This window comes from Thamnophis elegans, chromosome 2, assembly GCF_009769535.1.
Source record: "Thamnophis elegans isolate rThaEle1 chromosome 2, rThaEle1.pri, whole genome shotgun sequence".
Classification (NCBI taxonomy): domain Eukaryota; kingdom Metazoa; phylum Chordata; class Lepidosauria; order Squamata; family Colubridae; genus Thamnophis; species Thamnophis elegans.
In genome coordinates this window covers 69,080,969-69,153,057 of record NC_045542.1, presented here as the reverse complement: position 1 = coordinate 69,153,057, position 72,089 = coordinate 69,080,969, and the positions used below count along the sequence as shown (strand labels likewise).

General features: G+C 36.2%; 4 protein-coding genes across 4 annotated transcripts; 1 reads left to right on the top strand and 3 right to left on the bottom strand.

Moving 5' to 3' along the window:
* Positions 1-15,247: 15,247 nt before the first annotated feature.
* On the bottom strand, positions 15,248-24,186 carry MAT2B (methionine adenosyltransferase 2B). The gene is made up of 7 exons (XM_032211409.1): positions 24,053-24,186; positions 22,084-22,278; positions 20,507-20,621; positions 20,133-20,285; positions 18,289-18,482; positions 17,203-17,316; positions 15,248-15,872 (listed from the first exon to the last, which is right to left on the bottom strand). The coding sequence occupies exons 1-7, from the start codon at positions 24,113-24,115 to the stop codon at positions 15,702-15,704; spliced, it is 1,005 nt and encodes a 334-aa protein (XP_032067300.1). The 5' UTR covers positions 24,116-24,186; the 3' UTR covers positions 15,248-15,701.
* Positions 24,187-28,428: 4,242 nt separating this feature from the next.
* Positions 28,429-47,694, bottom strand: HMMR (hyaluronan mediated motility receptor). The gene is made up of 17 exons (XM_032208771.1): positions 47,610-47,694; positions 46,072-46,170; positions 44,224-44,312; positions 43,659-43,739; positions 42,175-42,363; positions 39,126-39,214; positions 38,740-38,811; positions 37,326-37,504; positions 35,808-35,926; positions 34,412-34,626; positions 33,660-33,776; positions 33,161-33,307; positions 32,094-32,240; positions 31,490-31,589; positions 30,556-30,732; positions 29,198-29,360; positions 28,429-28,959 (listed from the first exon to the last, which is right to left on the bottom strand). The coding sequence occupies exons 1-17, from the start codon at positions 47,653-47,655 to the stop codon at positions 28,925-28,927; spliced, it is 2,064 nt and encodes a 687-aa protein (XP_032064662.1). The 5' UTR covers positions 47,656-47,694; the 3' UTR covers positions 28,429-28,924.
* A 947-nt stretch (positions 47,695-48,641) lies between these two features.
* NUDCD2 (NudC domain containing 2) lies at positions 48,642-54,456 on the top strand. Its single transcript, XM_032212211.1, has 4 exons — positions 48,642-48,988; positions 51,082-51,130; positions 52,747-52,898; positions 53,631-54,456. Exons 1-4 carry the CDS (start codon positions 48,800-48,802, stop codon positions 53,712-53,714), a joined length of 474 nt encoding a protein of 157 aa, XP_032068102.1. The 5' UTR covers positions 48,642-48,799; the 3' UTR covers positions 53,715-54,456.
* A 3,509-nt stretch (positions 54,457-57,965) lies between these two features.
* CCNG1 (cyclin G1) lies at positions 57,966-67,887 on the bottom strand. Its single transcript, XM_032211820.1, has 7 exons — positions 67,639-67,887; positions 66,150-66,413; positions 64,852-65,105; positions 63,739-63,817; positions 63,550-63,648; positions 61,844-62,038; positions 57,966-59,632 (listed from the first exon to the last, which is right to left on the bottom strand). Exons 2-6 carry the CDS (start codon positions 66,411-66,413, stop codon positions 61,847-61,849), a joined length of 888 nt encoding a protein of 295 aa, XP_032067711.1. The 5' UTR covers positions 67,639-67,887; the 3' UTR covers positions 57,966-59,632; positions 61,844-61,846.
* Between the last annotated feature and the right edge of the window lie 4,202 nt (positions 67,888-72,089).

The following is a 72,089-nucleotide window of genomic DNA, read 5'->3' as shown; positions in this document are numbered from 1 at the left end:
TCCTAGTAAAGGTCACAGACAAAACACCAACATATGCATGCAGACAAGAGGGAGCTGGAATTACAAAAGAGTGTTTAGTGTGGTGTTTTTTCATATTTTTTTTTCATTTTAAAAATCATAGGACATAGAATAATAGAGTTAGATGGGACTTTGCAGGTCTTCTAGTCCAACCCCCTGCTTGAACAGGAGACCCTATATCATTTCAGACAAATGGTAGTCAGTCTCTTTTTGAAAGCCTTTGGTGATGGAACACTCACAATTTCTGAAGGCAAGCTATTCCATTGGTTAATTGTGTTCACTTTTAGAAATGCTTTGGAATCCCATGGGGTTCCATGGGGCCTTTCAAATTGGAGCTTGAAATTTTTTCGCCTCTCCTTAGCAATTAAACTAGTAGCATTCCAGTTGCAACTGTCAGCCTTGTTGAAGCCTCATCCTGTATTCCACTGGTCTTTGCTAGTGAAAGAGGCATATCCCTGCACCGTGTGTTTGCAAATAGCAGCCCTTCCATCTTACTGGTAAATGGATGGAAGAGTACATGGTTGAATCGGTTCTAGACTCTAAATGCAGAAGGAAATAGGTTGAATATCTGATAAACGGCTACTCAAAGTTGGAAAAGTCATGGGAAGCAGCAACTGACTTGCACACATTGTTAAAGGTGTTCCACAACAATGCCCATCAAGACCCACAATGCCACAACAAGACCCATCTTCATAACCACTGACCTTGCAGAGCTTGGCAGTTAATAAAATGGGCAAGAGTCTTTGGGATAACAAGTAGGGGCAGAGAAAATGATCCAGTACCTTCAACATCAAGCATATAGAACATGGGACAGGGTACATACATAGACTTGTATTTGCAAATAAATAATAGGAAATGGATACAAAATGAGTCAAATGTAATAAAGGTTGGTATAGAATGTTGCATATGGAATGAAGAAAAAACATGTATGAAATAATATAAATGCACCTATAAAGTTATAGTTATACAAGACTTATATATACAGATAAAAGAATCACAAGAGATATGTAAAAGAAGTGTAATGTGCAAAGATGTGAAGTTTGCATAAACAAAATTAAAAGTTTTTTTTAAAAATTCACATGGGGCATGGGGTGGAATGTGACCAGAGGGGTGACAATCATCTGCCCGAGTGCAGATGGGCTGCAGGACACTTCATGTGATCTTGGAGAGTATCAGCCAAAGAGCAAAGCAATCCAGATGCAGATAATTCACACAGCCCACAATCAATTTCCCCTGTGAACTTGGGAAAGGAATAAGTCTGAAGGGGGAGGGTGATATAATGGGGGGATGGCCTTGAAAGACAGGGCAAATTAAAAGGCAGCTTAGCCCATAGCAGAAATGTGGGTAGGTCAAGAGGCTCAGAAGTGACACCTGCCCCCATTTTGGGAGGCTGTTAAGGATATGGCAGACCAATGTACTTCCAGACTTGCAAGATTCTGTTAATGTAATGCAGGGGCAAGTTGCTGCCGGTTTTACTACCGGTTTGCAAGGTACATGGTGCGCACGCTGTTCAATGTAAACTGTTCTTTATGCATGCGCAGAACAATTTACAGTGAGCTGTGCATGCACAGTCACAGCTGGGCTGTGGTGAGGGAACTAGTTCATGGGCATGGCACTGCCAGTTCTACAACCCAGGCCTGAATTACACTACCGGTTCTGCTGAACTGGCGCTGAACTGGCAGCAACCCACCTCTGATGTAATGTGACTATAAAAGTAGAATTAGTTTTACTTGTCCATGTTTCCCATCTGGTCTACCTTGCAAGACTGACACATTTGAGTTGCAGAAATCTCAATGGTTGCTAGATGGCAACAAAAAGAGTCAGAAAATGCTCCCTTTAACTCACTGACTAGTCGTCAGTCATGATAAAGCCATCTACCAAAAAAATCCAGCCTGATTCAAAGTAAACAATATATAAAATCTTTTCAGAATTTTTTTTACACACACACATACACACACACACACAAACACACACACACACACACACACACACACACACACACACACACAAACACTCCTACAATTTTTCCCATTGGGCAATTTTTAAGCCCAATGCTCAGTCAAAAGCAAAATATGGTAATAATTGCAGGAATTCTACACTGCCAATATTACATAGCAATGTGTTAGCAAAACGTGTCGGAAGCACAATGCAAAACTTTAGTATATAAGACCATATATATTGCAGTCATAATGGGAATGTAATATTCCTGTTATCTAACTGTAAAACTCGAAAGAGAAGTACCCATCACCTGTTTAAATTATTGTTTATGCAATATTCCCTGGTCCTTTTACAGTTCTGTGTGCTGAGTTTCAAAAGCACGTGATTTCAGTTTTCAAATGATTCTACACATCTAAAAATGCAGTAGTGCATGGTGTTTGCTCTTGGCAGTTTTGCTCTTTTCCAATACGCTGCTGTGCAGGAAATCTCTTACAAATCAGGCAAGCTGCCAGAGATAGAATACTGAAAAAGATTCAGGGAAAGTGAGTGGCAACAGTTAGATAATTGGAATCCATTTAGAGAGCAGTTCTGTGCCACTTTCTTCTTCAGGTTACATGAAAATCTAAGGAATGTGTAATGCAAGATTTAAGTCAAAGCAAGAAACACTCAAAGCAGCTCACTCACATCTTGGACTTTCAAATTCTTAAATTTGCCCTTTACTGAAAAAAGTCAATGGTTTCCCCAAGAAAGTTTGATTAGTTTCTTTTACTTTCTGTAATGAAGTGCCATCCTTTTTACACTTGAAAGGATCTTTGTAATAATGCAACATTGATCTTTTGAATACAGATGAGCTAACCCTGATAATAGGATTTGGTGCCCAAAAGAAGAGTCTTAAAAATATATGCAAGGCTCCAGTGCCATCCAGAGGATTTGTAAGGTGAAACAGCTATTCACTGAATTACAGGTCTGCACAACAAACCTATCCCACTCCTTCCCCTCATTCTCAAGCTGATCTTTTCAATTCAAGGAATCTGAAAGCAATTGAAAAAGTAACAGAAAAGGTGATCAACTTTGAGATAGGTGGCAACAAGGTGTACCTAATTCATGAGACTGCCAGAAGAACGGAACAGACTAATACAGAGATTCAAACTTTCCTTCCTTCCTCCTTTCCTTCTCCTTGCCTCTCTGTCTTCATTTCTTCTTCTCTTATTGTTGTTTTCATGCTGTCTCAAATTGTCAGTAATATTTGAAAACAATATTTTTTTAAAAACAAACAAGGTACAGACAAGGTACAGAAGACAGATTACCCCCCTTCCCCCATATCTGCTGGCCAACATAAGAAGAAAATATTGGGAGAACACCAGCAGGTTGTTCTTATGAATGATATTTTCTATCACTGACACTGTAGGTCAGGCATGTTCTGGACCTGCTACTGTGGGAAATCTTACTTTCTCCACATTGTTGCTACTTTGAGTGAATTGTTATGGTTTTTAATTATCCTCCGGTTGGTGTAAGCATTTTGTTCTTCCTTTTATTGTTTTTTTAGATAAGAAACACAAGAATTAAAACTCCCAAGTTTTTTTTGAGGCATTATAAATTAGCATTAGAACATGAGAAGTAACTTTAGTCAATCAGGCCTAAAAATAGAGAACTAAGAAGGGGCTTAGTAATATTCCAGCCTGTTTTACCTCAATATTTTAGCCTAGCATATTTAAATTAAGAATCAAAATGATTGGAAATAGCTGAAATAAAGAAACAAAGTACAAGCAGAATTACAGTGATTACTGGGCTGGAGAAACAAAGCAAAGTATCAGGTTGTATATCATTGGTATATATAGTTTTCTACATTTGGTAGAAATATATAACACTCTATAAGTCGTACTCGGATCTCTCTCTTTGATAATAGTTAGAAGACAATCTTATTGTGGTGCCACAAATTTGGGATTCTATTCCTACCTTAGATAGCAACACTAAGTACCATAAACCATTGCATGTATTTTGTCCTTATACTGCCTCCTTTCACACCATGAAAAGGCAACTGTCTGGGTTTTGTTATTTGTTTAATCATCACTTCAATAGTATTCATGTCATTAAATCATCAGATTTTTTACATATGCACTTAATTGAAAAATAGTTCCCATTTATACTGAAATTTTATACATGCATGGAACGTTTTTAATGTGTACTCCCCATATTTATATAGTTCTAATATTAATCAATTGAAAACTTTCCTAAATGGATATTTTCTTGATTTCCTTTTTTGCATCAAGCAGAGATTTGATATAATGCGGTATTCAACAGGTTCTGACCAGTTCTGCAGTACTGATAGCAGAAATTTTGAGTAGTTTGGAGAACCAGTAAATACCACCTCTGTCTGGCCCCGCCCATCTATTCTCTGCCTCCAGAGTCCCAGCTGATCAGGAGGAAATTGGGATTTTTCGGTAACCTTTCCCTGGAGTGAGGAGGGAATGAAGATTTTACAGTATCCCTCCCCTGCCACGCCCACTAAGCCATGCCATGCCCACCAAGCCATGCTCACAGAACTGGTTGTAAAAAAATTTGAATCCTACCACTGGTTACTGCCTATTTTGCTTCAAAACAAATCATACTTTTTTTAAAGTTTATTTTTTATTCTCTTACATACAATTACATGTATACATTCAGTTATTCTTCTTTACATTTGTAATTCTTATACATTTGTTATTCCATTTAAAAGGTTATAATATACAATTTGAGTTGCTTTATTTACCATCCCTTCCACCTGTTATAACACCACCTTATTTTCCCTTTCTTTTCTCCCTCCCTTCTCTACTTCCTTCCTTCTTCCTCCCCTTCCCCTTCCTTTTTCTTACCTTTCCCCTACCCCTCCTCTTCCTCCCTTCTTTCTTTCTCTCCCTTCCACCCTCTCCTTACCTCTTTCTTCCTTCCCTCCTCTTCCTCATTCTCTCCTCCTCTCCCTTTCCTTTTCTATGCTAATCTATGCTAACTATATTTTTCCCCCTTTATATCTTGCTCTTGAATATATACTTGTATATTTAGTACTTTCCTTTCTGTTTTCCCCCTCTTCCCCCACCCTTTCTCATTTAACAAATCATTCTGATTGGAACTTGTGACTGAATACTTTAGCTCCTTCATTGATATTTATATTAATTTGGTAATATTTAATTAATATAATTAAAAATAGATAAGTTTTCTATTGACTGGATGCTTGCAGATGTGTGTTGACTTTCAGCTATATACTATATTTCCCATACAAAGCCATGCTTACTGAGCATTATAGCAATAGCTATAACACTTAAACTTATATACCACCTAATAGTGCTTTAGAGCACTCTCTTGGTGGTTTACAATGTCAGAATATTGCCACCAACAATCTGGGTCCTCATTTTACTGACCTCCGAAGGACGGAAGGCTGAGTAAATCAAACTCCAGGTTATAGGCAGAGTTAGCCTGCAATACTAAATTTTAACTACTGCATCACCAGGGCTCCTTTATCATAGATAAAGTCGAAAACATTTAACAGGGCACTATGGTAGGGGCCCAATTTTGGCTTTCATAGTGGGCTCAGTATCATCTAGCTGACATCGAAATGAGAATGCTAATGATGATAATCTTTTTACAGCATTTTTCTTTGCAGACATTATTTCTGTTCCAGTGATTGATAGCATCTTCATAGCATCTTCACAGTCATCGTTGAAGGGTTATAAAACTTGTCTGCATTATTTTCACACGATACTGGCTGGATGAACGTAGAAGATTTTACAAATCACAAATCATTAATGCATAAATGACCTTATTCCATTCTACCACCAGATGGTTACAATTCAGTTAGTAATCTTGATTTACAACAACTGATGAATCCTTTTTAAATGCTAGAATTATTTAATAGGCATGGAGGCAACTAATAATTCCAAATATTAACAGTCTAAACCCAAAGAAATAGCTTCTTTTGTTTTCCCCATATCTACCGCCAATCATATTCACTTGTGATCCTAAGTTATTAATTGTTGTTTCACTGTATTGAATTAGGCTTTAAAATGCCAATAGAAGGATATACATGTAACTTAGGGTTGAACTGTGGAGGCCTTGATGTTCCCTGAGCATGATTGTTTGTTTGTAGATATTTTATTATCCACCTAGGTAATTTTATCAGTGCTCAAAAAACATGTTTTTTTTAATTTACAAAATACAATGATTTTAAATATGATTTAAAAACATAATTATCTACCTCTGTATGCAAGTCTAAAATCTGATTTCATGAAAGATAACATTTTAAATAATTCCCGACATGTTGCTTGCCAAGCTGCAAACAGCATGTTTTCATTAAATAGAAGAGTATGCAAATGGCAGTTTTTATTGAGGAATTTAAGTGGAAGAAAAGTGATGTCACCATGTGATTGGGATGCCTTATACATGCCATTATTTTTTTTAAAAAAAGATGAAGTGATTCCATATGTAGTATGCAAAGATATGTTTAATGACATATCTATCTTGACCCCAATTTCAGAGCGGGCAGCAATGGACAAGTGGGTTGCAAAAATAGAATACAATGTTGCATTGTGGGTCTGCCCTTTAATAAACTGCTTTGGAGGCTGGTGTGATAAAGGCTGCCTATTTCTGCTTTTTGAAACTCACCTGCTGAACTCCACACACAGCAGAATAATGTTTTAAAATTAGAAATAAATAGATCATTTCCAATCCTCCCATGTTTCTTGCTGTCAGTTGAATTACATAGATGAATGACAGGGATTGTTAAATAGTGTCCAGCTTTTCTTCCATTCACTTTGGTATGCATAATATCATAGTGACATTTCTTGCCTTGTATCTCCTGTTCTGTAATTGCTCTATCAGAGCAGAACTGAACTACCTGTTCAAATTATTAATGTCTGTCAATTGGACTGACATATGAAGACGAATCACCACTTTTGCCTCTTCTGTTGATCTAAATCCCACACATAAAAATACACATATACACTTATAATTAGGTTCTGTCTGTTCGCAAAAATAATGCACACATGCACAGTGAAATCTAACAAATCACTACAAGTCATCCTTTAAAAGAGGAGTCCTTTTCTTAAGGCAAGGCTGACCCCTGGTGCTTGAGACAAGGAATTTCGTCCTGGAATGATAATGCCTTTGCGATTTAATCTGTACAATCTTTACTTATTTTTAAACTTGAATTAGCATTCCACTTTCAACATACATTACAGAGCCAAAGGATAAAATAATGAAAGCAGACGCACCCTCCAGGGGATTTTTTTAAATATCAATAACATTTTCCTTTTTGCTATTTTCACAAGTTTACTTTTTTGTTTTGTTTTCAAAGACGTTTTACTCTTAATTTACTTAAAAGGGACTTTTAAAAGAAAGAAAGCAAACAAAACTTCAATGCAGGGACGGGATGTATATACGAGAACTGTAATTTTAATAATCTTGTAAACTGTTGCTGAAGAAACTAATAAAATAAAAAATTCTCAATAATAAATACAAACATTATAGTTTGTTTTAAAAACAAATTTACAATTAAAAACCAAATGTGGCTTTCTTAATGACCTGGTTCTAATTGGTTGGCCTCTTCATTTTTAGAATAGTTGTTCATACATAGTTCCATTTCAAAAGGTGAACATATCTAAATTATTTCCTCCAGCAGTTCATAGCTTATATTGCTAATTAACTATTTAGTTACTATAACAAAGGAAACAGTAGAAAACAAAACTTCAATTAGATTATTATACTATTAGAACAATATCTTAGTATTACTATTGGAATAATAATAGTACAGGTAGTCTAGATTTACAACTTTTTGTTTAGTGACTGATCAAAGTTATAAAGGTGCTGGAAAAAAATGACTTATGATTGTTTTCACACAAATGACAGTCGTAGCACATCCACATCAGGTGATCAACATTCAGATGCTTGGCAACTGGCATGTATTTATGACAGCTGCAGTGTCCCAGGGTCGTGTGATCAGAGTTTGTGCCCTTCTAAGAAAAGTCAATGGGGAAGCCAGATTTACTTAACAACTGTCACTGACAGCTGCAGTGATTTATTTAACAACTGTGGCAAGAAAGTTTGTAAAATGGACAAAAGTCACTTAACAACTATCTTGCTCAGCAACAGAAATGTTGGGCTCAGTTGTGATTGTAAGTCAAGGACTACCTGTAATATTATTAAAAATATTACATTATTAGAAATAGTATAATCGTATGATACTTCGGGGGAAGAAAGTAATTGATAATGCCCAGCACACTAAACTAGTACAATGCACCTAGAGCAATCATATCATTTGAAATGGGACCTTGGATTCAATTCCGATTAAAATCAATGTTTTAGAAAGTGTATAGACCTGTGTTTTACCTCCTGTCAGATTCAGGTTAGATAATTTATCTGAAGGTAGTCATTCTTTTCATCTTTAAATAGAAATCAAAGTCAAGAAAACTTTTAAAGTTAAGAGGGATTATTTAGGTCACCAAGTCCTATTTGATTTATTTGTATCCCACCTTTATTATTTTTTATAAATTATTTAAGTTGGTGAACTATCCAATATACTATCTTCCTTCTATTGTCCCCACAATACTGTGAGAAGGATCAGGCGGAGAGAAAATGATTGGCCCATAGTCACCCAGCTGGATTTCATGGCTAAGGTGAGGCTTGATCTCACAGTCTTAAGAAAAGCATCACCAGTCACAACTATATAGCTTTTTACTCAGAAAAGGCAACCCATTATCAGTAAAACAAAATAATGCAAACTCTTTTGTGATCTGATTCATAGCCAGAAGAGTGAACTCATCCAATAAAGAAGAGCCTTCCAATATTCTGAATAACTGGTTCCCATATTAAATAGCTATTGTTCTTAGGACTTCCCCCTAAAATTCAGCTTGAATTTACATTCCTGTCACTTAAATCAACTAAACTTATCTAATTGATTGAGAAAAATAACAGAATTTGACTTTCTTCCCATGAAATACTCTTCTAGGTTCTTCGCACTTTTCCAGGATAAATCTCTCCACACTTTTCCAGGATAAATCGCTTTAATTTCTTTTTGTTGGACATATTTCCTAGTCCTGATTATCTTTACTGATCTTCTCTTAACCTAATCCAAGTTGTCTCAATTTTCCTTAAATGTGATGCCCCGAATGGTACACAATACTAAAGGTGGCTTGATCAGTGCAGGGGAGAAAACATAAGTATTAATTCTTGTTTAGAAAATTTAATTCCATTTATGCAACCTAAAATTGTCTCTGTGGTGTGTGTGCGTACTTGGAAGCTACTTCATACTGCCAAGTAATGTTTAATTTGTACTGCTACACTTTTTCACAAATACTATTTCCATGTGCATTTCACAAATACTATTTCCTATGTGCATTTGTTTCCTAAATAAATCACTCTGCATGCACTTTGCATTATTAATTTCATTGTTATTTTCAGAACATTTCGGTAACATTTCAACAGTTTTTTTCTTTAAAGAAATTATTTATGTCTTCTGGTGTTTTAGTTATACTTTTTCAGATTTTGTCATCTCCATCTCCAATTCTTCATCCAAATTGCTAATAAAATCCATGCTTTTTGAAAGATATGCAATATACTTTTGAAAAATAACTTTTTTGCATCTCCTTTCCAGCCTTGCAAAAGGAGATTCCTATTGAATATTTATTTCATTTATGTACCATATTTATAAGGCCATTGCCAAAATGTGACTCTGGGCAGTGTACTGTCAAAATATAAAAATACTTTTTTAAAAGAAAAAAAATCAATACAAAAATTAAAATTACTATTAAAAGGCTAGGAGAGTGTCAGATATCACAAACAATGGAGCCATCTCATCTCACTTAATCTTGCTTGCTGAATGTCACCTCCTTCAGTCAAATGAATAAATTCCAGCCAAACTGTGCAAGACTTTAATAGGCTGTTTGGTGTAATAAAGTTACCAATCTAAAAAGTGGGAGACTATGAGTTCTAGTCCACACCTTAAGCATAAAAACCACCTGGATGACATTGGACTAGTCACTCTCTCTCAGCCTAACTCCCCTCAAAAGGGTATTAGGTATGTTTACCATCTTGAGTTATTAGAAAAGATAATAAAGGAGGATTTAAAACAGTTGTTGCCTAGAAATCCACTGAGCTATATATGTAAAAATCTCTTTCACATTACAATGAACGATGTGGTTTGCTCCGGACTCTAACCCTTTGGATAATTATTACCTTTAACAAACCACATTCAGTTCAAGTATTTTAAAGAAGCTGCAGTCTGATCAGTTAACATTAGATGAACATGGCATTTCACATCAGCCTATAATAGTTATAATTGTCTGTTGATTCCACCATAATATCAAGTCTTTTGACATCTCGCTTATTCTTGCTTGCAACATGTGACCTCCTTCAGTCAGTCTAATGAATAATAGGCTACCATTTGGGATTTTAGCAAATTCAGCACCATCCATCTTCATTTTTCCTCGATGACTTCCCACTGTCTTTTTGCAGCTTTAGATATTTATATGAATTACTGCATTTATCACTTAGGCACCATGCCTTTTCTTTGTTCACATATCTTCTCAAATTATTAATAGAGATGCTTTAACATCATTTATTTTAATCTTATAAAAGTTTCCCAACTGCTATTAAAAAGGGATGCATCCTAGAATGGGGGAAAGACCCCTTCCATATGAGTGTGGAGCAAAATAATAATAATAATAATAATAATAATAGGACCAGAACTTCAAAATTCAGCTTCCTAAGGACACCTGTTTTGTTACTTAAAGCAACTTTTAATAGATCACAATTTAAGGTATCAGTGAAACAAACAAACTGTACATAAAAAGCAGGGAAGAAAGGTAGTTATGATAATTGGACAAAACCTTTCCACTTTTTCTTTGATGATTACGTTAAAAAATTATAAGGCTTAATTTTCAATAATGTGCTCAAATTGCATAAAATACACTTATGCAAGTGAGCAATGTTTTGTTAGGTGAATATTTATATACATACACTTATCGTATGTACATTTTGTTTTTGTAAGACAAAACACTGCCACATCAAAATAGAGCAGTTAGGCTTCTATCCCTGCTAATGATATTTCTGGGTTATGAAAAGGGACCGTTTTTCCACAAACTTTGCTCCCTCCCTCCACTTCCTACTCACATGTAAATGGGCTATGCAAGGATTGTCACTCAGATTACTGAGATCATGCTATAATTGGAATAAACAAACTATTCCATTCTGTCTATTTACTAGGACTGCATCCTATATTTTATAGGACAACTGTTTATTCCAAAGAAAAAACTGGTTAGCCATATTTTTCTACACACACTTGAGTAACTGTTTCCTGGTTCATTTTCACAGAATATTGTCTTCAGCTTCCTCAATTAACAACTCTTCTGTTTTTTAAAATAAACAACTCTGTGATTTTAGCCAACAACCAAAAACCATTTAGCTATTTTCCAGTAATTTAGGCAACTCTTAGGGAAATTCTTCCCTAGAAAATCAATCACATTATAAGCATCCTAAATTCCAGTTTCTAAAACAAAATTATAAAAAAACTCTTTAAGAGGATGCTTACTGCTGTTTACTCCAAGTTTAAGAAAAAAATTATACAACAGGATTGCTCATAACAACAGTGTTGATATACTGTATATAGTCAATTGAAACCAAAGTACAACTGGACAATCATAAAAGTTAATGAACCTTCAAATTTCTTATACTACTAATGTCAATGTCCATCTCTATTTAATATAAACAGGGATTTAAATAGGTACCTTGGAGGTTGCTAGCTAGCACATTTGAGGCCTACTGTTTGATTATGTTTCTACATATATGTAGGGAGTATTAAAGATAAATCATATTCAATACTCAACCTCTACGTTTTCAAAGCAATCATTATGAATTGATTTATCTGAAGTGTAGTTAACTTGGTTAATTCAAGTTTTCTGCTAAAACAATTTCCCCACTACTTTCAGCTGTGGCTTATTCCCCAGCATAATTTTTTTTCATTTTATTCTGTATGAAAAATATATTTACTAACCTATGAACAGCCAAATGTCCATAGCAGCTTCCAACTTCAAAATGAACATCCCTGTTTAATATACCTGGGACCTGCATCTGCTAATGTTTCAGGACTGTTACATACCGTACATATCAATAGCACTTAAGACTTATATACTACTTCACAGTTCTTAACTTCCCTCTGTAAGCAACTACAGAGTTAGCATATTGCCCCAATCTGGGTCCTAATTTTACTGACTTCGAAAGGAAGGAAAGCTGAGTGAGCCACTCAGAATTGAACTCCTGGAGTAAGCAGTACTACACTCTAATCATTGTACCATCATGCTCTCCAAAAAAAGGGGATTCAAATCTCATTCTTCCCTCCAAAAATGTTAAAACAAAACCAGATCATATAGTGGAAAATATGATACGTTAAAGCATCATTATCATAAGTAAATGCAGTTTGATCAAGGATATTTGAGGGGCTTTGCCCGCCATAATTTTTTTCTCATTATCAGTTTATACTACGAGTTATCATTTACATCTCTTTAATATATATATAAATCTCAGTGTAATCTTTATTTTGATAACATTAACTTTGCCCCAAGATTTAATGGGACTTTTAACTATCAAATTATATTTACTTAAATTACATTTATACAAATATTGAATTTAACATATTGTGACATAATTTTTTTAAAAAAATCATAAACCCAAATATTTTATGCAATCTGTACAAATGGTAAATCCTAATCTAATACATACTTTCATAGACAAGCTGTCAAAGGCAAATTAGCCTTGTTCCAGGTATAACCAGAGTATTAACCATATTGCTATAAGACTTCAATAAGATTTTAGTAATGACACTGCATAGTTACCAAGAATATCATCAGCATGTAAGAACAATTTAGATTCATTGTCAAATATCCTCAGTATTTTGAAAATAGTTATCCCAAGAAGCCAATAGTTCACAAAAGAAATTGAAAATTAAAAAAACAAAGTGCATCCTGACAGATGCCACAATTTGAAAGTCTGAAAAACAATTCTATTCTTAATAACTCTAGCTATTGGATAAACAGTAATCCAATGAACAAAAAATAGATACGAAGCATTGTAGCATTTAATTTCGTTTGTACCATTTCAAAGGCTTTCCTTTCATATGAAAAAAAATTAGAACAACTAATTTCATCAGCTACAATATCCATATTAATCACCAGATTAATATTGTCAGGTTCTTGTCTATTTTTTTTAATAAATCCAGATCCACATGGTCAAATTATACATATAACTTTATGAAGTCTCCTGGATAGGAAGGTTATTTTAACATTCACATCAAGCAAAAGTATTGAACTAGTGTGTATATCTTGTGGGAGCATAAAATGATAAACAGAAAATAAAGAGATTAAATGATTATAGATCTCTAACTCTGTAGGTGCCAATAAGTCTGTATTCATTTGGAAGTCTGATTCAAAGTCTTTCCCCAGCTTCAGATTTCTTGCAATGTGAACAGCTGTATTTATTTAATTTTATCATCCCAAGAAATCTCTTCAGCACTTCTCAGGAAATTGATAACTTGTTGTGCAGTTACCAGAATCCCTAGTTGATATAAGTTAATACAAATACCATAAAATAGATTTTGTTTTGGTAAATAACTGTCCATCATGAGCCTGAACTGCAGAAATAAAACTTTCTGTTTTATTGTTTCAAGTGATAAGCTAGTAATTTCTAGTTTTCTCTTATGATTCCTAATATTTTTTGTTAATACAGTTCAAATATTTAAAGTGTTCTGAGTGTATTAGCTCCAGTAAATGCTTTGTTAATCTAAGTGCTTGACGTAGTCTGTTGCGTTCTTGTAAATGAACAAAGCTTTTAATTTTTTTAAAAAAAGTCCTTCTTAAATATGTTCTATAAAAAGAGAACTCTTACAAGAACATATTCAAATACCATGTAGGATTTATTGGTTTATAAGAGTTAAATTTCATGCTTTCAGTCCCTGGAGCTTGGTTTGAGATTGCAGTGGACTTACTGAAGAGTCTATAATTTGATAAAGTAGAAGAACCTTGGTTTTTTTAAAAAAAAATAATTTGAAACAATTTTGAAGTACACGTAAAAAAGTGTATTTTCTACATTCTGTATTTTAAAACACCCAAATATCTGTTAAATTAAATTCTAATATATATGCTTGTAATTCCTTCCAAGTTAAAGAAATATGCTTCTAATTTCTATAAGAGGTTTTTCAAGAAATATAACACGTTAGTGATGGGGGCGCTATGGGTCAGTGGTTAAGCTGAACATCAGCTGGAAAGCTAACAGCCTAGGTTTGAGACCTGAATGCCGGGCAAAGGTTAAGCTCCCTTTTCTTGCACCAGCTCCTACCATCTAGCAGTTTGAAAGCATGAAAATGAGAGTAGATAAATAGGCAACACTTAGTAACAGCGTTCCATGTTTCGCCGCACACTCTGCGCTGTGATGTCATGCTGATCACAGGACTGTGGAAATGTCTTCAGACGACACTGGTTCCTTTGGCTATGTAATGGAGATAAGCACTACCCGTCCAGAGTCAGACACAACTGGATAGAGGAAACCTTTACCATTACCTATTATATTAATGATAGTTATTTAATTTTATATTTTCAATTAAGCAAAGCATTAGCAAGATTTCAAATAAAAGCAATGTTTTCTGTTGTGAAGCAATGACAGCCAGAAGACCTCAAATTATTTTATTAATTAGATTGCTACTCTATCATATTTTGAACGAAAAGTCATAGGAACAAGCTAATTGTCTTTTTATTGGGTGCATTACCTTGGGAGAGCAGGAAGTAGTAGGAAAAAAGTGCTGCCACAATGTACGTTATGTTGTTTTAGCAGAATCCTTATAAATAATACTCATTACTAAGATAAAAATACATTTGCATTTAAAAAGTAAACTTAAAGTAGATATGGATTCCAAATTCTATTAAGTACTTGTATTCTTTAGGTTTTGCCTTTTATGTTATAATGTACTACTTAATGATGTATGTCACTGCCTGAAAATAGCTGTTCTGCAACAGCTCTCTTTAAATAATTCTGTAATTATTTCAAATTTAATGAATTAATATTTTCTTTGAATAATTTTCAGGATTTTATCGCCTTCAATTATTATTGACTGAAGTGTAAGGAAATGTAGGTACTTTTACGACATAGTAAATAACATCAGTTATGCAGTGCATTTACAATGATATTGTTGAGAAAGGGATGTGAACTGTTTAATGCAATGCTGGAGTTTCAAGATGCAGTACAATGTGGAAACATGTGAAGTGTAAGTACACAATCATTCCAAACAAAAATAAAGTTTTTTTTATTAGATTTTTTCTAATCATATCTAAAGCAGGTCCAGTGCTTTTTCACTCTAGTTTCAAATTGCATTTGGAAACATTGAAGTTCTGCATTACAATGTTTATTTATAGTAATCAAGAAAATAAATGCCAAGAGAGATTCTATCCAACAGTTTGAAACACAAAAATTGCATGTGAGGAAACATTCTCCTTCCATGTTATTGATGACTGCAATAATTGTAGATCACTAGATTTTTATGATAAGCTAAACATATATTAACAGCTTCAAACAAGGTTAAATTTTTTTATCAACACTTCTTACAATTTCACTAGTGCAAGACCATATTTTACCTGATTCAACTTGAAACACAGAATGCTGAATACAAAACTATTCTTTCTCCCCTTTTAAAAAAAGTGCGTCATATACCATACTTACACTAAAATATTTACAAGCTAGTGGAATACTGTCTGTCTCCATCTCTTGTCAGTGAGGAAAGGCCAAAGTGATTCTTTGATCCCAACTTGAAACGGAGTATGATGACCAATGCCCAACATCAGAAGACGGGAACAGTCAAGCTGAGCATTCTTAGGACGAGGAGCACCCAGCACTGGGCTATCTGTAATCTTTAATTTAAAAGACCAATGTACTTATTGTTCAGAATAAAAAAATACTGAAATGCAGTAGTTTCTAAGGATCCTCTCTCTCCCATCCCAAAACCATTTTCTCTCTTATGCTGTAATATTGTAATAATATCACAAGGAATCCTGAAATCTGCAAAAATTGCACAACAGAACCAAAGATTATCTGCCAAAATGTCTATCCAAGTTTTAGTCACGGAATCAAAGATACACGCAGACATTAAAGTCATTTGTGTCTCCTGAAAAGAAGCTTCTAAAGGTAGCCTTCGACTGTAAATAGAGCAAAAGTTGCTACAAGCTGTGCTCAACTTGCAACTACTCATTTAAGGACCATTCGAAGTTATAACTGCACTTATAAAAAAGTGACATAAGTGTTTTCCAGAGAATCTCCCTCTTCAGGGTCTTTTTGTGTGGGTCGGAGGGGGGCAGAAATTCCAACTTCGGCTCTGCTTCAGCCTCCTGATGCTCTGAGGCTTTGGGTGAAGGCTGGAAGGAAGTGTCACTGGTGATAAAGAGCGGAGGGCCTTGTTCCAGTGGGACTGAATCATGGCCTGGAACTGGCTGACCATCTCAGCCCATTTAGCCACCAGGCACCAGTACCTGGCATTGTCCTCCCGCAGGTCTTCCCTCTGCTTGGAAAGCCTATGTTTGTAGTCCTCAGTGATGTGCTTCTGCTGAGCCTACTTCTCAGTCAGACCCAATTTGAACTGAGCCAGCTATTTTGCTAACTCTTTCTTATGGTGGCTGCTTAGGTCCAACAACTGCTTCCAATTGGGGCTGGCAGGGGAGGGGCAAGTAGACACCGGCAAGGCACCCCTTCGATGTGACATCGGCCACGCCCATCATCACATGACCACATAGCCACGCCCATCCAACTATTAGGCAGTTCGTATTAGTGGTCCGTGGGATTTAAAATTATGAATTTAGTGATCCCTGAGGTCCAAAAGGTCGGGGACCCCTGCTTTAAAGTATTTCTTTTCTAATTTTCCAGATCCATAGGTGCCTAGAATTCCTTTCACTTAGGTGAGTATTTACATAAAAGGCAATGTAAAAGGACAATTCACTGAGCTATGAGAGACTATAATCAGAAAGCAATTTTTCATCCTTTCCAAATACCATCTTAATTGCAGCGGAAATTTCTGAGTTACATTGTTATAAGGTTATCACTTAAAATTGCAGGGACAAAAGCAAACATTGCTTCTCAAAGAGCCAAAGAAAGATCAAATAATTGGATTATAACATTTCATAGCAGTATATAAAACAAATATCAAATGTTTACCAACTACAACTTAGCTCATTCTGATTAATTACTTACTGGTCTTAAGTGGCTACTAGGAAGATTGAAAGCGTCAGCCATAGCACTTGCCATTTCAAACTTAGTCATCTGTTCATTACCAGACCAGTGAAATGTTCCCTTAATGGATGGATCCTTGGAAAAACAACAAACACATATAATTTGAATTCATTTTCAGGAAGGGGAATATAAATTACAAGCTTTGTGGGAGGCCACTAAATAATATCAGAAGCAGCATTTAATTCAATGCACTGTTTTTTGCATTATTAAAACATATTGCTATGCTACATAATGTAATACTTACTATACATGTATTTAACTCAGGCTACATGATACTTTGTACACAATAGTGTTACTAGGAAAAAAAACCCTCAATGTCTTCTCCAGAATAGTTGTGGCTGTTTTACAACTGTTTTTGTTACAAATAATCTCTAGCACTCCATGATGCATTAATAAAATGCAACATTTAAAAAAAACTCAGTGAACTCTCTGAATATTAAGTTTAGCCTTGATTAGTTATCTGATGCTTTAAGTGTTAAATGAATACAATTCCTGAACACACAGCATTTAGATTGCAGGAAGCTTCATAAATATAACAAACATTAGACAGATAGGTGTACCTTTAATCACAGCTATTTCTTTTTTAAAATGTTTCAAAGCTGGCAAAGAAATACAGAATGTATAGACATATATGGGAAGGAAGAGTTGACAGAAGCAATTTTTGTTTAAAATTTTGAATCATCTAGCTGGTTGTTTTTTTTCAGATAAGCATAAAAAATATCTATATTTATTTCTCATCTTCCAACAATACCATTATTCTGCCACCTTAGAATTCCTATTTACTTATTATCTCAAACTTAAGAACAACAGTATCATACATTGTATTGTAAATTTTAACCACGTGTTCTTATGTAAGTATTCCACATGTTTTGATCAGAACTTTATTATATTGTTCATGTTGCACTGTAATCAGATACACATTATTATTGCTTTTAGGAAGTTTGCATTTATTTTTAAAACCTCAAATACATAAAAAATTATTTGTAGACATCAAACATGTGAAGCAGTGCTTCAAACCTGATATAATACATATAAGAAAGTTCTTACCACCATTCTCCTCTCAGCTAGCTGTCGGCAAACAATAGCTACATCCTTGACATATGTTGGAAACCTTTGCTGCCAATGGTCCATATTGGCTGATTTGTTATTGAACTGCACCTTATCAAACATAGTGGTCACAGCACTTTCTTCCAGCTTTTCCACTTCTCCATATAAAATAGGGATTCTAAGGATGGCAGAACCTAAGAAAAAAGAAATAAAAGCCATAAATGTTTCAGAAATCAAAATACATATCCATGCAATTGCCCAGCATGCTGTAAACTTCACATCAATAGAAAAAAAACATGGAAAAGGAACAGATTTAACTGGAAGAAGCCAAAATTTTTTTAAAAAAAGTCTGGAAACTGCTTCAAAACTGTTTCTGGCAATGTTTCCTAGAAAAATTCCAACTGTCGAAATGAACTCTAGACAGTTTTGTTTCCCGTGATAATTTTGACAATAAAATCTCATAGTGCAGTATACTTAAGGTAATAATACTTTGGAAACTACCAATATGAGCTTGCAAATTCAACAAGCTCTGAAATACATACAAGAACTATCATTTAAAAATTCAAAATACAAAGTCTTTGTAGCTGCTTATTTCATTTCACCCTTTCTTTCCTTTTTCTATTTCTATTATCTATGTAATGCACAACCTATTCAGAGTGTATTTCCTTTAATTCTCACTTAGCCATAATACACTTGTTTATGTAGCATTCTTCCATATCTTATGTTTTTCCATTACGAACACAGCAAGCTGATTCTTATGTACAATCCAACCCAACAAAAAGTCTATGGAGATTCTCAGTCATCCAGGTCATGTTTGTTCCAAAGGTGCTTTTTCAAGAGGCAACTGGATTTTCTTGTTTTTATTTTGAAAACAATTCGCTTCTCATCCAAAAAGCTTCTTCAGCTCTGAATGGATGCTGGGAATGGAAGGATTTATATTCCTTGCAGACACCTGGTCATTTGCATTCTTTCAGAGGGTCATTGATAAACCTGGAGGTTTATCCCTGTTCTCAGTGTCACCTGAGTAGTGCAAATGGGAATGGAGCCTTCTTGGCTGCAGGAAGTTTTCTGCCTGTGTCCCTTCACTGTTGAAGACAGGCACAGGCTATTTGGGATGAGTGATTGTGTTGTCTGTACCTCAAACCAAAGTGCAAATGGTTCTTGTAGTCTGCAATTTTCCCCCCTGGAAATCTGTTCATACTCCAACACCATTCGATGCATCCGAAAATGCATAGTTAAAAGTCTATGGAGATTCTCAGTCATCCTAGTCATGGTTGCTCAAGAGGCAACTGGACTTTGTTTCTTCTTTGAAGACATTCTCATCCAAGAAGCGAAACTTAGATGACTTAAGACATTAATTAATTAAAAATAAATCTTATCTACTGAAATTTTCAAAGAGTATTTTAGAAAAGGGTGGATAGCATATTATTTCTGTATGTGTGTTAATACTTAAATTAATCTGACTCATATTGATTTGGCCCTGTTCTGTTTTGACTCCATCAAATCTGAGTACACAAACCTGGGCGGGGGGAATGTAGTAGTTAAAGAATTATGATATTGAATTAACATTCCAAAAATATGGAATTTCACACTTTATGGAGAATTAATCTTGGTAAATGAAAATAAAACAACATTCTTGGTATCAATGAGTCCAAGACACTGGCTCTCCCTCCCATTCACCCTCTACCAATCTACCAAGGACAAAGGCTTGAGTTACTCTTTTATTCTTCTTCCTTTCTTCTTAGTTAAATTTAACCATATATCTTTTTATTGCAATGTAACAATTTATTGTTGTTTTTATTATAAAACAATATGGGGAAATGTGTACCCCGAAATTAACTTACCTTCATTGTTTTTTAAAACTGCTCTTTCCCCTTCTAGTTTGGTTCTGCCGTAGAGATTTAGAGGATTTGGTACATCATTCTCCTTGTATGGAGGGTTTGTTCCATCAAATACATAGTCTGTACTAATGTAGATCAGAAATGCTTCCACTTGAGCTAAATTTGAAAAACATTTATCATAATTAAATGTGTAACTAAGGGACTATTCCATCTGGCTTTATAGCAATCAGTAGATCCCACATTCCTCTTTTAACAAAGCATGTTATGAAACATTAACTGACAGAAATTCTTCAACACTGGTCGAACTACCTACATTTAGAATATAGAAAATAATAATTTAACCTTATTTTTTTAAAAAAAATATCAATAATTTTTACCTGCTTCTTTTGCTATAATTCCTGAAGCAGTCACATTGAGCTGAGCAGCAGCATCTGGTTGGCTGTCTACAATATCTGGCCTTCTCTCAGCTGCACAATGTATTATCACATGAGGCTGGAATATACACATATGAATAAGTTCATTCAAAGAGGACCACTGAACTTTCATTTAACTACCCTTTATCTATCAAAAACTTCATGTTATATTGCTGAAAGACTAATTTACCTGTGATCCCCCAGAATGTATACAATATTTATCCATTCAAAATTATTTTGCTGTTTAGCAGTTTGCTTACTACCCTATTCCATTACGAAGAAATTCAACAGACAACATGAAGTAAAGAATTCTAGAAGTATGACCCCACTTTTAATAAATTCAATAATTTATTAAATTTACCGTATTTTTCAGAGTATAAGATGCACCTTTCTTCCTCAAAAGAGGCTGAAAATCTTGGTGCGTCTTATACATCGAATACACCACTTTTTTGCCTCCCGAAGCCCTGCCCCCTTCACCAAAATGCCAATGCATAGCCTTATGGAGGCTTTCAGAGAGCTCCTGGGGGCTGGGGAGCAGAAATGAGCAAACAACAAGCCATTTTTGCCCCCTAGCCACGAGCAGCATCTATAAGCCGTCATAAGGCTATGCATGCAATTTTTTTGACAAAAAATGGGCCTGTTTTCATGAAAAATGGGCCATTTTTTGCTCATTTTTGCTCCCCCAAAACTATTCATTTTTTTTTTAAAAAAAGGGCTCGTTTTTGTGAAAAATGGGCCATTTTGGGAGGTTTTTAGAGTGCAAAAACTTTTTTTTCCCTTTTGGAAAGCTCTTTAACTGATTGATGAGAATTACATTGATCAAGTGCTGGGCCAGCAGAAACAAAGTCTTAGATGCTGCAGATTGTCAGAGATTTCCTTCTCCAGCACATGGATAAATACACCTGAAAACACCTAACTACCTACTCTCTCTCTCCCTACCTACCTACTGTATTTCTCTCTCTCTCCCCCTCTAATCTACCTACCTACTCTCTCTCCCTACCTACCTACTGTATTTCTCTATTTCTCTCTCTCCCTCTACCTACCTACTCTCTCTCTCTCCCTATCTATTTACTGTATTTCTCTATTTCTCTCACTCTGTCCCTCTACCAACTTATCTACCTACCTACACTCTCTCTCTCACCCTACCTACCTACTGTATTTCTCTCTATTTTTCTCTCACTCTCTATCCCTTTATCTACCTACCTACCTACCTATTCTCTCCCTCTCTCTCTCTATCTACTATATTTCTCTCTATTTCTCTCCCTCTCTATCCCTGTATCTATCTACCTACTTTTTTTAAAAAATTGCCTCTTCAATACTTTGGTGCATCTTTTACTCCGGTGCGTCTTATACTCTGAAAAATACGGTATTTTCTGCAGTACCATTTTTTTTTCTAATTAAAGCATTTAAAAAAAATAAAGTCCCAGTTGTTTAAAAGCAGAATACCTAACGAATAGTATATTCTAATATTTTGGAAAACCAGTTAAATTATTTAGCAATTCTGAACAATATGAGAAACATTTCCTTTCCTAAATTCTCACCAGAAAATCTTGGATTACACTGTGAATAGCAGCAGAATCTAAAAGATTAACTTGTTCAAACAAAGGTCGAGCTCTACTGTAGCCACAGCCAAGAGTGTGCCAATGATTTGCTTTAAATTCTTTATAAACAGCTCTGCCAAGGAGTCCAGTGGCACCAGTAATTAGGACACGTCTATTTGGGATATCCACATCTTCCTAAAAAATGAAAAAGAAAATATGGTCTGTAGTCATATAAAATTATCAGTGTTTTTCCCAGAACTTTTGCAAGCTCCTCATGCATATCTCTTTCCCTTATTTTTACACATCCCATTGAACATAAGCCACAGAATAGCAGCTACAATAATAATCTGTGTGGTAAATAAAGTTCAAATATCAAAGATAACATACTATGTACATTTTTCACTCAAGTTTGTAGTCACAGATTTGATGGAGTCATAACAGAACAGGATCAAATTAATATCAGTCAGATCAGTTTAAGTGCTAACACACATACAGAAAGATAATATACTTTGGATGACTATAACTTTTCATTGAATATGATTGAAATTGATATCTGCAAAAAGGTTAATTGAAAAAAATGTATTCTGTTTATTCTACTTTAAACTGTCAAGACAAAATCTTTCCAAGGCTGGTTACTTTTCTTTACCTATCAACCAGTAGTTTTTCTATCAAGATTCTTTAGACAGAAAGGAAAAACAGTTACCAAAAGTCCTACTGAAGCTTTACCTTCCTTATAATTATTCCAGAAAGTATTTCCATTCAAATCAATGACTTTTAGCAGGTTTCTGGTATTATAGCTGATGTACAGTAATTGTAATTCCAATTGCTTATAAAGAATGGTTATTGGAATTATACAACGTTGTTACTGAGGTATTTTTCTTTACTCTTCTCTTTTTTTCCCCTTTCGTGACTTGTCTTTTTTAGATTGCTAGATCTGACAGCAAGTTCCGTCTTGCCTTTGTTGATCCGTACATTTGTCTGGGGTTCCATGTAAACTTAGGAACAAGGACATAAATGCTCTGAAAATGTAGCTGATCAGCAAAGGGTTAATGGGATTTCATATCCCTATCAAGCACGCAAACTAGTTTAAACAAACACAAGGTCTGTCCTTGAAGTAGAACCAGCCCAAATACTTGACAAATAATAAAATCAGCATTTTTCTTTACTTTGTGTCACCTTAAGAAGTAGGAATGTTTACTTCATGCTAGGCTAAAAGTAAGGCATTCTTATAGGAGGAGGAGGGATGCAAATGAACTATCCCACCTCAGTCAAGAGAAAAAGCCTCCAAGTCTGACTCCAGAGCAACCATTAGAGGGGGAAAAACCACTTAGGAATTTCATTAAAAGCACATTACCGCTGAAAGATTGTTTACTAGGCCCATGATAATGGAACTGTGAATATTTAGTTTTATGCAACATTTGCAGTTTAACTGTTCGCCTCTCTGGATAGGCTATTTTTCATTCAACAGCGAGCAGTAGATTTAAACCATCACGTGTGCGAATGGCTTAATTTAACAACTCTCCTCCCACGCAGTACTAACGGGAACAAGGAAAGTCCCTCCGCAGCTCGCTCGCTCCCTCCCCCGAGTGTTTACAAGTGTTCCTCCAACCCTGAAGCTGGATTTAAACCCCCAAGCTGTAAACCCTCCCCCCCCCCGGCAACTAATGCTGGCTGGGGATTATGGGCGTCCCGATCTAGCACATTCAGAGCAGGGGAAGGGAAAACTGTCATATAAACACAGGCACGGGAAGAAAACTCTCTGGGAGCGCCGAAGGAGATCTGTGAGGCAACTCAAGATCTGCAGCCCCGAGGACCCCTTTAGGGCGCAAGGCAACCGTCGCCAAAGCCGAGCCGGAAGAAGGGCGAGGCGGCGCAGAGGAGGCGCGCCTAGTTTGTTTACCACGGAAAAGCCAGCGGAGAGGACAAGGGTGGTGATGGAGGGGGGAACGCCTTGCGAATCCTTCCTCACCTCCTCGAGCCAGCAGCTCCCCGGCTCAAAATGGATGCGGAGCCCTTTCTCCCACCCGACCATCCCTCCTGCCTTGGTTCGTACGCGCCGCCGCCGCCGCCCGCGTTCAGCTAGACTGTGACGGCGGCTGTCGCCCAAAGCCCACCCCTTTCCTCCAGGCGAGCCGCGGATTGGTCCTTTCTTCCGCGGGAGGCGGGGTTCAGAGGGAGCGCCTCACTGCGGACGTGCGGACGGCGTGCGCTATTGGGGGGGGGGGGGGGCAGGGTAAGCCCGATCCAGTTTTCCCGTCTCCGCGAAACCTTTGCTGGCTTCTTTGGGGGCTGATAAACTTTCTGAACTGGACTGTTTTAGAACCCTCCCCCAAAGAAACAGCCAGGGGCCGCTCTTTGTACATTTTCCTATCCCGGAAATATTAGCGCTGCAGGGCACAGAAAACCAAAACCATGAAAACATCCTGACCCCGCCTCCCCATGAACTGAATTTCTTCTTGTTCTTTGCCTCAAAGCATTTAAGTCAATGTAACACAATACTACTGGTTTAGTATGCAAGGCAGACTTGACTTTATTCTCCAAGCCCAGAAATCTTTGCAAAATGAGGTAACGTGTGATAGGCATGTACTAAAAGCCGTGGAAAATATGCGTAAAAAACGACATGCACAAACTTGCCACCCAGTTCAAAGTAGGTTGCTTTAATGCGCAGATAAAAAGGAACCTGGCGAGTTCTTTTACATCCAATTGAAAGTGAAATTGCTGTCTAATTTCTGGCCTTAGCTTTCACTTATTTGAAACGGTTAAAGCAAGGTTGCAATCTGATTGCCGGCAAGATTTTTGTAGATCTAAATTAAATTTACTTTATTAGCTAGCTTCCAGAAATTGCACAGTAAAATCTGGAAGACAAGCCATTACAAGTTTGAAATTATTATCATTATTGACATTTATTGTTTTTATGCTGTTTTTTCTCATTTGCTGCCCAGAGTCACTTCTTGTAAGATGGGTGGCCGTATAAATTTATTACATTTATTGAATACATTTTATTTATTTCATTTTCATTTTCATTTTATACAATCACTTATATACTGTGCGTAAAAAAAAAAGAGAAAAAAAAACCCAACATGACACTTCATTCCCCCATACACCCTCTCTTCTCCCCCTCCAACTTTCATTTCACCCCTCCAGCATTCCCCTCTTCTACTTCCCTTCCCCCTCAGACATCTCCCCCTCCCTCCATCTCACCCACCTTACATTCCCTCTCACTCCCTCTTTACTTCTCCCTCCTCTTTCCCTCTTCTCCTCGCTTTGGTGTATCCATACATTTCAGTTTGTTTGTTTTTTAAAAAAAAAAAAAAAAATAAAGGAGAAAAAGAAAAAAAGAAAAAAGAAAAACGAGCCGCAGTATACAAGTGAATTCTTATTGTTCTAAGAATTGAAACTGTAATTCCACCCTCCCCCCTCCCCCCTATAATCCCCCCTCCCTAACCCCCTTACGGCTTCGCAGGTCCCATACCCGGCATAATTCTTTAACAAGCATTTGAGTATAATAAGGCCAGCTAACTTTAAAATTAAAAAAATAAAATAAAAGTAAAGCCAAAGGAAAAAAAAAAAAAGAGAATAGTAAAAAATACAAAATAAAAAAAAACCACACACACACACAAAAAGAAAGGAGAAACAAGAAGGGTCAATAAACCCACTACGTTAACACAGCTTCCCATTATTTGTAAATCTTAAACAATGTAGCTCATTCCAAATTTCGGTTATTTTACTACTTGCAGGGTTTCAAACTGTATTAGAGCCAGGTAAGTTGATCAATTAGGATTCCCCAACTAAAAGTCTCATTGCTTTGTCTATCTATTCAGACCTTTAATTTATCTCTTTTTTATCCAAATATCCAAACCTTTCTATAAAACCATTAAACTCAAGTACTTCTTTCATTTTTCATTTCCAACACCTCCCTTTCTATCCTTACCCACCTCCACATGTAAAATTTTTTACCTTCCACCCTGCCTTTATCCATATCCACATATATATTTTATCCGCATCCATTGCTCCTCCCATATTTACTCCACTTTCCTGAAGACTCTCCGACCAATCTTTCTTGACCTTATATTGAAATAGCAACTCAAACAAACATCAGCTTGCATTCTAGCCCCAGGTAGTCTAATTAAGCTTTCGCTACCCTTCCCTCTCCCATGCGCCTCCCAACTCCGTTCGTCCCAGACCACAACTCAAAAAGATCGCAATCTCCGCTCTCCTCGCCTAGGAAAATAATTCATGCGCAATTTGAGTTAGAGTTCAGACAAATCTTATATACAATATGTGTCCACAATCAGCAACGCTTCTTTCAGTCTCCATGTCTCATCATCGATATACAACTTTTCCATTTTATCCCAGACGGAAATCATAAAGCTTTAAGAACATCGCTAAGTCTTTATTCTTTAGTCTTCTGCCCTTCCGGAAGAGGAAAGCAACACCCTCCGCCTTGTAGCCACGTGTCTCGCTGTTTGTCTTCTCCTTCTCCTTGTCTCTCTCCAGGTCCGGATGAATCAGGAAGTCCCGCCTTCAGGGTCTCGTAGTAAAATTCTCGGGCTTCACAGACAGAATTAATGCGGTGTTTTTGGTTGCCAAATGTAACTGTAATACCAGCTGGGACTTCCCATTTGTATGGAATCTGAGAATTTCTGAGTTCTTCGGTTAAGAAAGCGTACTCTCTCCTTGTTCTTAATATTTGAGATGGTATCTCTTTAAAAACAATCAAGTCCTGTCTATCAATTCTCAACCTCTTGCTGTAAAGCCTCTGTATTATCTCATTTCTGGATTCCCTTGTAGTAAAGTATATAATTATGTCCCTCGGAAGCTGTCGCTGTTTTGCTACCCACGAATTCTGGCGGTAAATTCTTTGAATCTGCCAATCAAAGTTAAATCCCGGACTTCCCACCAAGCGGCTGAAAGCCTCAAAGAAGATCTGTTTCAAATTCTCCTGTTGGTTTTCACGCAATCCTCTAACTCTTATGGCAAAGGCAGTCTTATTATAATTTATCATGACAAGTTGTTTTTGAGCATTTTCAATTTCCTGTTGTAGCGTTTGAATTTTGGATATCAAATTAAGATTAGTTTCTTCCAAAAGTTCCAATTTGTCCTCCGTTTCAGCAATATAATCTGTCATGACTGTCATTACTCCGATCATATCCTTCTTTGCCTGAGCAATTTTAGCATCAAATTGATCATATAAATCCGATATCAGTTGATTAATTTCCTGTCTGAAATCATTAAGCGTTTTGAGAAGAAATTCTTGTGTTAACAAATCTCCCGTGGAGGGTGTAGGAGGCAAGGGTAGCGGCTTCATAGCAGTTTTTGGAGATATGTTATTAAGGAAGCGCTTCTGTTTAGATTTGGGAGCCATTCCAGAGTAAAAATAAAAGACAAGCAATCAAGCGAGCCAAAAATCAAAGTCTCTGCTCCCCTCAGTTAATCTTTTAGCAATTAGTACGGAGAAGCCTTCAGGAGGGTAGGGCTGACTAAGTACGTCACATCAAACACAAAAGCTACGAGATCGCCATCTTGTGACGCAGCTAAAAAAGAAAGGGAGCCTTTTGCGAAATTGAAGCTGGTATTTTAGATAGTAATAGAAGAAATTCCTCAGGAATGGTCCCCGCCCGGATTGACTTTTAAATAGCTTAGCTTTGTCCTGGGGGGGGGGGCAATCTGCCTGGGGCTGCAAAAAAGGCAGCGCGGAAAACTGGCCGGAGTAAAGGCTCAGCTAATGTTGAACCTCTTCTCCATTCACAGCAAAAAAAAGCTATGAATTACAAAGAGATCCTAACGACTGACCTTCTCCCTGCCCCTTTCTGCCAGAAAGGGGAGATATCTATAGATCTTATAAGATATACGAACCAGAATCCTGACAGGAGCTTCGTTGAGCTCCCGACGGCGGCAGGCTCCTCCCCCCGAAGCCGCCGTATAAATTTATTGATCAATGGATTGCATATCCAAAGAAATTCAACCTTCAACATATTGAAAACATATATCACATCCAGTCCTGGAGAGATCCTCAAAGGCTGCTTGTGGGTCCTTATGGAAATGCAATAAGTTCCAAAGTGAAGTTAGTAATAAACTTAGCACCATCAGTATTGTGAAAATAAAGAATTTCCCAGGGGTAGTCAAATTGAAGATGGGGAAAAATTGCCTTGTTTTGCTGATGGAAGCTGATTGGCTTCCCAGTTTGTTCTGTCTATAGAAGACATAGATAACAAATAGGAAACTAAAGGACATAACAGTTACATATCCTAAAATTAAAATATGAGTCAGGAAAGCATCTAGTGATTGTGAGTCTCAAATTTATTTTAATAAAATAAGCCAATAATAAAACGAATTACCATTGTAACCTAATACAAATAATCTTTAAATATCAGAATCATACATAGTTCAATTCAGAAGCAAAAATATCAATTAGCATATTTTGTAAAAAGGAAATTATGAGCTGCACATTTAAAGGCTAAAAACTTCAATAACTATGAGCTATTTATGATCATTGAAGCAACTGTTTCAATTTCTAAAATACTGCACAAAAGTCAAAAGTTTAACTATGTAACATACCCTGTATAGGCATCTAAAGAGATTTTATTTAGGTCTTGTGTACTGAGTCAGCTACAAAAATTATGGCTTTCACTTAAATGTTTGATAACTGTGCCCTATTGATAGTTTTAGAATTGCTGTGGCCATTTGTATTTTAGATAATTTAAAAGTACTAATTACTTGCTTTATTAAAATATATAGTTAAAGAAAACTTTCTATTGTAGAAATATAGATTGAAGCACACAAGGCAGTAGACAATACTTTCTTGGAAAGATGAAGCTCTCAAGTGTGAAGTTGTTCTTGATCAGTGTAGAATAGCTTGATTTTTGCTTCTGTTATCTGTTAAATAAATAAGATAAGTTAATTGAAATTATTATAATTACAAAAGATTCATTGCATTTCTGATCTGTTCAATAACTGGAATTACTGTCACCAATTAGTTAATTAAGCATCAGTAAAACAATAAATACAAAGAATAAACATATTAAAGCTACTCTGCTGGTTGATGTATACATCAAACTAATTCCCCAGGGCTAAGTTGTTAATGTTTATGGAAGATAAATAAATAAGTACTCACTTTCTTTAAAAGGTGTTTTGGGAGCAACATTTTCCTTGCTAGGATGCTGAAAAGCTTTAGAAGGATCAAACCGTCTAACACCCTGAATTTCATTAATTTGATCTTGGAGGTCTTCCTTTGCTTGTTTTTCCTTTGCTACTTGGACACGCAACTTTAATACGTCCTAAAAGAAAACATCCCAATGCAAAATAAATTTCAGATATTGCAAACATGACAATGTATGACCCCTGATCAATTCCACCAAAAAGCTGAGTAATACTGTTTGAGGTTCAAAACACTCATGACATGTGTCTTTCATTTGTCATATCTCATCACATATCAAAACTGCCATGTTCTAATCCAAATGTTTTGGAGCCAGTTTGTGCAAACTTTGCAGTTAGCAAGAAGCCAAGAATAGGTATTTGCTTAGATTTATAAGAAAGGCTCATATAATAGGAGAAAGGAGTGGCTAAATCTTTAATTCAAAGAACGAAAGGTTTTTCTTTCTTATCAACTAAATCTAGGGAAGAAAGAAAAAAACATTCATAGAAGAATGCATGCAATTAACTATGTTTGAAGCTGAAACTATGCTTTATTTTCTTAAGTCTGTTTTATCAACCTAAATTTTGTCTAGTCCTATTATAGTATTTATTTACATGAGACATGGTTCTTGATTATCACTTCCACCCTTCCAAACTCAATCCAGTTTCAGGCATATATTATGAATTGTTCAATTTCCTGATTCAATTAATTGCCTATCCCTTCTTTTTGTTTCTGTTTTCCTTTGCATAATTAATTTGAGGCATGTTTTTTTCATCCAATGTTACTAGATGCTGTCTTGATCCTCATTTTTCTACTCACTTCTACCAACTGTGGGTTTTATTACCAATAAAGTTCCATGAATATTGGCTTTTACTCCCTGCTAATTGATGGGGATGGACAGAAACTCTACCTTTAGCATATGTTTGATTGTTTCATAACTGTTTAACAAATAGTTATTAAATCATATATTAGGAACCTGGTAGCACAATAGTTAGAATGTAGTATTGCAGGCTAATTTTGCCCAGTCTGGAATTCAGTCCTGATGGGCTCAAAGTTAACAGCCTTCCAAGTTCGATAAAATGAGGAATCAGATTGTTGGGGGCAATATGCTGACATTGGAAAACTACGGAGTAAATCTAAATGCTGTCAATAAGTGCTATTGCTAAACAGATGTTCTTTACTCACAAATATATCAATTTGGCATCATATTTTGAGTTTTCTCCAATACTTAACAGACACATACAGAGGCATCTTGGTGATTTACATATCCTTTGATATTTCTGTCTTTCCCTATCACAGATAAACATAAAATCTGTGTCCTTCATGGAATAGCAGACCTGTTTTAGTTGGGTGTTCTCTTCTTTCAGTTTCATTACATGTTTGATCTTCTGTTTCTGATTCTGATGGCCCAACAACTTAGCATAAGCATCACTAATTTTGTTCAGTTCTTCTTGGGTTGCACCATGCTCATTTAGAAGGGCATTTCTCTCTGCCTCATATGCATCTAACTGTTGCTGAAATGCAAAGTAAAATAGATGTTGAATAATGATGACCAAATCTCAACTGATGTCCCTGATTGACTCACAGAATCCATAAAACTAGGATGAGGTGATATTTTTCTCAGTTGTGCTACCCCTCTCACCTTTCAGAACGGTCCCCCACTCCCCAGATGGTACAATTACCAATGATATAGGAAGAATTGCTCTTCAGCACATGTTTGTGATGAAAGTCTTCTACCATCACACTATGCCTACGTTTAAATAATAATAACTGGAGAAGATAACAAAATACAAACACCTTCAAATGGAAAGAGAATGTCTGTGCCAAAGAAAGCAAAGATAGTACCAGTGGTAAATAAGCTCTTTGAGTACAATCCCAAAAGAACTGGAATACCAGTTAAGTATCTCTGCTCAAGGTAGTGTCACCACAAAATCACCATCAATCAATTGCAAAAGGCAGCTTTACTTGGAACAGCTTACATCCTGTGATGATATCTTTAACATTATCAAACATCTGCCTATTCCAGGTCCTTGGGAAAAATTTGATAGGATAGGATAAAAATGCCAAATCCAGACTGAACATCTAGTTGACTGTGCAATGAACCATAATAACCAATTCACTGCAAGTGCCATCCAACAATACAGGACATTTGTAGTTTTAAAAGCATGGGAGCATCCAAGACATAGTCAAAAATCCAGGTTGGTGTTGGAGTTCCAAAGTAATAAGTTATCAAAACCTGCCCAAACTCATCAGTGCTTATTAAAGACTAACCTGAAAAGGTTTTACTTTATTAGACAGGTCTTCATAGAGCGCACGCCAAGTTTTTATATTCTTTTTGTAATCTGCTCCAATTGTTTCTTTAATGGCTTTCCTAGAAATAAAAAAATATTGGATACGTTTTCTAAATATCTCTCTTTATACAGGCAGCCGTTCTCTCTGGGACCACATTCTTTTGGAACACAGCATGTCAATGGGATAAGACAATATTTTCACTTTTGAAGGTTTTTTCTTCTTCTACTACTACCTTTTTTTTTCTGACATCCCCTTTATTCTCCCCTCTTCCCTACTCTCTAGAAATAGGATGACAGCAAATGATAACTTTCCTTTAATTAATATATTTATATTTCTCTCTGTATGCCAAAGCTTCTCAAATCAGTTTATGATTTTTTAATGCAGGGACTTTGATAATATTAAACTTTATGGGGGGGGGGGGCGGGGGAATCAGGTATTCATCTCAAAGTGTCCCAGGTTGCTCACTGCTGCTCTGATGCCTAGAATGTGATTTCTTTAAAATGTGAACAGAACTCATTCTTTTTCTCCCCAAGACTCAAAGTATTTTCATCTGAAATTCCCATACAAGACAGCTGAAGCTGACCTTTCTATTTCAAGTTTTTTGTTCAGTTCTTCACTTTGTTGCTCCAGTTTGGCTTGTAGGTTAGCAATTTGCATAGTGCTCAATTCCTTGATTTCGTCTATTTCTGCATCTTTTAGTGCTATTTTTGTTTGACTGTCAAGAAGCGTCCTTAAAGGGAGAAGAAAAAGGAGAAATTCTCAGTAATTTTAAGCATGGTTGGAAATAGGCAAAGTTTTAGCCTAAAAAAAGAATGTGCTACATGTTATGCCATAAATGGCAAAAGGTAGGTCGATCTCTAGATCAGAAACAATAAAAATTCCAAGTCTAAATTATACTGCTAAAATTAATATAACTCAAGTACTGGAAAACATCTTTCTAGAAAAAAGCTACACTAATAGACAAAACGAATCCCAAATGTTTGTTGTGTCTTTTTATAATGCACCCTGGATGTTGGATATAAATCCTAGAGTTTTTATTTATTTGTCTTTCTATAAAAGCAAATCCTACAGTCTAAAATCTGCTACTCTTCTGCTGATCTATATGTTTTGCTATTGAAATCATTGTAGATATTAATTCAGCAATATATCATTCATCTACTGCAGAGCTGGAGATGAAAGGAGATACATATTTTTATAAAATTTCCACTCAACCTGCAAACTTTCTGGTTGAATCAATACAGAAAAATCTTCTCTAAGTATTTTATTCTTTCTTAAACTAATCCAAAATAAACTTGATAGAAATTAGAATTTTCTACAAACTAGAATTTTGATGGAAACTACATAATTCTAAGCAGTCAGAAACCAGAACACAAATATTGGGGGGAAAGTTCCAATCATAGTCATAGCAGTTTGACAATAGAATCAGTTAGGAAGATAGGAATGTGGGCCTCTCTTCACTGAATACATAATGGAGATTGGGTATCCAATTGTCACTGACACTTTTAATTTGAATTCCTATATAAAGAAAGTTGTTGGACTTGATGAACTATATTCTCTCTTTCAGTTATCTGATTCTATAAATGCCACAAAACACCAAGTACAAGTCTTTGTAGTCAAATCTTCTTGGCAAATTTTCCCAACTGTCCATACCTCATATAATCTTCTTTTGCATGCTGTTCTTCTTGCATTGCATGAGTCACATTTTGGACTGTTCTATTCATTTCAGTTAATTTCTCCTCCAAAATAGCTTTGTCTTGTTTCAGGCATGTAATCTCTTGAGTCATGCAGACTTTGTAACTAAAAAAGATTTTAAGTTTACATTTCTTTTGACTTGTGCATAGTACTTTTAGCACCCCTATCATCTTTATGCTAAGTTTTTACCCACCATCCAGATACAAAGGGTTATCCCAAAGCTCATGTATGTCTTTCTCTTGTACTGAGAAAGGGAAACAATACATCTTATTCATTTTTTAAGTGAAATTTGTTCACTTCAGTGAGCCTTTGCTACTTAAAGCAACGAAACACAGTACAAGCTGTTGATTCCTCTGTTTTTATATAGTTACTCTGAAACAGATGACTACGTCCAGACTATGGAAAGAGTTCCCAATATCAAACAAATAAGACCCTTCCAATCCTGGTACTGACATACTTTTCAAATTCAGTGGCGGTCTCTCCAAATTTAAACTGGAGCTGATTATATTCCTCTTGAAGCTTTTCAGTGATATTCTTGTGTGATGCAGCCATTTCTTCCAACTCTGCACTTTTCCTAGACAAAGTAATAATATTAAACAGTTAATATTTTAGCACTCCAAAATCTACGGATTGAACTGGAAGCGACAAACAGAATAAGGGAGTAGGACTATTCCTTTAAGTTTGATTTAATTAGTTCACACTTAAATGGATAGGAAATGGGAGATCTGTGAAACTCCAGAAATAGCTTGAAACATTTGGGCAACATAGGAGGATTAAAGGTAGAAAAGCCAATACAAAATCTTTTGACTCATCCTTAATTTTCAATAACCTGTTTAATTTAAACCAAAAATGTTAACATGATTATTTCTTACTCACATATTTATTCATTTTCTTTCCCTGTCATATAAAACTGTACATTTTGGTAAAAACTTTGGGCATATCTAGAGAGAAACCTGGGATCACAAGCCATGCACTACATTGTCTACCATTTATGAGAAGGATATTATCCATTAGTTCATAGCTATACTTCTGCTTCTTCAATGGGAAAATTATATTCCTTCTTAGCACAGATACTCCAATTCTTTCCAAAAGGATTTGAACATTCAGAAGAGATCTGAGAATACAAGCTTCAAATAAATAAATCTATTCTATAATCCTATTAGCTAATTGACACAGATAATTTCAATAGCAGCCTGCTTTTCTACAAACCTTTGCAGTTTTGTTTCCAGCTGTGATAACTCCTCATTTTGGGATTCATTAGCCTGTTCCAAATGATTTAAAAGCTTCTCAACTTTAGATTCTTTAGCGTGCAATTTATCCAGCTCATCCATGGCTTCTTTCAATTCTGTCTCTAGTATCTCTCTCTCCTTAGCTACCTCCTCTTGGAATTTGAGTAACTTCTGATTCATATCATCTGAAGTTTCCTGAAGTGGGTGTCAACAAAAATACAAATAAAATATGACCGTTAACAATAAGTTTTCCCTCCACTTGAAAAATATAATATTTAAGACTTGTAACCTTCACATGTGACAATTTGCTCAGGCTTCCATTTATTTATTTATTTACAGTTATAACAGCATTTCTCTGCTATCCTACTTAATATAATTATAATTTTATATAGAAGAAAATAATAACACTATGCATCATCATGTGAAAAGCAGATAGAGTTGTCTTCCAAAATCTCAAGGTCAAGGATTTATTATACGGCTGTGATGGTGAACATATGGCATACGTGCCCAAAGTGGCATGCGAAGCCATGTTGCCTGTTTGTCTTCTGGGTTTTTGGCATGTGCGCGCAACTATCAGCTGTCCTTTGCATGCACGGCAGTGCCAAAAACCAGCCTGTGCATGCGTGCCAGCCAATCGTTGGGTGCACATGCACGATAGAATCCAGAAGTTTGTTTTTCCTGGAGTGTGATCCCTTCTTGCACGTGGCAGTGCCAAAAACCAGCCTGTGCATGTGCACTGGCTGGCTGATTATTGGGTGGGCATGCGTGCCAGATCCCGAAAGTTCGGCTTTTCCGGAGCGCGGTCCTACTTGGTGCCAAAATACTTCGCCATCACTGCTATAGGGTGGCATCAAATTTCAATCATCACCCACAAGTAATAATTCCATCTTCCAGGAATTAGCTTGTTTTGACCTATTTGGCCCCTCATAGCCTCTAGACATTTGACCAGAATATCTATGCCATTTCCAAATGTATAATTGAGTGTCATCAGCATAGTGATTATTATACACCCCAAACTGACAGATAATCTCTCAAAAATCTCATGTAAATATTAAACAGCTCGAATCTAGAGCCAAGCTCCATGTGGTAGAGAGGATCAACTAAAGAATGGCATCATCTATTCAGATAGCAGCAGAACCATTGTAAAACAATGACTTGCATTGATCCTTGCAGGGTCCAGATACCATATCTGATGGCACTGAATTCCACTGAGAGCCAGAAGTCATGGGAAATATGGACTCCTTCTTCCAGATAGAAAACTATATGGAATAACATATAGTTTTCAGCAACACACAGAGGGTACTCAATACATACTGAATTTTACACACTTATAAACGAACACAACAAAACTTTAGTTATCTTAATCTTTTTTTTACCTTAAAAATCTTCTTTTGTTTTTGGTTTTTCTGTTCTTCTATAGAAAGTTTTTCTTTTAAGCATTGTATCTCAGCATTTATAACTTGCTCCTTTTCTTCATATTCATGGACGCATTTCTCTAAATGAGAATTTTGCTTTTTACTTAAGAACTCATATATCTAGACATTTTCATATATTTTTTACATTGATTATTTTTACTATTACAGGAAAATCTGATAGCTTAGGTTTCTCCCCATAAACTATTTCATAATAACATACTATTAGAGCCCATTGAATACTATTTGGACAACTTAGAAGTTCTCAAACCTGAATTATTTCTTAGAAATGCAATTGACAGAGCAAAAGGGATTTCTGAGTGGGTTTTTAAATATTTTTTTCTTTAAAAATCCAAGTAAATGATTGAACATTTTCTATTCAAGCTGCTGGGATCCATTAAAACAGCAACACTTTTTAGAGCACTCTCTAAATTTTTATATCAGGCTATTAAAGGCAAAAAGAGTACATTTTTTGGCACACCTTCTTGGCCAATTTTTTCTGTTGTATACAGTATATATAACTTAGGTGTGCAGAAAGCACCTAGCTCTACCCTGATTTAGCAATGCCCTGATTATAGCAGAGATTATATGCATGGAGCTTCCAATAGTTCCACCTGCCTTTGGAATACCCAGTGTAAACTTCCTTTTCTTCTTAACCTCCAAATTTCCCTAACCCAGTATTTCTCAACCGTGGCAACTTTAAGATGCATGGACTTAGTTCCAAGAATTTCCCAGCCAGGAACACTTCCTATCATTCAAGCAAAGCTGGAATTCTGGGAGTTGAACTCCATGCGTCATAAAGATGCCACAGTTGAGAAACACTGTCCTAGCCTATTATGGAAAAATGCAGGTAGAAGAAAGTTTTATGTGATGCTAAACAGAGCCAATAGAAAGGACAAATATTTAGTAATCAAGGTATAACAAGGCTAATGGGTTCCATCTTTAGTCTTAGAAAACTGATGATCTGATTCCCTTATATAAAAACCATTTCATTAACTACTGTAACATGATAAAAGCTCATGTTACAACTTTTCAATATTGTTGAATAGTACTTTAAGCACCTAACTATATGTTGCTTAATATATTCCAAAAGCACAAGTAAACACATTTTCCTTAAATCCCTTTTTAATGTTCCAATTAACATAGAAACCAGCCCACTGCACTGTGGGAGTTGGGATGAAGCAACTCTGAAGTCAGCACTAAAACAAATCTTCCGACATATATTCCTGCTATAATCTATATTAGTGTGCAATCCAGTTAAAGCAGAAAAGTATTGCCCTCAAGGTAGTAATTTGCCTGGGGATCAGACATTTCTATCTAGTAATCCTTTCATCTAATAATAAGGCCATTTTGATTTTCATTTGTCATGATGGGAAGAAAGAAAATATTTCGCAGCCAAGCTTAGAAATAGATTCTAAATCCTAACAAATGGTTTATTTTGTTGAACAGTAATATGCATGCAAACTATATTTTTGCAGTTACCTTTCTGCTCCTCAAGTATTTTGCACTTTCCATTCAGTTCTTCAGTTTGTGAAGACAGCATCGTTTCTTTCAGATGAAGAGTACTTTCCAATGTTTCAAGGGCCTTGTTTTTAGATTCTATTATTTCCTGTAGTTGGACAATATGCAGCTTGTATTTATCAACTTCTTCTGCAACATTGCTGTTGGAAAGAAAGAAAGAAAAAATACTCTAGTTTTCTCATTATATTTTCCTATAATTTAGTGAAATAAGTTTATTCCAGCTCATTTTCGTCTGTATAATATACAAATTAATTGGGGGGGGGGTCTTATTTATTGTAAACTTCTTTTAAAGTAACCTCTTCCAAAAAGTAGTCAAGCAGTAGTAGCCATATATAACCACTGAAGATAAACCACAGTATCTTCACAGTATCTTCTATATCACACAATCTTTTTGCTTCCAGTTGAAAATTATATCTGTTCCCAGCAGAGGTGGGTTCCTACCGGTTCACACCAGTTTGGTAGAACTGGTTTGTCAAATCTACCAAACTGGTTAGAAGAGGTTCTACCAGTGGACCCGGAAAGCAGGCCACACCTACAGAAGAGGTTCCAAAAAATTTTGAAACCCACCACTGGTTCCCAGCCAATACTTTCAGATTCTTCAGTTGCATTGTACGCACTAAGACGAGTGGCATCAAAAAACAATTTCAGAAGCATGAAAATTAATTGTTCAAAGGTAAGTTAAATGATCAAATCAGAGATGCTATCTGATCTTAGTTTGAATTTGGTGCTTCGAAGGCTGAAATCTTAAAAGATTTAAAAGATTTCATGTGAAAACATTGACATATTTGACAATTCCCATAATCAGTAAAGACAGATGGTTAAATGGATGGACAGGTTTTCTGTTCTGAATTTCAGCAGAACTCACTTTGAGGAACAAAGAACTAAAATAGTTACTTCAATCAGTTTATTTTTCTGCTGACCTTGAAGTGTTCAAGATACATATAGCCTTACATAAATTACTCCTTTGAAGGGGGAAATGTGAATGCATGCCTATTTTTTTACATGCATATCGAGCAATATCAACTCTTCTCACTATACAAGTTTAAAATTAAACACTTAGCTAGCAAGGATTTATTGCCAGTCACCAATATTAATTCATAATATTTGCTACATCCTCCATGGTCCCATACACCATATTAGTAATGTTAGGATAGCCAATTTGAGAACTGGAGATTCATCCATCACATATACAACTGTAGCTTGAGAAAATCGGGGTTTGTGAGCAATGTGCTTATCTATAATTTTCATTAATTTAACATGTCTAGATACACAAATATTTAAATATACTTCTATTAGCAGATAGAGAAGAAGCCTCATAATTTTTGTACAACATGGCTTGTCTAAAATTAGGATTGCATATGTATGCTTGACTTACCCAAGTTCTACAATACATTCTAGGTGTTTCTCCGAATCATATTTCTCTTCTGCTGGCCTTTCTGTTTCTGTTCTGAAATAAAGTTTGATCAGAATATTAATTTTAGAAAAAGGACACAATATATTCCAAGCTAGCAAAAAAGTATACTTGTATTTGATTAACACCTTTGTCAGGATTGAGCTGGTCTGTTCCTCCCCATTCAGACCCAAACAGCCTCCAGCCAGATTCAGTAGCTCAGTAGTTTCTCACGTCCAACTCAGACAGAGAGGAAGCTGGGTACCAATAGCATACTGAGGATACCAAACCCAAAATATGTTCTTACCAAAGTACATTTCATCAAAGTTAATAAAAATAGCTGGTACATGACATTTTATAAGATAACTTACAATTCTTTGGGCTGGGCTGGTTTTTCCTTCACAGTTCCTTGGACCACATTTAGTTTAATTTCCATGTCTACATTTTTAACAGGAACCATCTAAAATTGCATCAACAAACAGTGGCTTATAAGATGAACTATGACTGTCCTAAACTTTCTTTAAGCCAGGAAAAGGTATGAAAAATAAAATAACATTACTAGTAATAATTTAAACTCATATTCTTTAGTGCAGTGTTTCCCAAACTTTTGACATATGTGTACCCCTTCTATAATTTTCGTAACGCTGAGTACCCCTCATAAAAAACATATGCTTTAATAAAAATCAAAATATTTTTATTTTTTTATTTTTTTGGTACATACGCAAAATAAATGAAAGTTATATTATAAAGAACATTTATTTGATTCAATGAGCAGGATGAAATTGTTTATGTTGAGATGACAGATCATCATAATTTGGTTCCCTGGTTGTTAATTTTAATCTGAGATGCGGTTCCACATCCAATAGTCTGTTCCTTTTTTTCGACTTAATGTCTACAAATGCAGAAATATGAAGTTGGAAAAGGCAAGATGTATTTCAGGACTTTTTCTGTTAAAACCGGATACACATGTTGCATTTGTAACCAGAATGATGTTAAAGTACACTCCTTATGTCCACGCCGTGTCACGCCTCACAAGACTGTCTAACCATTAGATAACACTGCAATTCTCCGGCATTTAAACAGCTCCGCGGCTCAACGTCAACTGTTAATGTTCCCGCAGTTTAAAAATGGCCGAACCCGAGCTGCGTGAAGGATGCGCAGAAGTTCCCGCCATAATGAGTTGCGATACGATGTACGATGGCCCCAGTTTCCATGTAAAAACTGCAATACGGGCCTATTTCTTTCCTTGTTCTGTGGGCGCAGCTAAGCACGGTGCAGTGGATATTCCCACGTGATCCCCACCAAACTCCGGTGCAATGCGTACCCCCACCAAACTCTTCCCCTACCCCTGGGAGTGAGGGTACCACTTTGGGAAACACTGCTTTAGTGAAAACTCTAGGCCTAACATACTATCTTGTGATACTTGTAAAAAAAAATTCTTTCTGATTTCTTAGTTTTTTTAACTGAATTGCTGGGAGTGGCAGATACCTCAATCGATTATGTTTTCTACTCTGAATTTCTCCGCCACCTTGAAGTTTCCCTAGTTACCTGCAGTCTGAAACAAATTTCAATAGGAGGAGTTCATTCACGCTCCTTCCTTTTGGAGTTACAGAAAGCTATGAAAACTCCAGATTGCTATAGAAGTTGTGGCATGAAAAAGAAAGAAGGCAGTCCTCCAAATTCCTTGGTCACCTCAAAACTTATGAAGGATGAGAAAAATGTATCTCATCCAAATCTGTGATAACTGATGAGCTACCAAATAACAGAATACTAGAGTTGGAAGGGACCTTGGAGTCTTGTGCTCCAGTCCTCAAGCAGGAAAACCTATACCCGTGATAGCAAACCTATGGCACGCGTGCCACAGGTGGCACGTGGAGCCATTTGTCAGGGCACACAAGGTGATGCCCTGTGAGCTGGCCAGCATGCCTGCGTGCGCTGGCCAGCTATCTTCGGCCTTCTTTTGAGGCCATTTTCGCCCTCCGGAGGCTTCCTTGAAGCCTCCAAATTGTGAAAAAACGGTCATACAGACAAACTGGAAGTCACCATTCCCAAACTTCCAGGTTCCCTGTAGGTTTGTTTTTTGCATTCAGGAGGCTTCATGGAAGCTCCTGAGGCCTCCGGAGGGGCTGGGAAGACTGTTTTCTCCCTCCCCAGGCTCCTAGAAAGCTTCTGGAGCCTGAGGAAGCGAAAAAACTGCAGCAAAAGCGGGGGTGGATGCGCCGTGCTGGGGGAGTCACTGCATAGCATTATGGGTGTGGCATGCAGGTGCAGGAGCCGTCTATGCTCCCCCCCCACTTTTGGCATTGCAGCCAAAAAAGGTTTGCCATCCCTAACCTATACCATTGCAGATAAATGGCTGTCCAATCCCTTCTTAAAAATCTCCAGTGTTACAGCACCCACAACTTCTGGAGGCAACTCGTTCCATTAATTGTTCTGTCAGGAAATCTCTCCTTAGTTCTAGGATGTTCTCTCCTTGATTAGTTTCCACCCATTCTTCTTGCCCTGTCTTCAGGTGCTTTGGAAAATAGACAAGGGGCTGCCTCTCCTTGGGTTGCCCTTCAAATATTGGAACATTGCTATCAGAACATCCAGAGTTCTTTTTTCATTAAACTAGATATACCCAATTCCTTCAACCATTTTTCATGCTTTAGCATCCAGTCCCCTAATCATTTTTGTTGCTCTTCTCTGCACTCTTTTTTCCAGAGTCTCAACATCTTTTGTATATTCTGATGACCAAAACTGGATGAAGTATTCTAACTGTGGTCTTGAAAACAAATCCTCTTTCATGACACTTAATATGAATTTCTACAAACATGCGTAGGTTTTCCACACAGCATTATTACAATAATACTCTTGTAGAAGAAATGACTTTCACATATGTGTTTTAAGCGTGCAGGTTCCGCTTAATAACCACAATTGGAACTAACAACTCCATTGGAAAATTAAGTGAGACGTTATTTAACCATAACAAACTGATGACCTCACATTCACTCTGGTTGTTAAGCAAACCCGCCACAACAATTGAGACATATCACTGCAATTTGCGATTTTACACTTCTTCGTTGACTCTGCTTGTTGGAAATTTGACTGCAAAGCTCACAAATGATAATCATGTGACTGCAGGACACTGTGATGATAAGCAAAGTTGACTGCATAACCACAGGGACACTGTAACAGTCATAAGTGCAAGGAATGGTTGTTACTTTTATAACACAATTGTAACTTTAAATGGTAACTAAACTGGGCAGTTGTTAAGCAAGGGTTACCTGTATAAAACATCTATATTCACAGAATACAGACCATTACATATCTATACTACGTTACATTTTATCTTCTAACTATAAATGCAGGAACCCAGCATTACCCCACTCCAAAAAAAATAGTGTTCTAATGCCTTTAAAGAGAACTATCAATATGCACCTTTGTTTTGAGCAAGTCATTGCTTTTCCTTAACTCCAAAAGCTGTTTTTCCAGAGAAGCAATATTTGCTAAAAGGGCGTTTTTCTCCCGAATTGCAGCAGACAGATTTGATTCAGACTTGGCAAGATGTTCCTCCAGGGCTTGCAATCTTTTATCTTGCTGGACACGTATTCCAATTAGTATCCGAATCTACTCAACAGGATGAAATTAACTGAAACATTAGATAGAAAGCAAGTCCATCTCTTTATACAGTTTGGCAAAAGGCACAAGAATGTATTGCTAATATAAAACCACTGGACTGAAAGATTCTATTCCTTACATGTTCATTGAAAGAAGCAACCGTATATTTATTTGTAATATGCGCCTCTGAATAATTTCAAGATAGCATGTTTAAATCACAAAATACAGGTTAAATAAAACAAGAGAAAGTAATTAATGCACTCCTACAATTTAAAATGTAAATTAAAATATTTATAACATTCTCTTTAGGGGCTAGTTTAATAAAGACTAACAATCAGACTCCACAAATATCTGAAAACAATATGGAATTTTACTGATACTTTTTTTTGTTTATTAAATTTGTAGGCAACTCAACTCATAACATCTCTGGTCAACACACAACACTGGTTCATAAACTGGAGGTAAAAAGCCTCAAGGGTAATTTAGAAATATCACGAGGGTAATGGAATAATTTGTCATTGTCTGTGAGTTGTGGATCCAGTTTAGAACTGCAGCTAAGACACGTGTAAAACAAGAGTTGAAGGGTCCTTGGTGCTCTCTGAGCTTGCTCGTTTCTTGCAGATGTTTTATTACCCAAACTAGGCAACATCATCAGTGCTAGTAAGGAGTGCAGTTTACTGTCAGTTTATATAGCCATCAATAGACAACATAGACATTAACGTCTGTAGAGTATGCAAGAGACAACCAACCAGCCAAAAAGGGAACAAAAAGACCCAAGCACCTCTTCACCAGCAGTCAGCACCCAGATCAGCAAAGATTAATTCCACATCAGACCAACAATCAAATAAACAGTACCCCAATCAAGAAACCAACAGTAAACAGCCTAATCAAAGAATCTCTAAGATCATTCCCATCAACACTGACAGGGCAAGCCACTAAAATATAAACTGATAACAAACCACACTCTTTACTAGCACTGATGTTACCTAGCTTGGGTAATGAAACATCTGCAAGAAAACAAGCAAGCTCAGAGAACACAAAGGACCCCTCATTTCAACCCTAAGCTGCAAATATCCTCCTTTATTGGTATAACAGAGTTTGTCTTTTTGTGGGAGTGATGACATTGTTCAAAACAGGAAAAACAGGTAATTGGGTCAACAGTTTAAGAATGTTTGACATACAAGATAAAAGCATATAGTTAAGACGAAAAACTTTAAGCCCACTTTATACAGCTACCTTATTAAGATGTATTATCAACTCCTGTGTTGACTCTACATCAGATTTAAAATAATGTTGATTCATACCTCCTTTTCCAGCTCTTTTTGCTTTTTCAATTCTTTAATGGAAATCAGACTCTTGTCAGACTTCATTCCCATGCTTTTTGGCTTTAAATTCAAGAAATATAAAAACTAAAATTAAAACTTTGCAAGTTTGCTTCATAAAGCTACTGAAAGTTAGAAATGAGATTTTGCTTTCACTTTTTATGAAAACAACATTTAAAAGTATAAATGCAGCATGAATTGCCACACAGCTGAGAAACACACTAACTGCTGGGAAATCATACCCTGCATATAGTTATGCATCTTTAATGACATTTTGTGAAAATACTTTGAAAAATCAGTTTAGCAAATTTTAAATTATCCAATTTAATATGTGGGGTTGGAAACCACACCCCATAAAACAATTGTCATTTTCGTAACTATTACAATGCCAAATTCTGTCTCCTTTAATGTGACTTAACAGTTTGCTTAACATTGATACAGTATATTCTACTGTAAATTAAAACAAAAACTCCAAATTAGAAAAAAATATCTTTCACTTTCTACAAAATAATGCTAATGGAACATGGAAGAATAATATAACCCTTACTCTTGAAATGAGAGATGAAAGTTTTCTTTTAGTTTCTGGGGAAGGCATGGGTTTCATGTTGCTTGGATTTGGCTGGTCTCCTACATCTTCTACAAAAATATAAAATAAGAGGTTTCATTCTCCATCCTAAAGTGTGTAATTTCACCCAAATATATTCCAAAGCTATTAACAATACTGAAACTAGAAAATAGAGACACTATACAGAAAGCTTGAAATAGAAAATCAGGCACATTATCTATTTGACTTCCAAATGTTCCAAATCAATGGTAGCAATAATGTCATTTCAAAAAATAACATTATCATTTTCCCCAATTCTACACTCCATGAAAGCTTACATGCCAAATGTAAGTATGTTTACAGTTTTATAATGACATTAATGTGACTCTCAAAGAGAAATATTAACTTGTTAAATGCATAATTCCAGTAAATATAGGATTTCATTTGATTAAGCTATTTAGAGGCGTCCAGCTAAAAAGAGCAAAGGGCTGCTTTGTTTTAACAAAATCATGTTAAATGTGAACTGGCAGAATAAAAGTAGCAATGGCACTTAGACTTATATAGCACTTCATAGTGCTTTTACACCCCTTTCTAAACAGTTTACAAAGTCAAAATATTGCCCCCAACAATTGGGTCTTCATTTTACTGACCTCGGAAACTAAGTCAACCTTGAACCATGGAGATTTGAACTGTTGAACTGCAGCTAACAGACAGCTGAATTAGCCTGCAGGACTCTAACCACTGCACCACTTCTGCTCTTTTTGTTGGAATTAGGCAGGACAACACATACACATTTTTGCAAGATTTGGTTTAGTAAACTAAGATCAATTGAATACAGTTACAGTAAAATGAATTTTTTTTTCTGTATGCAGGTGGTCCTCAACTTACAACCACAATTGAGCTCAAAATTTCTGATGTTAAGTGAAAGATTTGTTATGTGAGTTTTGCCTCATTTTATGATCTTTATTGCCACAGTTGCTAAGTGAATCACTACAGGTATTAAATTATTAACATGGTTGTTAACTGACTTCCCCATTGAATTTGCTTGTCAGAAGAATGGAAAAGGTGATCACATGAGCTGGAATTGTCATAAATATGGGTCAGCTGCCAAGAGGCTGAACTTTGATCATGCGACCATAGCGATGCTGCAAAAGCCATAAATGTGAAAAATGGTCATACGTCATTTTTTTCCACTGCCGTTGTAACTCAAATGGTCACTAAATGAACTATCGTTAAGTCAAGGACTACCTTATTTAAAAGTAGAATTGTCAAACATAAACAACTATTTAAACATTTGATTAAAATCCAATTTGTATAGGACACATCGTTAATACAATTTAGCCTCATTTTAGCAATTTTAAATTAAAAAAATAAATGCCCAGTATGTTGTGTTTTTTATTTAAAAAAATACTCACAGTACTGCTACATAGTGCATTCTGAATTTTGTTGTTTTCATATTATCTCTGTCAAGTTGCTAATTAGCTGTGGATGAACCTGTCTCTTGACCTTAAGTTGTTGTTACTTAAGTTACTTGAGTAAGATTGCCAATTGATCAAGTTAGACACTGCATTGAGCCTGAGTTTGCCACTCACTGTTTAATTCTTAGCACCTAGAATTTTATAGGAAATGAATCCTGCTATGTTTGCTAAGGGTCATTACAGAGGAGATAAATCAGGAAAGAACCCCAGTGAATAAGGTGTTATTCAACATTCAGCTGCTACACATGATCAAACTGCAAAGTAAATTAGAAACAGACGATCTCCAGACACAAACAAGCAACTGTACATATAAGTAAAAAGCTGATGAAGAAACTTTGCAAAAGCCACTGCCATTCATAACCCAATTACTTACCCATTTGCATCTTGAATCGTTCAGACTTTTCAAAAGACACAGGTCCTTTTGATGGGTCTGAATTTTTGATATCGTAAGAGCCAGGTGGTGGGGCACAAGCTAGAGATGTGGGTAGGAGACAGATATTAATCAAAGTCAGAGCACCAGTTACAATACATTTAATTTCTTTTTTAAAAATAATCTATTAGAATGATTATATTTAACTTAAATTTGTGTATATTTTGTGGGGGGTTTTTTCCTTGTTTTCATGAGGTACCTTTGAATATTTATGAACTCTTAATAAAATGCCCCCATCACAGGGAGAGAAGGTAAATTGTATCTGTTCCAAAAAAATATAACTTCAGACCTTGATACAATTAGTACTTATTTTAAAGAATATACCATCCTTTTGCATGATCTACCATGGCCTACTTGAAAAGAATACTATTTGAAATTTTTGTCACAGAATTTCAAAGAAATTCTTGATTTGGGGGCACCTCTAAAGAAGTCTTTCTCAATCTTAGCAAGTTTAAGCTGAGTGAATTTCAATTCTCAACGTTCTGGGCTGGATGGGCAATTCTGGGTAATGAAATCCACTCATCATAAATGGTGCATTCCAGGCTTCTGGAATGTGTTTTTACAACTGCCAAGGATTGCATTGGATTTGTGATATTAAAGCAACAGGAAACTCCCTATTATCTAGCTCTGACCTTGGCTTGGCTTGAACTAATCAGGGTTATGTCTGGTTACAACCTGAGTAGGAAACTTCAAAGAAAATCAAAGCCCAGATTTTTTTTAAAAAAATCCAGAATGCAATAACCAACCACTTATAAAGTGTTGCCATGAAATTATTAGGAGTTAAATTCAGCTCAAAAGAGACTACCTTTTACCTTGCATGACTTCTAAAGCTGGATGCACTAAAGTCTCCTATTTAAATGTTGTTGTTTTTTAATTCTGACCTACTAGCAAATAAATGATCTGTTTGATCTCTACCTTTTTTGTGAGGTTTGCAATAGTTCACGGTGAAAATATAACACTAAATGTAAGTTTTTAAAATTTTATGTGATTTATCATGGGATAAGCAGGCACCTCCTTTTTCAATCTTTTCACCTACTTACATTGATCATAGCACTATCCTAGTGCATTAGTGCCAAGCAATTCCAAGATTTTTTTTCTCCAACAATGCTTTACTACCCTGTTACTCTGCAGGCCAATGGTAATTCTGGCTGGTAATAATGGGAATTATAATCCACTTCATTAGGGAAGTTCTGGATTAGGTAAGGCTGTCTTATTATACGATAGAGGAAGGAAATGCTGATATAATGATATCCTAAATATCTCAAGAACGGAACTTCTTACAATTTACCATTATTTTGGAGATAGAAGGTTGCACAGAAGTGCAGCAAAGTAAGGCGGAAGGAGAGATATAACACGTTATGGCGCATATTTTCCATCATGCTCGAAAAAGATATTTTCAAAGATCTTTTCCTTCGGAAGAGCAATCAGAGCTTCTTGAAAAACAAAACAAACCCAGCGTGGCCCAGCACCCATTCACTTACTTAATGCCTCATTGAAGCGCTTGATCGGAGCCTTCGGAAAAGACATAGCCAGCCCGCAACTTCCTACAACCAGAACGCACAGAACAAATTCAAAAACTGAACAGAATCCCGCCCGCTTTAAGAACGCCCGAATCAGCCAATTGGAGAATTCGATCGACCAGTTGGTCAACAAATCAGGGCTCCACGGTGGAGCATGCGCTGTAGGTGGGCGGAAGATAATTAGGTAATAGATTTAATAGGTAATAGAATATAATAATAAAGATTGCGAAGCTAGGCATGGATGAGGCGATATGATTTTAGACTCCCAAACTGAGTGCAATGAAATGTGAACATAAATGATTGACAGTTTGAGATTGTAAAGTAAAATGAATATTTAACCTACTTTAGACTTTTCTTAAGGATAAATTCACAGCCTGACCCGTTTTCAAAAAAACGACAACAACATTGTATGTTGTCAAATGGAAATACATTTTATACTGTGCACATAGAATGCAGTTTCAACACGTCAACTAGATTGTGGATATATTTAGCAAGCTTCCCCAGCCTGGCATCTTTTTAAATCCAGATCAATCCTTTTTGGACTCTCATAATCTGTTGGCCAATTAATGATTTTGGGAATTGAACTCCAAAAGCATCTCTCGATCAAGAGCAACGGACGTGATTATAGTACGGAAGCCTTGTTTCTTAACCCTTTCTTCACACAAAATATTGACATTCTGAGTGAACAGCAAAATTATCTGTGATTTTTAAAGCGGATCGTGTAACTACGCATGTTTCTTTTTACTAGCAGTGGGCAAACAAATTGACCAAATGTAGCGGATAGCAATAGGGTTTTCTCAGTGTCGTTTCCCCCTATTGTTTCTCAGTAGTTCTTGACAGGCTGTCGTATTGCTTGACTTAAAGGTTTTTCATTAATACGAGAGAAAACAGCTAGAAACTTGAACCAGCTGTTTTCACACAAAAGGGCAGATTATGCTGTGATTACCGGTAGTTGTGAAATGTTATAACCGCGCACTCTACCGTTCTGGATCTATGGGCGATGTTGTAGGAAGCTGGCGGAAGTCTGGCACGCTTCGCTCCCCGTGGTTTCTACCGGAATAGTTCCGAAGGCAAGGCGAAGCGGATCGGACGAGCGGCAGCGGGCAAAGGCGCATGCGTCTTTTTCTCCCCAAACTTGAGCGGCCAAGTAGATGTCTGCGCCGTTCGAAGAGCGGAGCGGGCTCGTGCCCTGCGCCACTCCCTGGGGACGCTGGTACCAAACCATGGAAGAGGTCTTCGTCGAGGTGAACGTGCCGCAAGGGACCCGCGCGCGGGACGTGGAATGCAGCCTGAAAAGCCGGCACTTGGCTTTGACCGTAGCGGGGAAGGAGGTGCTCAAGGTACCTCTGCAAAACAGAAGAGAGAGCATGTCCTTCCATGCTACTTCGGTTTAGCCCTCATGATGTGAGATGGGAGGGTGTGGCGCAGATTCATTGCTGCGTGGTCTCGTATTGAGTTTTGCTTAATGCTTCTACTGTGCTATCGAGGGATGTGTGTGTGTGTGTGTGTGTTTGTGTGTCTTCGAGTCAATCTTGACTCCTGGTGACTGCCTGGATAATGTCCTGCAGTTTTGTTGCCACGATGTCAGAAGTGATTTGCCAACAAATCACTTTTATAGTCCTTTTATCATTTCCCCTAGAAACCAGGAGTCTGGGAGTTCTAGTGCTGCCTTAAGCATGAAGCCAGACTTTGAACCTCACCCTCAGCCTTAGAAAGCAGGCAATGACAAGCCATTTCTGAAAACCTTGCCAAGAAAATTGCAGGGACCATATCAAGGGAACCTTGTCACCGGTCACATTGATTAGTAAAAGAAAAATAATAAGTAAACAGGTTATATGTAGAATTCTGGTTTAATTACCCCACTCATCTTGAGCACTGCATGTAAAAGCTTAGTCTCCTATCTATCTCCCATCTTAGACAATTCAGATTTCTAGTCTACCATTGATGAGCAAAACCAACAGTAAAGCCAGGAATACAGTTAGAAGAATAAATAATATTTATGTTGTATAATCTTTTTAGATGCCAGTCTGCCTTGACAAGCTGAATAAAATGTAACATTTGTGCTAACAGGTAGTCCTCGGTTTATGACCGCAGTTGGGATTGGCATCTCAGTCATTGAGTAAGGCAGTTGTTAAGACGTCATATGAATGCTTTGCTCAGTTGACCACAATCCCACTGAGTGCCGAAAAGGGAGCGTGCACGCTCATCTGGCCCACAACCTGGAAGAGGAGCTGGCCAGGGCACATGTGCATGCCCAAAATGAACTTCTGGTTTCCAGTGTGCACATGCACACTGGCCAGCTAGTCTTCCAGTTACTGGTGTGCATGCGCTTGCGATGATCAGCTGGCTGGCACACATGCTCATGCAGGAAAATGGAAGACTAGCTCTTCCAGTTTCTGGCACTGCTGCATGCACAAAGGCCAGCTGATCATCGTGTGCGCATGCACACCAGAAACCTGGAAGAGGAATGGCTGACGCCACACGTACCAGGTGACATGGCTCCATGTCCCACTTCGGGCACGCATGCCATAGGTTCGCCATCACGGATATATTGTATGAGGTAGTGAACAGGTCTGCTTTGGGATTGGGGGAAGCCTTGCATAGACTACAAACAAGTCTCTTTCTGCTTATGAGATGAAATTCCTCCCTGCCAAAATTCAGAAAGATTCTCATCACTCAAGTAAAGGGACACTGTGCACTGTTGGTTCTCAACTCAGGAGCTGAAAATCTTGCCTGCTGCAATTCAAGCAGGCACAAAGTTGAAATTCCTCAGAAGGAAGTCCTTTCATCCAGCCCAGAAACAAGTGAGAGTCCTCTTGACAGGCGACTGCATATTGTATGTAACCTTTCCTGCTGGCTTCCCCAATGAATTTCTGGGAAAACCAGTAAAGACAATTGCAAATGGTGATCCTACAATTGTGGGGCACTTGGAAACTGATCGTAAATGTAAACACATTTCCAAGCACCCAGACTACAGTCATGTATGCTGATTCATTCCCTATCTTTGGAATTATGGCTTCGGAATGAAAAACATGTCTGTCACCTTAGGTGTCACTAAACAATTGACAACTTAATCATTTCTCCTTTCCAAAAGGGATCTAATTTGGAATTAAATCTTTCCATTTTATCAGGATAGAGTTCAAATGAAAGAAAAACAAATGGTCATAATTAAGCTTTAAATTTTTGTGCATTAGAATCTTCAAGCCCTCAATTAATATAGCCAAATCTATTAAAAATGTGTCCTTCTTTTATCCTATAATTGTACTGTTAAGCAACCTTTTTGATGATCTACTAAATCTAATATTTATTCAGCAAAGTTTACAAAATTGTATGCAAAACTAGGATTTCTGTTACCAATTTGACATTCAAATATTAGAAATCTATTATACTTGCTTTGAAACTGGGCTCCTATATTTTTATTTTTGTTTTCCAGGGTAATCTATTTGACTCTACAATAGCTGATGAAGCAACCTGGACACTAGGTAAGATCTGTGCTTCAGAAAACTTTACACAACAATTTAGTTTCATTGTAAACTTTCCTTTTTCTAGCTTGGATTTTTTGTTATCTTTTTTTTTTAAAAAAAACCACATGGTATATGTATGCTATTGTTTTGTAAGGACATGGGAGATGTGATTTTGCAACCATTTTTCCCTTTTGGCAAAATCACAAATTTGTTTCTCACTTATTTTGCCCATGTCAAGTGAAGGAATTCGCTAGCGAAAGCAATTATGCTGGGAAGAGTTAGTGATAAAGCAAAGCAAGCCGCCAAAGAACATGGTGATTAGACACCATCAAAGCTGATACCAACCAGAACATAGAAAATAGAGATCTGGTCCATGGAATCTGCAAGAGTCAGACACGACTGAATGGATAACATCATCGTTTTCCTTTTCTGAACTTTTTAAAATAAAACAAAAGATTCTTAAGAGAAACCTACAGAGACCTGCATAAATTATCATTCCCATATTCTGATTTGTTAATAGAAGTGGAGGTAAAAATGAGAGTTCACCGACAAATGCGCGCTCGACAAAACCACGCCAACAAAACCGCGGAGAGAAAACCACAAGGTCGAAATTGTGCTGATGCACGCAAAAGCACGCCGACAAAAGAGTGCCTTCAACAAACAACTAATAACAACCTAATAACCCTAAACCTAACCCTGAACCTAACACTAACCCTTAACTTAAATCGCGCTTTTGTGGGCGCGGTTTTGTCGGCACGTTGTTGTGGGAGCGTTTATGACATCACAGTGTTATCGCCGTGGTTTCATCACCGTGCTTTTGTCGTGCACGCATTTGTCGGGTCACGAAAAATGAGTTTGCTGGTTTCCATTTAGGTAAATACTTCAGCTATCTTGAGCTAAGATATATTCAAATGTTTTCTAATTTGGTTGAACCATTGAAGAAAAAGATGTACGGGAATGTGACAAGACAACACTGATCTCTTTAAAGTCTTGAAAGATTTATTTTAATGTCAGAACATGGATAGATGGGAGAAATAGGGAAGGTTCATGAATTATACAAAGATCAACAGAATGCTGTGATTAATATTTTATTAATCCAGTATATGAAAAAAAAAACCTGTTTTTATGGACCTCCTAACTTAGAAAGTTTGAAGGTTACTCAAAAGCTACATTGCATTCAGAACACGGGAGAATGGCAAAGTTCTTCCCCATGTTGCAATGACCATCTTGGAAATTCCTGAAACATCTTGCTGATTTCTAACAACCTGAAATTTATCATAATTAGTACAAGTATCTGTCCGTTTTTTTAGCTGTAAAGGAAAATAGGACTATACTCCAGCACTTGTATTAAATTAATCTCAGTTGGAATATCATTCATTAGACCATGTCCCTTCACTCTGGAAAACAAATTTGTGTTGTATTTCCTTACAGTTCAAAATATGAGATTTATTATGATAATATGCCATCAAATCAGTGCTGAATTTTAGGGATCACATAAATTTTCTCCATGATAATTTGTCCTCAATTTTGTTTTCTAACAGTGTACTCTTGATCTTATAATTGAGTGTATCCACCTAATCATTCTCTTCTTTCAAATAATGGTGAATAAATCCAGTGTTTTTTTGTTTGAAAAGAGGATCAGAAATTGATACGAATCACCTTGACAAAAACCAACCGTGATGCTGGAAACTGTTGGAGTTCCCTGTTGAAGAATGAGTATGCTGCTGATCCCTGGCTTCAAGACCAAATGCAAAGGAAGCTTACATTAGAAAGGTTCCAGAGGGAGGCAAGTCAATAGATATTACCCATATTGTAAAACAATGGTGGCCCAGTGGTTAGAATGCAGTATTGCAAACTCTGCCCACAGCCAGGAGTTCAATCCTGAGTTCAAGCTTGACTCAGCCTTCCATTCTTCAAGATCAGTGAAATGAAGACCCAGATTGTTGGGGGCCATATGCTGGCACTTGTAAACCCCTCGGAAAGTGCTGTACAGTACTATGGAGCAGTATATAAGTCTAAGTGCTATTGCTAAGTGCTGTTTCATAGACAAGGCATTATAAACAAAAAAAACCCACTATATTTACATACCATCTATATCAGAAAATAATGTAATATATATCATATAGTATTATCCAAAGTTCTATATTAATTTACCAGGATCAAGATTCATGGAGTGTACTTTAAATACATTGTGACATTTAATTTGGCTTCCAGATGTGTTATTAATGTTGCTAGATCACAGCTGGTTGTCTTTACATTTAGCTTTATTTAAAGAAAAATGAGGGGAAAATGGAAAAAAATAGAAGGGGCATTTGCATAGGTGCAGGATATATTATGAAATAAAAATAAATTATATACAGGCAATTTAAAAATATTTGTGTTTTTCAGGTACTAATACAATAAATCAAAAATGTTAAAAAGAGTACATAACAGAATTCTGTGTAGTCTTAGTTTGAAATATATTCCAGTAGAAATATTCAGCAAGAATATAAATAAAATGCTATGTTTTCTCTTACAGAACCCTGGATTTGACTTCAGTGGAGCAGAAATTTCTGGAAATTATACCAAAGGAGGACCAGACTTTTCCAGTCTTGAAAGATAGCATGTCCTATATTTCCTCCAGTTTCTACAAAATGACAAAGCATTAAGCTTCAGAATAGCTTACTGTTTTTTTCTGGTCAGCTTTAAACCCCAAAATAATGACTGTTATCAGAATTGCACAAACAGTAATTAAAAAAAAACATTTCATGCATACTCAGAGCAATATATTTTTTTTGGGAAAGTCTGTGATCTGGCTTATTTTTTGCCAAAGCAGTTAAGTAAAAAAAAAAATCACTACCTAAATGCTCTGGCTTTCTCTACTGGCAAATAACTAAAATAACTGAAATATGGAAATTTATTTTCAAATACATTGTTGCATGGCATAAGAACACATTTTGAAGGCTAGTGATTAAAAACTTATTAGCCATCCCGAAAATTTGTACTAAGCCAACTTCAACACTATTTCACAGAAGAATCATTAAAACTAGTAATGTTAAAATCTGGTATAATTAATACCTTCTATAATTTGGTGCCAAACTGTATTGTCAGTCAAACCATAACATGCAATATGCATTCTTGGGTAAAGCCATTTAGCATTCATAAATTTATCCCTGACATTCTTTAGAAGAATAGGCATTCCAGTGTGTATATTCTTTTAATGAAACTCAGAGAACCATTTTAGCTACTTTTAAAGAACTATTTATGCCAAGGAAGATTTTTGACTTATTTTGACTTTGTGTTATATATCAAACTGGCTGGAACACTTGATAAAATAATTAAAGCACATGTACTTTTTCATGCGACATAGTTCTGCTTAATCTGACACTTATATTTTTCTGCAGCCCAAGGTGTGATTTATAGTCAAGCATGTAACACTCTTGATAAAAAAGATCTGGGTTGTATTCTGTGATGGTCTTTTCCTGGACTACCCAAAAAGCCCCCTTTTGCATCCCAGCATGTTAGGGTTTATGGAACCAGTGGCAGGATAAAACAATGAGCTGAATTCTCATTGAGTGACAAGAAATCCATTTGGACAGCATGGCATATATCTTTTGTTTATATATATAAGAAGAAAGTACATACATCGTATGTAATTAAAAATTCTAATAGTTGCAATACACTTTGCTTTATGCATGTACAGTGGGGCAAAAAAGTATTTAGTCAGCCACCAATTGTGCAAGTTTTCCCACTTAAAAAGGTGAGAGTCCTATAATTGACATCATAAGTAGACCTCAACTATGAGAGATAAAAAGAGAAAACATTCAGACAATCATATTGTCTGATTTTGAAAGAATTTTTTTGCAAATTATGGTGGAAAATAAGTATTTGGTCAATATCAAAAGTTCATCTCAATACTTCGTTATATATACTTTGTTGGCAATGACAGGTCAAATGTTTTCTGTAAGTCTTCACAAGGTTGGCACACACTGTTGCTGGTATGTTGGCCTATTCCTCCATGCAGATCTCTAGAGCAGTGATGTTTTGGGGCTATCACTAGGCAACACGGACTTTCAACTCTCTCCAAAGGTTTTCTGTGGGGTTGAGATCTGGAGACTGGCTAGGCCACTCCAGGACCTTGAAATGCTTCTTACGAAGTCACTTCTTCATTGCCCAGACGGTGTGTTTGGGATCATTGTCATGCTGAAAGACCCAGCCAAGTTTCATCTTTAATGCCCTTGCTGATGGAAGGAGGTTTGCACTCAAAATTTCACGATACATGGCCCCATTCATTCTTTCCTGTACACGGATCAGTCGTCCTGGTCCTTTTGCAAAGAAACAGCCCCAAAGCATGATGTTGCCACCCCCATGCTTCACATTAGGTATGGTGTTCTTTGGATGCAACTCAGCATTCTCTCTCCTCCAAACACGATGAGTTGTATCTCTACCAAACAGTTCTACTTTGGTTTCATCCGACCAATCCTCTTCTGGATCATCCAAATGCTCTCTAGCAAACTTCAGACAGGCCCGGACATGTACTGCCTTAAGCAGGGGGACACGTCTGGCACTGCAGGATCTGAGTCCCTAGTGGTGTATTGTGTTACTGATGTAGCCTTTGTTATGTTGGTCCCAGCTCTCTGCAGGTCATTCACTAGGTCCCATGTGGTTCTGGGATTTTTGCTCACAGTTCTTGTGATCATTTTGACCCCTTGGAGTGAGATCTTGCATGGAGCACCAGATTGAGGGAGATTATCAGTGGTCTTGTATGTCTTCCATTTTCTAATTATTGCTCCCACAGTTAATTTCTCCACACCAAGCTGCTTGCCTATTGCAGATTCAGTCTTCCCAGCCTGGTGCAGGTCTACAATTTTGTTTCTGGTGTCCTTCGACAGCTCTTTGGTCTTCACCATAGTGGAGTTTGGAGTGTGGCTGAGTTTGTGGACAGGTGTCTTTTATACGGCTAACAAGTTGAAACAGGTGCCATTAATACAGGTAATGAGTGGAGGACAGAGGAGCCTCTTAAGACGTTACAGGTCTGTGAGAGCCAGAAATCTTGCTTGTTTGTAGGTGACCAAATACTTATTTTCCACCATAATTTGCAAATAAATTCTTTCCAAATCAGACAATGTGATTGTCTGCATTTCTTTTCTCATTTTGTCTCTCATAGTTGAGGTCTACCTATGATGTCAATAATAGGCCTCTCTCATCTTTTAAAGTGGGAGAACTTGCACAATTGGTGGCTGACTAAATACTTTTTTGCCCCACTGTATATACTCATCCAATTAACAGAATGAGAGTTAATTGTAGTCTGATTCACTCCCTAACCATGTGTACCCTATCTATAATTTTTGTATCTTTATGCTTAGACATGTTTAGTTATCTATAGTAAAGTGAAGTAGTAATTTTCATGTTTAAAAAAGATTTAAACTACCTCACAGTTAGTTCTATAGTATGTTTTAATTGTACATTGCCAGGGAATGCTAAGTGTTTTGTCTGCCAAGAATTCAAGGCTGCTATTTCAGCTATTAAGATGCCACAAGGAGAACTTGTATTGTTTATACAAATTGAGGAAATGGAATCAATAAAATTGATTTTGTATGCCTAAGGCCAGTCGTGGGTTTTGGGGCCGGCATCGCCCACATGGGCGCGCGTGCACGGGGTGCACTCTTGCGTCATACCTGCCTGCGACGCCTCCGCAAGCCTCTGCAATGCTCCAGCTGCTCGGCAGAGCGGCGCACAGGTACCGTACGCACCATACGCGTGCGCGGAAGCGCCAAAGGCTTAAAAGACAAGTAAGCTTGGGCGGGCGGGCGGGCCCTCCGGAGCACCATATCAGAACAGTATCTAACACCATTGGTGCAGTGGTTAGAATGCAGTATTGCAGGCTAACTCTGCCCAGTCAGAAATTTAATCCTAACTAGCTCAAGGTTGACTCAGCTTTCCATCCTTCCAAGGTCAGTGTTTGGAGCAATATGCTGACATTGTAAAATGCTCAGAATGTGCATAAAGTAGTATGGAGTGGTATATAAGTGAGTGCCATTGCTATCCATAATCTAGGACCAGAGTATCTAACTGAATTCACACAACACCCATTTCCATATCCAGGTTAGTCTATCTATTTTAGAGAGAAGGTAAATTCCCAGAAGCCCATCTGTGGTGTAATCAATTCTATCAGGCTGCAGAAATTACTTTTTCTGAAAGTTTTTCTTTGCAAACGCATCAAAGGTGGACCACAATGATTGCTTGCAAAGTGTGTTCCAAAGTTGTCTGACCCGGCATAACCAGGTCTTGTAAACACAGGCATACATATCTCAACATATAGCCTTGTTTAGAGAACAATAAATATTAACACATTTTAGAAAATATTTTCCTTTAAGCAAGTTACTTTCACAATCCAAGGTCATCAAATCAATTCATGCAATTCCATTTCAATGAGTTTTATTGAAAGGTGCTCTTGTTGCTTATAGGCATAATAGGACATTTTAATAACAAATTTGTTCCTTCTTGTAAACATCATATTGAACATTGTTCAGTTTCAACATTCAAATACTAAAGGTATATAAGATATAATTATTCAATTTAATAACGTCCATAAAAAAGGATAGTTTGTGGAAACTTCCTATCAGTTTTGTTCTGAAGAGCAGCTTGCAATGAGGTAGAAGTAAATGGTTTGTCCAAATGCTGGGTTAAACCAAAAATAAGTCTTCAGATTTCTGTAACTGTAGTAAGTCTTCTAAATTTGTTACTTTGATTCTAAAGACAAGCCAGTCAGCTTTAAATGAGCCATAAGGAAAATGTGAAATTACACCAACGATAAATGTGCTAAAATTAAAAAGATAACAATTCTTACATTATCTTTCCAGTTTTTCTTATGGCAATTTAAACAACCAGTAAAACAGGTAGAATACTAAATTGAACACAGTACAACTATAAACAGACATTATTGCGAAGTGATTTAAAAAGAACCAAAGTACAAAAGCTACTGAACATGTTGACAGTTGATTTAATAGATCACTGCTGGGTAGCAACTGTTGCTTCCTTAGGCTTTTAAATCACAATGCATAACGTGTGTTGGTGTAGCCACCTCAATTATTCATTTGAATCAACTGATAATTATAAATTGAATGAGCAAAATAGTAGTTTAACCCTGCCTAGCTTTTAGCATCAGCTCCCAAAGTTCTTTCTAGTAAAATTCACTCTAGTAAAATTCACTCAGCCCAACTTTGGGCTGAACAAAGCAGTACACACTATGGTATGGTAGAATACATTCTCAAGTTGAAAAAGATAATTAAAACTGTTTAAAGTAGCATAACACTAAATTCTATGCTTTGAAATTATTTAACACAATGTTTTACTGAAAGCTTGATAGTAATCCAAAACCACAGACACATTCCCCAAAATATATGCTTAATATAAACATATAACTTTTTATGCTTCTAATAGCAACACATAAAAAAGTTTAATCCAAATCAGGTAAGTGTAGTAAAATTAGCTTGTGTTTGAAGTGAAATGCAGATGTGTCAAATCATGCTTAATTTGCCCCACCAATTTTGGTACATGCAAGCAGAACTAAAGATTGAGGTAAAACACTCTGGGAGAAATTCAAAATGTTAATTCTATTTTTAGACATTGCCCACATTCTCAGCTGGTGCCTGACTTGCATTCTTTAAACAGCTTTAATTTCTACAGTGACTTTCCAACTTCTTTCAAATATACTTGGCTACAATCTGAACTGTAATAATGCTTGCTAAAAATGTATTCTTTATGTTAATGCACTGTAAATACAGATCTCTAAATTCAGCTCTTGAACTCAGTATGATCTAGGACCAACATATTTTTAATTCAGTTCCCAACTTCTAATGTGAATCAAGATTTAAAGCAGAGGTGGGGAACCTTGACTCTTTTATGATTTGTGGGCTTAAACTCCCAGAATTCCCAAGGCAGTCATGCGTTCCCCACTTCTGATTTAAAGGAATTATCTAATTTTGGATTAATTTCGAATTTTATGTTAGAGTTTCTCAATCATTATTACCATTACCATGTATCAGATGTAGCAACTTTCTTTCCCTTAGTAATGTTCCTACTCTCACTAGAAAATACATGCATATCTATTTTACTAGTTTAGAACATGGTTATGTTCATTTTCATATTCATTTTCTACCACCATTTAGTTCAGAAGTGCAGAATTATTAAGGATCAAGCTCTATGATGACTCACATTTTCACATTTCCAGAGGGCAGATTAAAACAAAAGCAGCTGGCTTGTTTGTATTTTAGCCCCAAACACTGTTTTATAAAAAAAAAGTCTTCAGTTTTATTAAGAACCTTGAGAAGATTAAGAAGAGTCTTGTGGCAACACGCTGTATTGTTGTACAGTTCAGAGTTTAAAAAATGTGGTTGCAGTTTAATATTCATGAAATCAGACTTTCCATAGGTCAGAAGAATCCAAGAAATTCTGTTTCAGCAGTGAAAAGCTTTTATCCTTGTTGATTGAACATATGTTGCCAGACAATGTCCCATCTACTCTTCTTCAGGATTACCACTAAATCAAAAAGAAATTTGAACATTATTATTGTAACATAAAATATTCAAATATGGGGTGAATTAGCATTGTTTACAAGTAATGCATTATAAAAGAACAAACAGGAATTTATCTCTCTTTGAATATTCCAATTTTTTGACTACTCCTTTTTTTTGTTATTAAACAAAACTATGTTTATATTACAGGTAGTCCTCTATTTACAATACAATACAATAGCAGAGTTGGAAGGGATCTTGGAGGTCTTCTAGTCCAACCCCCTGCCTAGACAGGAAACCCTATACCATTCCAGACAAATGGCTATCCAACATCTTCTTAAAGACTTCCAGTCCCCTAATCATCTTCGTTGCTCTTCCCTGTACTCTTTCTAGAGTCTCCACATCTTTTCTACATTGTGGCGACCAAAACTGAATGCAGTATTCCAAGTGTGGCCTTACCAAGGCTTATAAAGTGGTATTAACACTTCACTTACAACAGTTCATTTAGTGACCGTTAGAAGTTATGACTCTGAAAAAAGTGACTTATGAATGTATTTCACACTCGAGACTGTTGTATCATCCCCATGGTTGCATGGTCAAAATTCAGATGCTTGACAACTGACTCATATTTATGGCGGTTGCAGTATCCCAGTGTCACATGCTCACCTTTTGAGACATTCTGACAAGCAAAGTCAATGGGGAAGCCAGATTCACTTAACAATCATGTTATTAACAATTGTAGTGATGCACTTAACTATAGCAAGAAAGTTTGCAAAATGGGAAAAATTCACGTAACAACTATTTCACTTAGCAACAAAAATTTGGGGCTCACTTGTGGTCATAAGTCAAGGACTACCTGTACTATAATCTTTTCTGAGTGCAGTCTCATGAATGGTAGTAACCCTGTCAGCAAGGCATTGCTGGGATGAAAGTTTAAAGTATCTGAAAGGATCCTGGTTTTGCAAAGATGAACCTTCTATTCTCCCATTAACTAAGTTCACAAGCCGACCACAACTGGGGATTACCAAATCTGTTACTAAGCAACTCAATAGCAATAGCAGTTAGACTTATATACCGCTTCATAAGGCTTTCAGCCCTCTCTAAGCGGTTTACAGAGTCAGCATATCGCCCCCAACAATCCGGGTCCTCATTTTACCCACCTTGGAAGGATGGAAGGCTGAGTCAACCTTGAGCCGGTGAGATTTGAACAGCCGAACTGCAGAACTGCAGTCAGCTGAAGTAGCCTGCAGTGCTGCATTTAACCACTGCGCTAACTCAGTCATAAAATTAGACATCATGACCCATTTACAAAGTTAGTTGTACAGCTTTCAGCCAGTTTCTCTATTGTCTTTGCTTGTCAGAGGGTGCCTATGAAGCAAATGGCAATTACATGACTTTGGAATGCGGTAACCTTCGTAAAATGTATGCCAATGCTAAGCACCTGAATCACAATCATGGATGGTGTGATGGCAAGTTCAAAGACTGGTCTTAACCAAACAAACAGTCGGGAAGGGAAGACTCTATGTATTAAAGTATATTTATAAGCGTGCAAACCATAAGAAAATTCCACATTTATATTTCTCATAGTTTAGGATTTTACTTCTTGACTATTACATGCCCATCTACTATGAACAGCTTTTAAACTGAAGAATGCAGGCAAGTATATTAGCAACAAAGGATATGGGTAATCCTCACGAGTGCAATTAGGATTGGCCACTATAGCACTATGTGATGCCGTTGCTAAGTGAGACCATGTAACTACAACTTATGATTTCACTGCCAGCTTTTCCAGACTCTGTTGGAAGCCCGCTGTGAATCTCTCAAATTATATTCATGTGATCGGAGAAACAATTGTGACAATTGTAAGTTGAAGGAGTTAAAGTTTTTCAGCACCTTTGTAAGTTTGAACAATGGCTAAACAGGGTAGTTAGTAAGCGAGAACTAGCTATATATTGAAGCATATTAGGAAACTTGAGAATAGAGAACAGACACGTAGGCTTTCAACATGTTTTCCTTATAAATACCTAGAGATTATTTTTTCTGAACCATATATACATCTACATATTTTTGTTCGTAGTTATATCTTCCAGATTACTAAAAAGATTGCTGCAACTTTTACACTATATTTATTTCAATTCAAGAATTCAGAATAGTTAATCTACCTATCTATTTTTTTTGGTGTAGCTTTTAAATTATTCCTATCACATCATGTCAAAAACACATTTAGAAAGTTCACCTTTTAGGGACTAGTTTCTGGGATTGTGGGAAGATGGGCAATTCTGTAATAACTGGGTTTCAGTTGCCGGGCTGTGCGGCCAGACACAATCCATTTTAGCTTTTGTCCATTTGGCTTAGAACATTTGCTTGACGAATATTCTGAGAGGCACTTTGATACAAGTTCTTTCCAAAAGGAAAATTCACTGCTATTTATCTGTAGGGAAAAAAAGGGAAATTAAAAACCAATCAGTACTACTCATGAGCAACCAATGCTGATCAGATAACACAAAAACAACACACTTCATTTATTATGTGAGTCTGAAAATCTTCATTCAATGCATAACTTTAGTTTATTAAGAGGTTTTTTGGTTGTTAATTTTTTTTTTTTACTATAAAACTCTGGAGATATAAATACGAGGTTAAAAACTTATTTATTGCAGGGAAATACACCAAAATGCAAGAAATTAGTTATTAGTATCTGTCATAAAAATATGTGCAATATGTTTTAGATAAATAATTTAAAAAAGAATTCTGGAATGAAGATCCACTAGAAAAATGTTATGAGGGACAAAAAATTACAGTACTGTACACAATATATCAGTATCTAGGGAAAAATGTAAAATGAAATAGTATGTTTCAAAAATGAGACTGGTGTTAAAGCTACTGATTTACAATGAAATATAGTTATGCATCAGAGAAAAAATAGTTAAAATATGTATCAATATATTCATACACACACATACATAAAATCCACTTAATTCTTTCATTGCAACAGACTGAATAATCGGAACTTTCAAATACTTGGAGAGAAATAAATGATCTGTTTATGACAAGTTTTAAGACTCAAAATGTTTTCTCCATTTGGTCTTCAGGAAATGCAGATCTTCAAAGCTCTGACATTTTTGATATTACCATTTAAGACTTCATTTTCTTTTTTAAAAAAGTTTTTTATAGCATAATTTAAAAATTAATGAATTTATATATAAAACCAGATGAGTCAAATAAAGGAAAATCCATGAACACACACACAAGTTAATATGTAATCTGGAAAATAATGATTGTCTAATGCTATATTGAAGCACATCGTGGGGCTAATTCAGCAAATCGTGGTTAATCTATGAATTAGCCTATGAACCTCACCATACCTCCACAAAAAGGTTTCTAAATGTATAAGCTGTAAAAGTTTTCATTTGCAAAATTCCTACTCAACTGGCCTTCACCAATGTCCAAATATCAGCAACCTTAATCCAGAACTATATTCTGTTTCCTAGTGTCAGGTTTGCCCTTTAGCTACCATTCTGCTGAGCACTAAGGGACTTTCTGCTCTGAACTCTAGCCAGCTACTTTATTCTATTTTAACAAGTAATTAAACAATGAAATCTGCTGAACTGCACCATTTGCTATAACAAGAGTTAAGCCACATAAGTTATTTTAATGTTTAAATGCAAAATAACCATATTTGCAAGAGATTGAAACTGTGACTCCAAACATATATTTGAGATACCCTTCAAAAATATGTTCCCAAAACTGTCAGCAACTATTCTCCTGAAAATTACTGTTTCACTTGGTACTTAGATAGCTATTTCTGTCTTCCTCTCACCAAACTAAACCAAACATTTTTACATGAAAGCAACCCTTGGTTGATTTGTACCTTGCTTAAGAAGTATATTTCTAAGTTAATAAAGTTAGAAGTAAACATCAAACAGATATTTAATTATGGCTTACCTTGGAATGTATTCGGAGACATTGTATTATTTCAACCAATTCTGGTACTTTCTCCTCTTCAGCTTCTAGAGCCATTATTGAAAGTGCCAATACTGAAGGCTAGTGAAAAATAAAATAATTAAGATCAATCAAATATGTTAAGCTTTTGCAAAACTGCTGAATTGATCATTAATAGATCATAGTCCATACCTTTGCTTTTGAAAGAATAAGTCTGCAGTGGCAGGCCTTTAGTTGGGCTTCAAGTCTATCTAATTTAAGATTATCTTTCCTGCATAAAACAAAGGTTAATTTGTTGATTTTCAATATTTTTATATAAAGATTAGAAGTATACTGAGTAGTTAGAAGATATGAAAAACTAAGTCATAAAGTGACTTTTTTAAGTTAAATCAAAAACACCTTACTTAATATTTGACAACACAGCTCTAAATTCTCAAATTATTAAAAATAATAATCTAAATATAACCATGTTTCACTCATACCATATTTAAAACAGTAATTAACAGTAGTTCAGGCCTAGATTATATTCAGCTACCGAAGAGTACTGGTATCTTTGGTAGATAAATGATAAATTCTTATTCAGAAACTTGCTCTGAGTGGAGAGTAACTACAGAGGATTAGTAAAATTGAATATTGATTGCCCTTTATTTTCTGTTTTCATTTGGTTCCTCCATGCAGTTCTTGTTCTATGATCAAAACTACCCAACTAAACTTTCTACTGCATTCTGCAGGATTGAGGTAAATCAGGTTATTAAAGAGAGTTAACTGGGTTGCATTTATCTACGGGCAGATGAACTACATTTGTATGAAAATGTTTTTTCTAAAAACCTCAAAGACCCCTAACAGAAAGTTACTATTTAAGGGGCAAGGAAAATTAGTTCCATCCTGTAAGCACTACTGTAATCTAACTATGATGGCCTGGCAAAAGTAAATACTGGTTTTACACAAATATAGTAAGTGGTATTTATTCAACCCTGTTTCAGATAGGTCAAATCTGATAGGATTCTAATAATACTTCAAACTGCTATGTGGCATTAATAGAATTGTACATCACAGTCTTGTAAATATTAGTATGTCTTAAAACCAGAATGTCTGTCTGCTATAATGTACATATGTTGGATATGGTTTAACAGTTTCAACCCCATGGTTAAAATTTGAATTGCAAAGGCACACCTGGATTATTTTAAAAAGGAATTATTGGATATTTACTAATCTTGCTAGCACATAGGACCTTTTCTCTCCATAAATTTATCTTTGGTCTAAAGGAATTGGCACTTCCAAATTGGTCCAGAAAAGGACACTTACCTTTCACAGTTGATGCTTTCACCCAGAATTGAACAATACAGTTGCAGAAACTGGAAGGCAGTTGTTGCTTTTACTTTTCTATGTAGCTTCTTTAAAATAATTCCCTCCATTCTCATTAGGTCACTAACAGTAAACCGATACTGACTTATTCGGATTAAGTCCGTAGCTAATGGAATATTACTCTCTTCTTCCATGACTTTCACAGCCAAGTAAAAGCAACTTAAGCCAACACAGCCCAAGCATTTTGATTCCACCTAGAAGAAGAAGAAATTTCAGATGAAGCTTACAATATACTTAGTTTATATACACATTGCAAACCTACAAAGCAGATCTTACGTAAGTCAATTGGATTTTTGACCTTAGAATGTTAAGGTTGGGCTATCTGTTTTCTACTATGCTATGTTTTAAACTTTTAGTGTGTTTATATTCAAGAAAATAAGAATTCCCAGTGTGGAACCACCTTGGTACAAAGCAATTAATTTGTCTATTATTCAGAAAAGTAAGCTTTCATGTCTAGCTGTTCAAGAGCAATCAAATACCTATCATTGTACGGTGTAATGGCCAGAAAGGCACCCACCCATCTAAAATAGCACTTTCTAAAGCATATTATTAGAGGGATGCGTTTGCTTGGAACTTCTCTAATCTTTGCTTCATTAAAGAACCCAGAACTTTTAAAGATCACACGGATCCATTAAGCCCATTCCCCAAAAACAGATACTTCTGTAGCTGAAACAATGTACTTTGCATAAGGCAACAGAAAGTTTTATTAAGTCAATCTTTTGCAATGAACTAGAAATTCCAGGAACCCCCGACAGAATGAGAATTATGGAAGTTGCAGTCAAACAATCTACTGGGCTACGAAAGGATAATCTGCATTTACAAAAAAAGAAAAAAAAGGAGGGGGGAACCACTCTGGTACTATTAATAAGACTGGCAAGGAAAAGGTTTAAATAATCATAGTAGGTTCCCTTTTTGGTCCTTATTAAATATCCTGAAAAGTCCAAATGCAATTAGTATTTGAAATGATATTAAGCCATACTAGCTGCTATAAGTTCTGCTGTAAATGCTCCACCTATGAGCTGTTTATCTACTATATTCCACTAAAAATAAGTGTTGATTCCAATTAATAAGATTTACATGGCAAAACTGCATGTTAGGATTACAGACTAATGCTATAGTGATAAAATTCTCCTTGGCTGCTGAAAATCTGAAAAGCAAATTAGCAGCAATGTGTAAAGTCTTGCATCAAAACAGAAATAAACTGGCTTATACTGTAATTTCATAATCTAAAGACCTACCTTCATTTTTGATAAAAAACGATCTAATAAATTCACGGCAAGAGAAAACGTCTCTGTGCGAAAGCTGAAGAATTGAATCAAACTAAGCAGGTCTTTCACTTCAAAATCCCGCAACCTTGCTGTCATCTGGAACCTATTATCATGAGCCGATTCAATTATTCGCAAGCCAGAGAGCTTTGGCTGACTTTGTAATTCCTGTTCAAGCAATGCACTGAGCTGCACTAGTAACTCCTGAGTCCCACTTGTTGCAAGCGTATCAATCATCTGAAATACAAAACTTAGATCAAGACTGTTCCAAACAAAACAATTAGAGAAGTTTACGTTTGCTTTTGCCACTTTTCAGCAAAGTTGCAGAGACTTTGCTGTACATCTACTCTCTTTAACCACATATGTAATATTTGCAGGAGTAACACAAAATGCACAGGCAAAAAGCAGCTTAACAGGAAAAGAATAATGAGCCGAGGTGGTGGAGATGGTCAGATTAATTGAATAGAGTATATAAACTGAGCCTCTGAAGATGCACAAAAATACAAACATGAATTAAAGTTGTAACAGAGCCATTGTATTCACAGCACTGTTTTCAGAATAGAATAGAATAGAATTCTATTCTATTGTGTGATTGGACACACAAGGACTTTGTCTTTGGTGCATATATTCTCAGTGTACTTAAAGAAAAATAAAATAGATTATTATAGCATGATCCCACCTTCATTATGTTTCTATATTTTTTAAAAACATATATAAAGTGAAAAATTTAAACCAATTCTGTAAATGGCCTATGATTTAAGCTTTTTAGACATTATGAAGAAAGCAGCACACACAATGAAGCCCAGTATTTATTTACCAGTCCATTAATTCTGTATTAGTTACAAAGCACTGCTGTGAATGTTATCCCGACTCCCCTCACTAAGAAGTCCCTTGCTTTCTCCCAGTGGGAAAAGATTAACCATAATTTATTAGCCGATCCTTATATAATAAATCTGTTAAATTAGCCTGTCACTAGCTAGCGGCTTCTAGAAGCCTTGGACTTGACTGAGCTGCCAAGCGGCTAAACGGGCGTATAATTGGGAGACGCCAAATTAAGCGTGACCAAGTTTAACCAAATGAATGTATCAAGTAACATCTTAATAGCATTCTAACACAGCTGGCTTTATCTCGCACTCACTTTCCTTTCGGGAATCCTTATCTGGGAAATATAGGAAACCTTTCACTTCTGGTTCTCTCTTTCCCACTCCCCCGCTCTTCACTTTGTATTATTTCATAGACATAATACAAAGTTGATGGACATAGGAATTATTATGTTTAAGTAGACCCTGTCAAGTTAACGATACCAACTTCTAATACCAACTCTATTAACGATACCAACTTCAAAGACATGCCCGGACTTGTTCTCTCGATCCATACAGCACGCTGACAAGGCACTCGCCAGTAGGAACGGGTTACTACATGTTAAATAAATAGCCCAGCTCTCAAAATTCCAGCCTCTTACCTTTATTATCCTAGGAAAAATACAGGCGGCCGGAGAGTCTTCAGATAATCCGAGTTAAAACAAACTATGGACTTTTAAAAAAATAAATATATAAATAGCTACCTCCAGATTTAAAAATAAATAAATTAGCCTTGTATTTATTTTACCAAAGCACAGACCTAGGTCTGCAGCTTTAGAGGAGAAGAAGGGAGGGAAGAATTCACGCGAAGTTTCCCCACCTCTTTCAGCTCAGGAGAAAACTAGATTCTGCAGGTATTAATTCTGCTTAGTCTAAACTCCGCCCCGGCTTTTATAGAAAAAAACTGATAATTCTTCTGATTGGCTATTGTCTTAATCTAGTGGACCAATCATAGCCTCTCAGCCCGCAATTTGCTCCAACCAGGAACTGAAAAGCTGTATGGATCTGGGAAATTGTGCGTCTGTCCTGCTTTTTAGTGTCTTTGTGCTGCCCCAGCAATATATAGCTAGTGTAGAACTGTCTCCTTTAAGAATCTGCCTCATGGGAAATGTAGTTCCATAACATGTGATCACATCTGTGTTTCTGATTGGCCACTGGAACATTCTGCCTGCATGCAGAGATTATAGCCGGGCAGTTTAAATGCCCTTGTGAACCGGAATAGTAGTGTTTGTATCTCTGCTTAACATGGAAATGAAATTAGCATCTTTTTATACCACGTGATGGGACAGATTATGGAAAGTCAGAAGTATCTTAACACTGAACTGTAAGTTTTGCTATTAAGAATGCCTGATAATAAACTTGATCTGAATGAGATTCCTAAGCACGGAGTTAACTGCATGCCCCCAGCAAGCCTACAACGCTAGAGGTAGAACAGAAAAAAGATCATGATATTTTCGCTCCCCTAGAGTAAAAAGATGATGTTATCTCCCCCCCCCCCCCCATTAAAAAGGACGTTGGAGTTGAATCCCAAACTCTGTTTGCATTTTAACTGAGAACAGCTGCCGGGTTTTCCCCCACCCACCCCCTCTGGGAGCAAAAAGAAACATTCCATTTCAGTGAGAAAAGCTGATTTCTGAGATGAAGGACTTTGTTGTGATTAAGAAAATGTCCTTTTTTTTTTTTAAACAGAACTTTTTTATTTTTCTTTAAAAAAAAACACAAATATATCATCATTTGTCAATCATTAAGACATTGAAGTACATTTTTTTTTGTTGTGTGTGCCCCTCCCTCCCTCCACCCCCCCCACCCCCCTCCTCCTTCCCCCCCCCCCCCGACTTCCCAGAACCCGTACACGGTATGGATTTTTAACTAACACAGTCTAAAATCTATTGAGAAAAAAGAAATAAAGAAATTAATGACATTCTAGATTGACCTTAGCTTCTTCTTACTGAACTGACTTTTGACAGTTTAAATCATTTCTGATCTTAAGCATAGGCTAACTGGAATTTCTTAGTCCCGTATTTATTTTGTATATAGTCAATCCATTTTTTCCAGTCTCGTTTATATATCTCATTTGAATGATCTTTGAGATATGCCGATATTTTAGCCATCTCGGCTAAGTTTGTTACTTTCAATGTCCATTCTTGGATTGTAGGCAAGTCTTCCTTCTTCCAATATTGCGCCACCAACAGTCTTGCTGCAGTTATCAGGTGCAGAATCAAATTGGTCTCTACCACTGTAAAGTCAGTACATATACCTAATAAAAATAACTGAGGAATAAACTGTATCCTTCTTTTAAAAACATTTTGCATGACCCACCATATTTTTATCCAAAATGCCTTAACCTTTTGGCAGGTCCACCATATATGATAATATGTAGCATCGAGAGAACCACACCTCCAACATTTAGGCTGTACATTCGGATACATAGAAGCCAACTTTTTAGGATCTAAATGCCATCTATAGAACATCTTGTAAAAGTTTTCTCTCAGATTTTGAGCTTGTGTAAATTTCACATTTCTTACCCAGATTCTTTCCCATGTATCCAACATTATTGGTTCCTCAATATTTTGAGCCCATTTTATCATACAATCTTTAACTAATTCTGTTTCCGAATCCATCTGTATTAATACATTATATATCCTCTTTATATGCATTAAGCTTTGATCTCTTATTTGTTTAAACAGATTATCCTCAACTTGGATAAAACCAATTTTTTGATCTATTTTCCACCTAGCCTGTAATTGCCCATACTGGAACCATGTTTGAACTACCTTCTCCTCTTTTAATACCTCTAAAGATTTTAATTGTAATACCCCCCTTTCCGAGGTAAGAAGCTGTCTGTAAGTAATTCTGTCCTGTTTTTGTGCTGTATTCATATTTTCAATTGCGTGTCTAGGAATTGCCCACATGGGTATCTTGTCATTTAATTTATATTGGTATTTCTTCCAAACCCGCAATAAAGCATTTCTTAAAATATGACTTTTAAAATTCTTATCCAATTTTTTGTTGAATAACAGGTAAGCATGCCAACCAAATACCAGATCGTGTCCCTCAATATTCAATATTCTATCATTGGTTAAATGAGTCCAATCACTAATTACAGATAATGCCACTGCATCATAATATAGTTTTAAATTAGGTAGTTTCAATCCTCCTCTCTCACGTACATCTTGCATTATTTTCATCTTTACCCTCGGCTTCTTTCCTGCCCACACAAATTTGTTGATACCCTTCTGCCATTCTAAAAGGTTCGCATCTTTTTAAGTATAGGTAACATTTGGAAAAGAAATAAAAATTTTGGTAAAATGTTCATTTTCACTGCCGCTATCCTACCCAGCAAAGATAAGTGCAATTTCTCCCATTTTTTCATCTCTGTCTGTATGCTATGCCAAAGTGGTTCATAATTATGCTTATATAATTTCCCATTTGAAGTTAAAATGTTAACTCCAAGATATTGACTTTTTTAACTACCTCACATCCTAGCATCACTCCTAATTCTTCCTTTTGTTTAATATTCATATTTATAGCTAATATTTTAGTTTTTCCTAAGTTTATTTTAAAACCCGACACTTGACCATATTGATTAATCGTATTCATTAAAACCATACTGGATTCCTGCGGTTGTTCCAATATTATGACCAAATCATCCGCAAAAGCGCGGACTCTATATTCTTGCTGCCTAATCTTGATCCCTTTTAAACCATCCAAGCCCCGTATTTTATTCAACAATACTTCCAAAGTTATAATAAACAGTAATGGGGACAAAGGACAGCCCTGTCTTGTACCTTTTCCAATTTGAAAAGAGTCTGTTAAACTTCCATTGATTATAATTTGTGCTGTTTGCTGTTGGTATATTGCTTTAATTGACTGTAAAAAATTATCTCCTATCTGCATTTTTTGCAGTATCTTCAGCAGAAATTGCCAGTTAACTCGATCAAAGGCCTTCTCAGCATCCAAAAATATAAACGCAGCAGGGATCTGATTGTTCTTTCCCAAATATTCTAATGCATTAATAATTAATCTAACATTACTTTTCATCTGTCTCCCTTGTATAAAACCTGTTTGGTCCGTATGTATCAATTGTTGAATGACCAACATTAACCTATTTGCTAATATTTTAGTAAAAATTTTATAATCTACTTTCAGTAATGAAATAGGTCTATAATTTTTGGGTTGAGTAGTATCTTGATCTTCTTTGGGTATCAAAGATATAAACGCTGTCTTCCAAGATGGAGGGACTTTACCTTCCGTTTGAATCATATTAAATAATTCTCTAAGAGGTTCTACCATTTCTAACTATAAGTTTTTATAGTAAACCGCTGTCAAGCCATCTGTACCTGGTGCTTTCCCTGACTTTAATTGCTTAATTACCTGCAGGATTTCCCCCGAGGTTATTGGTTGATTCAATTTTTGCCTGTGTTCTTCTCTAACTGAAGGTATTTTCTCTTTGTCTAAATATTTGTCTATGTCTAAACCATTAATTTTATCCCCTTTATACAGTTCTGTAAAAATTCCCAGAAAGCCTTTTGAATCTCTTCCTGTTGAAACACCTCCTTCCCTCTGTAAATCAGTTTAGATATATTTCGAGTTTTCCTTTTTTTCCTAATCTGATAAGCTAACCATCTGCCAGGTTTGTTTGCATTACAAAAAGTATTGTGTTTTGCATATAATAAATTAGTAGCTACCTGGTCAGAGATCAACATGTCAAATTGAGATTTTAATATGTTAATAGCTTCCTTAACCTTTGTATCGTCTGGGTTCATTGTTAACTCCAGCTCTTTTCTCTTAATTTCCTCTTCCAGTTCTGTTCGTTTTAACCCTTGCTTATTTCTATGTGTTTTATTTATATTCATCAAAACTCCTCTCATATACGCTTTGCTTGTGTCCCATACAAATTCCATAGATGTACCCTTATTCATATTCAAAACAAAATATTCAGATAGTAATTTTTTACAATCATTAATATACTTTTCATATCTAAATAAGTTTTCATTCAATCTCCAAGACCTTCTTGCCTGCACTACCCTTCCCAACTCCATCCAAACTGGGT

Excerpts from the sequence above, each read along its gene's own strand:
- MAT2B (XM_032211409.1), bottom strand. The coding sequence starts at position 24,115 with ATGGTCGGGTGGGAGAAAGGGCTCCGCATCCATTTTGAGCCGGGGAGC. Across the intron at positions 20,622-22,083 it reads GTGTAATCCAAGATTTTCTG|CCTCATGTGATAATACATTG; the intron begins GTGAGAATTTAG and ends TGTATATTCCAG. Across the intron at positions 20,286-20,506 it reads AATTATAGCAAAAGAAGCAG|CTCAAGTGGAAGCATTTCTG; the intron begins GTAAAAATTATT and ends TTTCAAATTTAG.
- HMMR (XM_032208771.1), bottom strand. The coding sequence starts at position 47,655 with ATGTCTTTTCCGAAGGCTCCGATCAAGCGCTTCAATGAGGCATTAA. Across the intron at positions 32,241-33,160 it reads GCAAAAGAAGATTATATGAG|GACGCTTCTTGACAGTCAAA; the intron begins GTATGGACAGTT and ends TCTCCCTTTAAG. Across the intron at positions 31,590-32,093 it reads AAAAAACTTGAAATAGAAAG|GAAAGCCATTAAAGAAACAA; the intron begins GTCAGCTTCAGC and ends TTTTATTTCTAG.
- NUDCD2 (XM_032212211.1), top strand. The coding sequence starts at position 48,800 with ATGTCTGCGCCGTTCGAAGAGCGGAGCGGGCTCGTGCCCTGCGCCACT. Across the intron at positions 48,989-51,081 it reads CGGGGAAGGAGGTGCTCAAG|GGTAATCTATTTGACTCTAC; the intron begins GTACCTCTGCAA and ends TTTGTTTTCCAG. Across the intron at positions 52,899-53,630 it reads TAGAAAGGTTCCAGAGGGAG|AACCCTGGATTTGACTTCAG; the intron begins GCAAGTCAATAG and ends TTTCTCTTACAG.
- CCNG1 (XM_032211820.1), bottom strand. The coding sequence starts at position 66,413 with ATGATTGATACGCTTGCAACAAGTGGGACTCAGGAGTTACTAGTGCAG. Across the intron at positions 65,106-66,149 it reads GTTTTTTATCAAAAATGAAG|GTGGAATCAAAATGCTTGGG; the intron begins GTAGGTCTTTAG and ends TTCTTCTTCTAG. Across the intron at positions 63,649-63,738 it reads TTATTCTTTCAAAAGCAAAG|CCTTCAGTATTGGCACTTTC; the intron begins GTATGGACTATG and ends ATTTTTCACTAG.